A 60,948-nucleotide genomic window follows, 5' to 3' on the forward strand; every position below is an offset into this window, starting at 1 on the left:
ACTGCACTTATCCCAGCTGCAAGCACACGGTGGTGGGGATGTCTCAGATGGACTCGCACAAGCGCAAGCATGAGAAGCAGGAGCGAGGGGAGCTCCCGTCCGCTTCCCCTGGCCGCGAGGGCATCACTCAGTCTGGCACCGAGTATGAACTCCAAAGCCCACCAATGAACTTGGACAGCTCTCTGAACCTGAGCACGGACCCCCACAACTCCCTCCTGTTCCTGCAAAACGCCGCCGGGGTGGGTCTGAACGACTCGCTAGACCTTAGCAAAAAGCCCCAAGACGAGGTCAGTTCCAGCCTCAAGAAAGAGCCACAGGACACTCTTCAAGTTAACTCTGTAGATGCAGATGACGACTTATCTCAGGACGAGGATGAAGACGACGACGATGAAGAGGAGGACGACGATGAAATGAATGAAGATGAGGAGGACGAGGATCTGAATACAGATTCGGAGGATTCCATGCCTGGCGGCGAATGCTTACCAAGCAAAGGAGTCGAGCAGCGTGCGGAGGGTTCCACAAACCACTGTGACATCTCCCCGGCCCAAATCAACCTCCAGGCATCCCCCTGAATCCAGGCTCTCCCACCGAGGGCCCTGCTCTCCCCACACAAATAACAAGAACAGGAACCGAAAACTGAAATAGTTATATATCTTCTGCAGAGAAGGACCAGGTCATCAGTACCAGGGGCCACACTGTGATCACCGGCCCCCTCCAACAGAAACCTTTCATTCTGGTGCTTGAGAGCAGTGGACAATGCATTCTCGCGCATGACTCCTCACGACACGAAGCCCCTCCACTACTCGACCCCCGCGTCAGGGCTCCGAAGAGCTCCGTTCTGGGGGCGAAGGGCAGAGATGGGGGTACTTGTTGCTACTCCTCTGGCATCGCACAGATTGTGGTCGTTGCGAAGGAGGAAGCCAAACGGGCTGGGGTCTTGGGGTATTTATTGACTACAATTATCGGGTGCCCTGCGACAAGGATATCTGTCCTGTTCTTCCAGTTTTTGTCCTTGGGCTGTTCCCGGGAAGCTAATGTTTTATTTTATAAATATTTATAGAGAAAGCTTTCCTCTGCACCAATTGCTCTGGTTTATTTATTTATTTGGTGTTGTTCTGACATTAAATTGGGACTTCGCTTACGTGAGTGGCCAGGAGGAGCTCCCAGAGACGGGGGTCCCTCTGTACCCCGTAGGACACGCTGTTGCTGCTTTCTAGGACTTTGGTGAAAATGAGCGAGGGTAGATTTGTGTCATAAGGGGGGGGGGGGTTCGGCAGCCCGTGGCTCTCCATGTTTTTTTGGGATGACAACGCCTGTAATCTGGTTGCCCATAACCTGCTATCAATCACACCTCCTTACCAGAAACTATTACAACTCAGGGGTTAACCGGCCACAGCTCCCTATATAACGATCGTCCAGCCCAGCTTTACCGACCTCCGTGACGTCGTGTCTGGCGTTCATACCGCGGAGGCTCTGAATATGGCAGATAGGCCAGAAGCGGAGGCAGGAGAAAGGTTATAGCCCCCCACGCCACTGAGTATAGCACAGGATAGCCCCTCTCAGGTAGAAAACAAATTCAGTGAAGATACTGCTGCATATGAGCCTGTCGGGAGGGCTTTAATACTCTAGACCTACAAGTACCAGAGGTGAGCGAAACGCGTTGCCCCCCCAGCATTATCGGGCCTTGTTTTCCCCTAAAGCCATGGGCTAGCATTATCCCAGTGAGGCCACGTTATAAGCGCTGGGTCAGTAGGGAAGCCTCTAATTTGTATAATCAGTCCATTTTTGAGGCTGAAAAAAAAAAAACAGAACACTAAATGACAAACGCACAGCGTGCGCCGGGGTGAACTCACCTCACTTTTTTTCTCCAGATCTGCTGTATTTATTAACCTGAACAAAGCAAACAGAGATTGGGGTGGGTGGGGGGAGGGGACCCTCGAGTGTTTGCAATTATTGGTGTCAGAGACTAATGAATTCTGATTAAACAAAGTTGTACAGTATTTTTTTCTGTAAAGGTTATATATAGAACAAAAAAAAAAGGAAAAAAAAATAGAAAAAAAATCAATTTAAGCTTGCAGAAGGTGTCTGTTGGTGAATATCATCCGACACGAGGCTCAGTAACCAGATCCCACTCCGATCCTTACTTTTAGCTTCTGATTTCCTGGAGTCCAGATGTTTGACTTCACTTTAGCACTGAAAACGCGTGATTCCGACTTTTAACTTGAATTTTCTAGAAAAAAAATAAATAAAAATGACCGTAAAGTTGACATAATACAGAGGATTGTAATCTTCAGATTGTTAATATAAGTTTGTAGTTATATATATTTAATTTTTGTGGGTTTTTATCCCTTCAATCGGTTACGTGTGCTTTTATTTTTAGAGGGTTAGAGATTTTTTTTCTCCCTTTAATTTATTTTTTCGTTATTATTCTCATATGTAAGATGAGTTTGGGCAGCCGCCTCCTTAGAGCTACGGGCCGCGCGAGAGACCCCGTTCCTCCTACGAGCGTCTCTTACGCAGCCTTAAACCTCACGGGGGCCGAGTCAGGAGCCGGGACGTTAAAGCCCCGTCTCCTCCGGGACCCCCTTCCCTCTCTCTCTATCTCCTGCAGTTCTACATCTTTTATACAAAAGAAAAATAAGACACAAACGTACAATCCCCCCCAAAAAAAAATGTAAACCGCCAGGTGAAGAGCAGGAAGGATGAGGTTCCTTCCCGGTACCAGCTATTGAGGACCCCCTATAATCCCCCAAACCTCACCAAATGCCCCTACAGAAAAGAAAAGCATTTAAAAGATTCCATAGCTGATGGAAATAAAATAAATGAAATAATAAATTTAAAAAGAAAACTATAAATAAACTAACAAAAAAATGTCAGTTTTTTTTAATCTCGATATTGCACAGTAGGACGTAAGCCATTTCCAGCTAAACGAAACGTGTCATTTCTCTTTTCATTTTCCGTGGAGGTATTTGTTCATCCTGGCGAAATCCTGTTTACTATCGGTATCAGGATCCGTTTATCTGCGAGCCGATACAGGCAGAAGCGAGAGCTCATCCGTATATAACCGCGTATGTTTCTGTATATGTACGCAGATGTGTGAGTGAGTGCGAGCGTGTGTGAGTGAGTGCGAGCGTGTATATGTATATATATTATATATATGATACGATGGGTGAAATAAAATAAGTAATAAAGCCCCTGCGCCGTACAATGTACAACATAGTATGTGTGTAAACCTGGGTATAAAAAAAACACAGAAAACCAATTTCTAACCCAAAATCTAAAATATTTCTGATGCATAGGAGACGGGGATATATAAATAAAGGAAACAGATTATGACTTATTGATTTGTAACATCGCAGGGTTTGGCTGTATCAGTATATATATAACATGTGATATACTGTATATATAATATTTAATATACTGTATATAAAAGTATATATATATATACACACCTGTGAGTGCGTGACTGCGAGGTCAGAAACTGGAAAACATCAACACTACCTGAGCATTGTGATAAAGGGGAGAGGGCTGCGCATGAGTTAATAATGGGGGGGGTTAGATCCGTGGGGCATTTGCTTTGATACATTATAACGGGATTGTGATAATAAGGAGCGGGCGTCACATGCGATCATTCAGGGCTCACAGATATTATTGATATTAACCAGTTTACGGCCTCATCCATATTGCGTGTTTGGTGTTGCGTGTATGTCCGTGTACATACATGTTTATAGAGATGCACACGCTGTGTACATGCAGGTTCACGCTGTTAAGACTATTCTATGGCCAGGTCGGAATAAGTTCCTCGATACTTGAATTGGACTTTTCCCACATCACTAAAACTGAATATTTTTCCACTTGAATTTAGTGCTGTTAGAAATTTAATATATGTGTTTATTTATTTGATTTTTTTTTTTTTTTGCATGACTGATGCAAGGTTTGACATTTTCACTCAATAAAAACTGGAAAAAAATTAGCAATTCCTTGTGTGTCGGTCCTTATTAACGGGGGGGAGGGGGGTTATTAAAAAATACCCGGCAGCAACTTAACAGAAGGGTCTCGTCCAACACGATCGCCGCGCTTTATGTTTGGATTTACGTCTCTGGAATCGTTACAAAGTAACCCAGCGATCTGAAGACCGGTCGTTGTTCTACTCTGCAGGCCGGCGAGCTCGTTTCTAATTGGCTGCAGCTAACCAATAGGAACCAACACGTTACCAATGTGACTCCCTGCGCCGAGGTTTGTTACTCTTTCGCACGCGGTTATGAAGAGCGTCTTCTCCTGCCTGGGGAGGAATTAGGTGCCTCGCGAAGGAGCCGCATTAACTGACTGCACTGTAATCGTCTAATCTAGTTTTCCTGAGTAAAAGACACTGTGACAGCAACGCTGCGATCAATAAAAGTTGAGCAATTTGGACCTAACGAAACATAAAAATCAAAGCATTTCCTCTAAAACGTCCAATCGATAAAGAATGACTCCTAATAGACGATAATAAGCCAGAGTTTCATAGAATAATGAACATAATATCTTATTATAGAGGCGAAGCCCCTCGCAGCGATTACCCCCTCCCCCCCCGTACAGTTAAAACGCTAAAGCTGTAAGAATCCAGGTCCTTGGGAAATACCGATCCATTTTTACCCAAACTTTACAACTTTCAGCAGAGCATAAAACCTGCTAAAATCGACACCCCTGTCCTGTTCTTCTTTCGGTGCGGACTCTTCACCCCCAATGACCCCGTTCCCCAAAGCCTGAGCTCCTGAGTACTTTGTAGCCGCTGGGAAAACGACAATTGGGGCAATTTGGGCGATCGCGCTGCCCCCTCGCTGATGTGTAAATATACTTCTATCACCGAGGCAGGTGCAAAGAATAAAGAATAACATCGCTTTCCGGCGTATTCCAGAAACACGGGGACGAGGCAGCAGCCGGCAGATAAATGGCCGACGAGACAAGTGCTCCGTAAGCCATTCGGGTACCGAAAAAAAAAAAACCTCTTAAGCAAAATATTATGAGAACAGCCAAGCAATATGCGGCCGTTTAGAGGAAAAAAGATCCTTAATGTTTATTGTAGATTAAAAAAGGTCTGTGCAGCGTCAGGCAGGGCAGCAGGCGAGATTACTTAAACATTCCGCTTTACAGCAAAGCAGGAATTTCTGCTCCCGGCGTTACCGGCTTTTAAAGCAGACCTGTCATCGAATAACTTTATATTAATAACTCGATCACAGAAACCCCCCGTTTTCATCAGTTTTATCATCACTCGGATAGAGGAAACAGAGCGCGAGGTGAGGTCCTGGCCGAGCGTTTAAGGAGTCGGAGTAAAACCAGCTGCTGTTCCAAAATCACACAAAGTGTCGGATCGGAGTTAAATCGGGGAGGTCAGACGCTTTATTTGTCACCAAGTCAGGATTAAGAAAGAATTGTGAACACCAAGAGTTGTCCCTGTGTGAATAGTACTAATTCACCTGTGTTCAAGCAGGGAACTCTGGTAGGGCAGGAAAGAAATACTGTCTCTGGTGGCATTTTGTGGTTGCGTTTGCTGTGTAGTCGCAGGGCTGAGCTGACCAGACCCCGCACAGCCGTGGGAAGATATTTTAATTGAAATCCTCTTATCTATATGGGGCCAAGCAGCTGATAAACGTGTCAGGGTGTTACTGCGAGTTCCCTGGACACAGATCATATCTGCTACTGATCAGCCTGCCTGGGATCCAAGCGGAGTAAGGACAGAGACGGATTAACCTTTTAAATGCCAGCACGGATGGATTAGGCAATGTCATATTATATATAGCTGGGACAGAAAACACTTTATTACCTTATTTCTACCGTTTTCTGATGTCTGGCGTTTGCTATTGAAATCTATATTTCTGCAGATCATGATGTTACACGGCAGCCATAAAGCTGTCGGCGCGCAGAGGGGGCCCCCCCAAAAAATCCCAACAGCCTCCATTAACACCCAATGATGTAACTGTAATGTAACGATAAGTAACAGAATCTACGATGATTGCTGCTTCTTTAATACATCTGGCCTTTTCTGCATCTCACCAGCTTCACAAATACAATAACTTGCTGAAAATGTCAGTCCTCACCGAGTCCGAGTCCTTCAGATGCAATGTTGTATGGATTTAATACTTGGATATATATATAAACACACACGCACACACACACACACACAATTGCATCACACACTGATATACACTAATAAAAGGCTGAGCATCCAATCAGAGTCACTGATATAATGCGATATAATAAGTCTGGGTTACCGTTACTCATCTACAAGCCCTATCACCCTTAACCAACAAATAGCTGCTGCCATATGACGAAAGATGTAGTTTAACAAAAAAGACCAAATGTATCACTTACCACTTAAAATGAAACGATTAATCAGCATGTTAATAAAGTAAAGAGTCCTGCGTTACCTGCACCCCCGCGGCTGGCAGCGCCGCCTCCACTCCAAGTTGCGCATGTAGATGTGAAGTCATCAGTCCGCTCCTGGCTCTTACTACCGACTTGGCACATAAAAAGAAGAGACCTGTAAGTTTCCAATAAAGCAAATGCACGAGTGACCCCCGTCTGCTTATATGGCAATCTGAGCGGGATAAAATAAAAGCAGGACTGGAAATAAAGTCTCATTCCAACCCAGGAGCCGATCAAGCGACGTCCCGTCATACAGAGTTCGTAAACCCGCGACAAGGTGATCGTTTGCTTTGTTTGAACTTGAAGAGTAACTCAGAGCTTATATTCAAGTCCTGTTTGTATTTTTCACAACCTGATCCTTTAGCAAAATCCGGGATATATTATAAGAATATTTCTTATAAAAGTCTTCTTTTCCACTGAAATATAGGCCTATAATCTGGTTTATAATTAAGATACGACCTTAACACCCCGGTAAGGGCTCTCCCATGGCGGAGAACATCGCTGGAACGGTTACCCTTCCTCACTGAGTGTCCACTTACCTTCACAAGGGAGAAGAGACCTGAAGCAGCCGGTGAAGCCAAAACCCGAAGCAACGGGAAGGCGGAAAGAACGAATCCCCAAACCGCAAAGAGCCCGAGGGCCACGATTCAGATAATAAATCAAAACCAGGCATCGAAGTAAAGAGCGACGGGGAACTCACAGGACAGATTCCCGCCAGTCGGCTCGGATAATGATAGATTTCAGCGACTTTCACGTCAAACTCTACGGAACTTTGGAATGTTTTCTAACAAATAAATGAAAGATTTCGGCAGAGTCACATAAACCAGAAATCACTGCATCGGCCCTCAAGTCCCCCAAAATTAGCACCAATCTGAAACACCGACTGGTCCACCGGTGCTCATCCAAGTAGACAAGAAACAAAAACAGTTTTTGTTTTTTGTATACATTGTACAGCCAATACACTGTTTCTTGCAGCATGCTTACACCTGTTTGGTAGGCCTCGTATTACACATTTGTATTATTTGAGCCTGTGAGTAGCTTAGCGCACCGACATTTTTTCTTTTCCCTGTTTGCTCATCCAAGTAGACCCTGAAGGCCTTCCAGGGAGGTAAACACAGACTCATTTAACCCCTTAAGGACAATAGGGGTTATTACTCGTAGTATATTGTGGGACAATGGCTATTTTAACATTTTTCGGTGTTACTGTTTAGCTGTGATTTTCTTCTTTTTCATTTCATGCTCCCACACATATTATATATTGTTTTTTTCAGGACAAACAGGGCTTTCTTTAGATACCATTAATTTTATCATATCATCTAATTTACTATAAAAAAAATGATAAAATATGGGGATTTTTTGTTAAAAAATTACTTTTTCTCACTTTTTAAACAAAAAACTTTTACTCATCTGCAAAAACGAATGAAAAAACCTGCTAAATAGATTCTACTATTTGTCCTGAGTTTAGAAATACCCAATGTTTTTATGTTTTTTTGCTTTTTTCTGCACGTTATGGGGCAATAAGTACAGGTAGCGTTTTGCTATTTCAAAACCTTTTTTTCCAAATCTGGTAATTCTTCCCCCCATGTGCCATTTCGGGTATCTTTGAAGCCGGCCAATGCAATTTACCCCATCAAGTCATATATTTTTAAAAACTAGACACCCCAAGGTATTTCACATGCTGGTAATTTAACCCTTTCCATGCACTAATTTTACCACCAGCCTTTGTGAAACTTTATGGTAGTAAATTTTTTTGTATTTTTTTCACACACGTTGTACTTCAGGTATAAATTTATCGCTCCTGGTATATGTCCCTGTCAAACAACACCCCAATATGTGTTCAGTAACATCTCCTGAGCGCAGTGATACCCCACATGCATGGGTTTGTTGGGTTATTTGGGAGGTAAAAGGCCGCCTTTGTGAGGTGTGTATTTTTTGGCCATTCAGACATCTGATCCTACTGCCCCCATGTCCCATATTTGGGACACCTTTGAACCCGGCCAATTCAATTTACCCCATCCACTCATGCATTTTTTAATACGAGACACCCTATGGGCATTTGTAATGCCAATATTTTAACTCTTTCCATGCTGGAATTTTTGTAAAGATAAAGAATTTTAGGACTTGCTTATTAATTTTTTTTTTTTTTTTTTGGTGACAGTGGGGATTTTTATATGTTACCATATTATTTTTATTTTTTTAAACATTTTTTAAATTTTATTTTTTAAAAAATTTTAAAATTTTTTTTTTATTTTTTTTTACTAATCACTCATTAGTGAGCTGGGCTCCATTGACCTTGCATGGTTGGATGCAGTACCTGCATTCAACCTGCAGGAGGAGCTCGAGAGTTCACAAGAGGGTCTGGATAGACCCTCTGAACTCAGATCTATTGTTAATGCCATCCTGTGAATGACGGCAACGTCATTTACAGGATGGCACTTGTGGTTGCTCTTCGGAGCAATCACAAGGCGATCGGGGGTCGGGGGCTAGTGTTGCTGATATGCCTCGATATCGAGGCATGTCAGTAACACCATTTATGCTTAGGAAGCGATTCCGATCGCTTCCTAAGCTGTTTTAGCCGGGCGCCGCCGCGATCTTTCATGATCGGTGCGGCGGCGGCCATTTTTCTTCCGGGGAGGGCTGCCGAGGGCTGCCCTCCCCGGATCCACGGTCAGCCTCACTTGGGAGGCTTCCGTGGATGCTGCAAAGCCGCCGATCGCGGCGAAAACGCCGCGATCGCGGCGATGCAGCTAGTTAACGGCAGCCCGTACATGTACGGGCATTGTCGTTAACCCCTTGCACGGCAACCCCGTACATGTACGTGGATTGTCGTTAAGGGGTTAAAACGTTGCCCCCGAGAGCAGAAGAACAGAAATAATTGTGACAATAATCAAACCGGATGAATAAAAAACAATTAACCATTTCATTGCTAGAGAGTTGCGCGACACATTAGAACCAAAAATGGGCCGCCAAATTAGAGTCGCGTATCATTCCAAATGATTGACGCCATGGCGGAACCGCATGTGCTTTACTACCTGCCATTTCAGATATTAATTGCTCTTTTAGTGTTAAAGCCCATATTACGTGTTCTGGGGGGTAAAAAAAAATATCCAGACGCATTTATTTAAAATAAAGTAGCTGCACAATATTTAACGTAAGATTAACGTGCCACCGAGCGGCCGCATGCAGTGCGTGTCGGGTTAAAGCAGCGCATGTTGTAAGAAAGATGAAGGAACCAATATGTTTTGATAGAAGGAGAATCAGAATCCTCTCACAGATAAACAAGCCTTAGAAACCTTTCCCTTCCTGGCCGGGCTCGTCCTCGCTGCAAATATTTTACCTTATTAGGAGGAAATATATTATATTTTTACGGAAAGGCATTTCTTTTTTAACATGAAGGTTTTTTTTTTTTCCTCCCCTCTGTTCTGTTTCTTTACCAGGTTAAAATCAATATAAAGTAGTTGATGTCAAGGAGCATTTAGCGGAAGCTCCGGGGAGATTCTTAAGCTAATAATATTCCTCGTGATTCACGTGGAGCGGTTCATCCAACGCAAGCCCCGGAAAATCACCACCGTTTTTCTACGGAGACAGCGAGATGCGCAAATCCGCTCCAAATTAATCCATTAGGGTACTTTGCTTATTGGGTATAAATCCGGATTTCTGCGAACTAAAAAAGATTGGGATTTTGAGCAATGCAATTTAGGCCGGCTGCAGCCTGTCGCGGAACGGCCAGTGGCTGCAAAAGATCCAATTTATTATAATTAGGTATAATTAGGTATGAAGGGACAGATTTGCGGTTCGTCAAACCGTGGTGATAAGCCCTATTTTTTCACATTGTTAAGGAGAATCAACACGATTTGTCTCGGCAGCAGCCTGTATTACGGGAATCTGACGGGGTACGGCCGACAGGGGCAACTAGAGCCGAAATCCGGGCAGATCAGGGTTTCTGCTTCCAATATAAAGTGTATCCACAGACTAGGAATACGACTGATATTATGCCATACATCTTTTCTATTATTATTATTATGGAGTAGCCGGTAATAGAAACGGTTTAGACAAACCGGATCAAAAACACAGGAGGAGGGAGAGTGTAAACCGCACCATCTACGAGAAGACGCAGGCGCGGTATTAATGTACAGCACGAAGTTTGCAGACTCCCAAGCAAATACAAGAGAGAAAGCAGGGGGTTTTGGGCTCTGCCCCCCCCCCCAAGAGTTCAAAAGGGGCAAATGAATCAATCTATCCAATCACAGAGAGCGGGGAGCCAGCGCATTGAGTTTTACTCTTTTCCTCATCTATACATTTGCTGTTACTGCTATATATAAATGACATTAAAAATTCTCAATTTTCACTCTGAGCACTGCTTAGGCGTCATGGCCCTCTTTAAAGAGAGAAATGGGAGTTTGTATGGATTCTCCAGGCACTACAGGAGCGAACAATGAATTAAGTTGGACATTCCCCAGTCCCGAAAGGGTTAAAGATGTTCCGTAAGTGCCCTGCGCTCCAGCACAGAGCATTCCTATGGTGTATCTGCCTTATAAGTCCATTACCCAGAGAACTGACAGGTTTTTACAACAACGGTTTTTATCTATTCGTTTTTATTTTTAATTTGGAGCATTTTTTGGCATTCTGGCAGGATCCTGTCCTTGAAGCGGAGCCCCAGCCTCCTCCCTCCCTCTCGAGGGGATGAGCTTAGTGACCGTTTGGGCCAGAAACCGCCAAATTCAGACAATCAAGACTTTTATATATACCTTGCATGTTAACCACTTCCACCCAATCACAACAAAGAGTTAAAACGTATCTCACTTCACGTACGTATCTCTGTAATGTCTGTTTTCGCCGCTCCAATCGCTGGATACGTGGTGCGTAGCGCTCAGATCTGCGTATGTCTAATAAAAGGTATATTGCAGGTCAGTCGCTGCGCAGAGAGCGTCGAATATTCCTACATCTCACGAGACATCAAGAGGGAAAAAGAGGATTTTTTTTACATCAACATAAGCCCTTGTATGCAAAACAGTTACATAACCGGAATAAATAATTTGCATATATGGCTGCACGGCTTTACTTCCAAGCTCTCCAGCGAATGTTCCTTAAAATGTCACTTTTCCCAAATCAGTGCACTGAGTAAACCTACAATATGCGGATTATATGTTAAATATTCCTATTTATACAAAGGGAGCCGTCATCTTAACCTGTTCCCGGGAATCACATGATTATTCCTCCCCTTTAAGCTATCGTTGCTGGTTATTGTTGATTGGTTCAGGCAGCCTTTGCGAGGATAGGGGAGAAGAAGACAGAGAACCTCAGGACAGGGATCTGTATTACATATAACCAGTTCTGCCACAGGCTGCTGCCACGAATCTTGGCTTTTTAACCCTTTAATATTAAACCAAATATCTCCAAATCACGGATTGGCCGGACACCGGAACATTATATACGTGAATTTAGTGACGTAAAAGAGAAGGCGACAGCCCCCCTTTACTCACCATGGAGAGGACTCTATCACCGATCCGCCAACAGCAGCAGCCAAGAACATTTTGAGTTGAGTATTTTACTTCCAAATATTAAAAAAAAAAAAAGTTAATAAAAATAAATAAATAAAACAAATGACCTGAAAAATAAAATATGAAAGGTGTGGATAGTTGTGAACAATACAAATAAATGAAACAATGTTGCAAATAAAACACGCAGCGAATAAATTATTATTACATTTATTGATGCTGTAATTTAATAATTAAATAAATGATTATTAAATTAAAGCATGAAAAACAAACGCGTTGGGGATATTTACAGCGGAAGCGTTATTTTATTCTCCTACATGCCTGGAACTCAGCAAAGGAATCCAACCAGGTTTGGGATGGAATTAAAGCAGACGAGATGGTCGAATCGTATCCAATTGTCATCAAAAACCAGTAAATATTCCGGATGAAATCCTGGAAGGAATTTCTTTTTTAAGCGTAGAATTTTTTTTGTTTCCTGATCTCATTTGCTTTTTTTTATAGACCTTTCAGAATGATGTCACACCCCCCCCCCAAACAAAAAGAAGATAGTAAAGATATGCAGGCGCCGGTTAAATAGCAACTGTTCTTTATTACAATTATGTACAATTAAAGAGTTTTTACTGGAAATCTATACATTAGCCACACTAATGAGCACGGTGGGTTGATGAGATTAAGCGTGCGCGGTGCTGCAGTGGAGGTACGCGAGGGTTTAATCTCCTGTTCCCGGCAACGTTTTAAGTCGGCCGCTAGGAAAACGCTTCAGGGTTCTGGACCTCTACGCTGCGCATGTCGGTCTGGTGACGGATTTCATTCTCTTTGAAATATTCTTTACATTAATTGTCGTGTCTGATTGCCACTATTCTATCAGCCGTGTAAGGCTGGCAGGGCTGCCTCGCTTCCTTGGCACTCAGCGTGATTTTCATGGCTTTGGGATTTACTTAGAGTTTTTTAACGTTTCTTTGTTTTTAGTCATTGGGATTCTGACCAGGGTTTAAAGGGTGTGGATCATGTGACTACTTCCACTGACCAGTCAGGCTATTCTCTGGCCCTCTTACCGGCTGGAGGCCGACGGCTCTTTGTGTTCTGTTCACGCAGACACGTAGGACCCTTGACTTCAGTCGGGCAAATAACACCGAAGTCACAGAGCAGAGGAGAGCATTTGGGTCGACAAAAAAAGTGTGTGTTGGGGACTTGAGTATAAAGTGAGTGACGTAGCGGCCGATAATCTATTTGGCGATAGCGGAACAGAAGACGGCAGAATCTCAATAAAACCCCCTATTCTTCCTATTGTTAAACTGCGTCTGTAATCTTCTATATTCCAAAACCCGTGGGTCCTGCTAAGGTCCCTTCAGCCAAAGAATGGAACATCGTCTGTCTGAAATATGTGCCCCCCAACACCTGACGGGTACGGGGTGGTAATTACGGGTCATTCGCAAACAGCAGCACCAAGCAGCACTCAATAAAACATTAAGTTTGATTTTCATGGATTAATCATTGGAGGATTTTTCTTCTTTTTTTATATTTAGCTTAGAAAGGAGATGTTGGTCTTGTGACTGAAGATATAGCGGCGTCCCCCATTCCACTGGCATGTTCTGTCACACGGGGTAAAACCTGTTTCAAGGTGTTTGAAGGAAATCAATTTACGCCCCCGTTATTTACAAACACAAAGAGATTGTCCTGCGGGTAAAAGCGAGAAGACGTCTTGATGTAAATGTAGCGTTTCTGGACAACAGAAGACCATCAAATCCACATCTCTGCAAACTGAGGTTTTATCTCCCCCACCAGAGACCAGAGCTTTGCGTTGTTACAACTCTGATCCCAAAATCCCAACAGAATCTCAAGGAACTGGAGAGAGATGACTGGCGTCTCAGAGGAAGACGTGGCATCTTAGTCCATTTCATTGCTGGCACCTTCGGGCCGACGTAGCTTCTCTACCTGCTCGTTGATTTGCCCGTCTCCCCCTCTGCGGTCTTCTGTCTGGACCGCGATGTGGTCTTCCTCGTCTGCTTGCCCAATATCTTCTTCCTCTTCCTCTTCCTCTTCCTCTCCTTGTACTTCCATGCGCACCTGACTCTGAACATCAATGTCAGGTTCTTCTTCCCCAGTGGGGGTCAAATGGTGGGGGTTCATCTTGGAACCTTCCGGGCTGTGGCTCTCCTTCACCGGAGAGGACGAGCCGGACTCGTTGCTCACGGGGGAAATGTCGCTGCTGCTGTTGTGGTTCAGCACGGCCGAGCCGGATAACGTTGGAGGTTTGACTTGGATTTGCCAGGCGGGGATCTTGGGCGCGGAAGGGGATGGTGGAAATTGTCTCCTAGCAATGCAATCAGATCGTTAGAATCAGGGATCTGTCCTGTTATAATTAGCATTTGCCGTACTAAACCTCTGCCGGCTACAGGGTCTAACAGTAACTACTTGTATCTCGGGATATGGATGAATGCCTGAAACGTTAGGATGTCTAATAACTCATTTTATGGAGAAACGGGACCATCGGTAGCAACTACACTGAAAGTTTAGTGAATGCAACAAACATGGCGCACTTCGGGGTTTCTTTTTCATCGGAAAGGCAGATATTGCAATAATAGAGTGATTAAGGATTTAGCGATGTTTGTAATGTGATGGTTAATTAAATCTTATTTAATGGGCGCTGCTCGTCGCCTGACCATTTAGGAGAAGACCAAGGTCGGCAACGCTCAGGATATTTAAAGGTTAGACGGTGCTTAAGGTCTTTAATGAGACCGTTGTGTCCTGGGTCTCAGTGACCGGCCCAAGGAAAGAGGGCAGCTTTAAACCCAAAATAATTTGGTGTTGGAAAACCAGCATGCATTGGATTCGGTTTATGAAACGCTAAAGAAAATTGCGGTCTCTCTCTCTCTCTCTCTCTCTCCCTCGGTTAGACACGGGTCGCGCATGCTCTCCGTTACCTGTTCAGTAGCAGCCCTTTCAAGGAGTAAATTTCCGACTTCAGTTCTTGGATGTTTTGGGATTCCAGGATGGTGTTGGTGGAACTGGAATGCTGTTTTTTGCAAATAAAAAGAAACAGGTCTATGGTTTTTAGGTCATTCATACAAAATCTTAATACTGCCATTAAGTCTGAGTACACATCATTCAGCGTGGCGCAGAGTATCGCGCATTCATATCTGCCCCAAACCCGAGTTCTAGTTTATTTAGGAAATCTCTCGATCAGAATACCGGGTGTAGGCAGCAAGACGGGGTGTTAAATGCATCTGTTTTCTCACCTTTGATGCGGCGAGTTCCTGCGACAACTCCTGAATCTTCTGCTGCTGCTGGACCAGCAATTCCTGCACCGCCGCAAGTGTAGCCTGGAGCTGAGTCACTGCAAGAGAGACGCGCATGCTGAGTGAGTGCTACCAACCCGCGCCTCGTCTAAGGCTGCGACCCAGTGCTAGGAGCGGGCACTCTGAGCACCAGGAAGCCAGAACAGGCACTAAATGGCATGAGAAGCCACTTAGTGTGTAAAGCTAGTGGAGGGAACTCAGTGCGAGTGCTCAGTGCGAGTGCTCAGTGCAGCATGAAATAGGGGCAGGGCGTGAAGGTGGGGTAGAGCATGGAGCGAAGCTAGGCGAGGATACCATCTACAGCATGAAACTAAGGGAGGGTCCCCCATACAGTGTAATACTAGGAGAGGGTAACCCGTAAAGTGCAAAGGCAGGGGAGGGTCCCCCATATGTTGTGAAAGTAGTGGAGGGTCCCCCATACGGTGTGAAAGTAGTGGAGGGTCCCCCATATGTTGTGAAAGTAGTGGAGGGTCCCCCATATGTTGTGAAAGTAGTGGAGGGTCCCCCATACGGTGTGAAAGTAGAGGAAGGGACTCTGCATGGTGCAAACTTTCCTGGGGTGATTTGGGAAGAGAAAGAACAGACCAGGGACTATAAGCGTCTGAACGTAAATCTGAACAAAGAATAACATTATAAAGAAGGGCGCGTGAAGCGACAAGGAAAGAATCTCTCTGGATGATGAAAGTGGCGGTGTTTACGTGCTGACCCGGTCTCAGGGCACCGCTCGGCTGGCAGCTTTTGGACTCCTGCCCAGACACCAAGTCATCAGTTTCCCCGACACTTGCACCGCGCGCACAGACACGGCTACTAAACAAACGGCCCCCCTGTGCCGGGCCGGACAGCCTGTGAACTGAAATAACTCCGCCAAACCCGCATGGCAGAGAATAAATGCTCATACAAGGGAATTTCATTTCTGGATCCTGTTCTAAATACTTTAGTTCCGACATTCTGGGTTTTAAATAAGGGTTTTGCAGATTTCCGGACGGTCAATAAATTTGCCGGGGGTCTGACGGCCGGCGCTGTAAAGCGGCATTAAACACTCGTACGCAGTCTGAACGCCGATCCCGAGCGGAAAGTCACGGCCTCGCTCAGCACATCAATATTCACGCGTTTAGGCCCCGCTTTCAGCTCTGTCTATATCCAGACAAACATAACACGCCGTCCAGCGCCGGTAATTTATGTCCGTTCCGTATAATCTCTCCCCTCCCAGCTCATCTGCGGGATTCGCAATGTATCACTCCGGCGGCCGCCGGCGGATTGAGAAGTGTAGCTGTGAGTGTCCCTTATCACAGCAAAGCATTTATCACGGCGTTTATCTCTCTGTATCGGAGCCTCTGTCTCGCTTTTATCCATCTATTTTCAGCTGTCACCCTTTGACAAAGCCCAGGGGGGCCGCCGGGAGCCGATACCAGCGAACGGCAGGCAGGGAAAACACCGTTTATCTAGATATCAGTCACTTCTTGGATGACCCCGATCCCCCCCTAAAGCCCCGAGCTCAATATTTATTAGGGCGAAAAACCTAACTTGGGGCATCTGCCGTGACTAGTAAATGCGTATAAACGCGGCCCCACGGTATACAAAAAAAAAAAAAATAACAAATATATATTTATTTAATTGCTACAATTTATGTTCCACCGACCCCATAACATCTATTATTCTATAACAGCCCACCATTTATCTACACCTACCATATCCCCAAGACTCTGGAAAGTGCAAGCCATCGGCACTGAAAAGGTTAATTATGTGAATTCTTTATTTTCTTTTTTTTTACCTTATTTCCTCAAACATCACCTCGTGTCCCCGTATATCGGTTTGGTTAATAATCTCTCCTGAGGAAGTGTTTTGCGAGAGGAAGACTTATTACATGACGCGGCTGGATCCCGTGCGATCCGCTCAGCTAAAAGATCCCCCCCCCCAATTATTACTAAACAAACAGATCCCTCCAGACACATCTGCACCTTGCGGCAAAAAAAAGCAGGCGATCCGAACCTTCCGTCGCTCTGAAAGGGCTGTCACTCCAATCCCCTTATTAATATTCTGAGGTTGGGAGCCTTTCCGTAAAAACATAATTAATTGAGGCCGCGGCGACAGTAAACAACCAATTTCAAATTAAACCGAAATGACGGCGCCTTCATTTGCAAATGTGAACAGATTTTGCGAGCAGATAAATGAAGTCACCGTATAAAAAGGGAGACGGGCGTTGAAGGGGCTGAGAGGGTTTGGGGTGGGGGGGGGGGATCAGCGTTCGAGGTGGGCCGGGAAGGACTCGTTAATCTTTACCTGTCTGTGTCACGCTACCACTCATCTCAGACACCGCGGACTCGATGCGTTGCAGCTGCTTGCGGCTCTCCTTGCCGCCGACGATCAGAGGGAGCAGGTATCTCTGCGCGAGGTAAGGAGACGTCAAGGCAAAAATACGAGTCCTCAAAAGGCCACGCAACTAAATGCAACTATGTAACAAGAGCTGAGCTAACTTTCTGGCCAAAGATTCCTAACCTCGTCTCTACTACTCCTCCGCCGTACATTAGAGGGGTTTACACGCGACCGAATACTCTTTAAACAGGCGGTATCCACCATAAAAGCCACCCATGGAAGGCCTTTGGGTAACAAAGTAATCGTAAGGATTTCCAAGGATTCTATTTAACATTGTAACTTACCGACAGCCTCACGCGTAGAATAACGTAAGCAGAGACCCTTCTATGGGGCAGCTACTCATAGAAAAGGGGGCTTATTCACTAAAGAGCGAGCTGTGGATGCTTTGCGGCTAGATGAAGAATTTCACTGCGCTAACTACACATTACGCAGGGCTAACCTGTGCCAAGTTAGGCCTAATAATCCATCCTAAATAAATATTTAAGGACGGGGAGTTAATATTTTCACCAGATTGCCTGTCTGTACCGATGCAGACGAGCGGCGCGGCTACCCGCCTTTGTGCCTACCTTGTAAAGCTGGTGGAAGCCAAAGGCTATGCCAGCCAGGATAATGGCGAGCGCTCCGTATCCTCTCCAGCGAGAGCCGGGGGGACCTGCGGGTCAAAGCAAGAAAGGGTAATTACAGGGGGTAACCGACACGGAACACGAGGGGGCAGCTGGAGGAACCGGCGGAGCGTTCCACAGAATCCACACCAGACCCGCCAGCACCGAACGGGTTAAGGGGGTAGAATTAATGACCTAGCAATTCAGACTAACCCTTCATCTCGGAGGCTGTGTTAGTTCCTGGCTGCGAGCCGTTTTATGGCCCCCTCCTTTTCATTATTAATGAAACGGGACTGGGATGATCTTTCACAAAAGTTCAGAGAGTCTATAAAGCCTCGGAGCTGAAATGCCATCTGACTCGTTTTACATTAAGTGACACAAGTCTGTCTCGTAGCAAAATTAAAAAAGAAAAACGAACGGAAGAAAGGGAGGGGGAGAGAGCAGCGGAGATGGGGGGGGGATAAAGTCCTTTATTTTTTTTCTTATCCGAAAAAAGTAATTAATATGATGCTGTTCTATGCCCCCCTCTCCGAGCTGTCCACAAACCGTCCGGAGGGCCATAGGCTTCAGATACAGTAACCATGGTGTGCGGCCCATGCTGAGGGCCCAGAACAATCTTATTTAAATTTGGGAAGAGAAAGGGAAGAGGATCTAAAGAGAATGAAAACTTTTACACATACACGGTCCCCGTTATTCTCTGACTGTGGCGCTAGATTAACAGATCACGCGGCTCCGAGCGCCGCCGCCGGGAACTAATCACACGTCAAACACGAGAAATTTTATATAATGAATTACGGGCAAAAGGTAATTTTGGTGTCATCTATCAGGTTCATTATCGCTCATGCAAAGTGGTGGTTTTTTTTAAAATTCGGGATTAATCAAAATCACCGGCTTGCGTTACTCCTTAATTTGTTCTGCGCTGGCATATTATATCTGCACCTTTCTATGGACTTAATACTTGGTTGATATTTATTCTGACAAAAAAAACGAGTTACAGAAAAAAAAAATGCAGAATTGCACTAATCCCGTCTGTAACATTGTATCTCTTCGTTAACATTTCCCCCGACATAGGGATTAAACACACAGGGGAGTTTGGGGCAGTTGGCTTGGATTGGGTTGTTTAGGATGCCCCTCTTATCCACACGCTAAGAGAAACACATCTATTGTTTTTGCCCCCCTACCAAGGGCGGCACCGATTTATTGTGTATTGGATCTCTACCCCGGCTCCGAGGCATCGGGGTATCTCACGTTATGCACGGGGCAGCTGGGGGCACCAGTTACCTAAACCTATACATTGGGGGCATTGATGTAAAGACACCGGGGCTAATGTGATGTACGATAATGCTTAGCACTCACTGTATGGCTGCACCACCAGCTGATGAGACGGGACGGCGAGCGGGACCCCCATACCGGCCGCCAAAGTTTGTGCATCGCCGTGGGCTGTGCCAGACTGCTGCAGCGCCAAGTCGATCTCCTCATCGGTTAACCCTGCGGGGGAGAGAACACAGAACATGACGTCATGGGGTATAAAAGTCATCCTCTCGTATTGCAGCGCTGTGGACCGAAAGACGCCGACTTAAAAGATTAAAGTGCAGCTAATATAGAAATCTGCGGATTCCCCCTCTACAGGCAGGTAAAGATGGCTGCTCCCGTGGTGTACGCGTTAGGTGGGCTTTAAATACATATATACCGCTTGTTTAATCTGTAGTCATGGTTACCTGGGTTTATTTAGTGTATTAAAAACCGACAGATCTGCTTTAAGGATCAAAGTCTCCGGGGTATACACACCGCGCGCCTCAATAACACATATAGATAGCAGTAAATCTGGGGTACAGATTTGTATTTAACCCCGTGGTTGCCAGAGGGACGAGGCATGTTTTAGACAGGAATACGCCGCGTGGCCCCTGAGGCTCTCCAAAAGGTTAACGCGCATTCTGTGACATCTAAAGATAAATTAAAATAAAATACGGCTCCCGATCCTCCAGCCTTCCGCCGCGCGCTGGGATATTGTCTGCGATTTGATGTTTCTCATTCAATTTGGTTAATTTCTCGGCACTTTATTACTGCAGTCGAGTGTTTGATATTCGATAAACTCTATCCAGAAAATGCATCGCATCAAAGGAAACGCGACCGTCTTTAATCTGCAATGAACGTTTTTCCTGCCAGATGGGACTGGGGCTGCTATGTAAGGGTTAAAGAGTGCCGGTTTTACATAGCAAAATTCAGAGCAGGGGAAGAACTGGCTCTAAATGTTGGTATGAAGTCATCATTAGCAAACGTCACTCCCTTAGGTGAATACCCTCTCTTGGGGCACATAGAAAACGCCACCCCAGTGGATACCCTCCTTCGGTGCACATAGAACATACCTTCCCTGAACCTATGCCAACTCTTTAGGCATCACAACCCTATAAGTTCCATAAAGGGTCAGTAATAACCAAACAGGGAGTGGCTTCATTGAGGCGTGGCCAGTCAGCAGCAGAGACAGTGCTAGCAATGAATGAGGAGGAGCTTGGTGTGCTTGGGGCTGGGCTACTTCCAGACAGAATTGGGCAGGGAGTAGGAGAGGAAGTGGGCGGTGAGTAGGAGGGGAATGGGGCAGGGAGTGGGCGTGGCCAAATACCACTCTTCTGCTTGGAGAAAAAGGAGACCCAGGGAAGCAGCGCTTCACCTGTAGACTCCGGGTCAAACCTGGAGAGCTCCCAGGTATAGATATGAACCATCCAAAGTCTGGAGAAAAAACTGATTGCTGCACGCCCAGCGGCACATTTATCTTTTGTGTAACGCACCCTAATTCCCTCTAGATTGTAAGCTCCTTTAAGCAAGGGCCCTCCTTACCTCTTGTTCTTGTAAGTCAAATTGTTATGTTTTATATTACTTGTTATGTCCGGTTTACCCATTGTACAGCGCTACGGTATATGGTGGTGCTTTATAAATCAATAATAATAATAATCTAGGCTGGCTCCAGGGAGCACGCGGCTACTAAAACTGTTCTTATATTGATTGTTCAGTTCAAGACAAAGACCCATTTGCTCTGTTACTTTTGTTGCAACATTGAATTCTGTAATTTATAAAGTGAAGTTCCCGGAACACCAAAAAATCTAAATCAAAGGTATTTGACAATCATACAAAAAAACCATACGACATTTATATTTTAGAACCCAGCTGAATTTGTTAAGTGCCAGCGGTAAAACTTTAGGAAGCATGGCTACCTTGGGATTACTTCAGCCCCGCAGTTCTGTTCATCCGTGTCTAATCAGGGCTACAAACTGAATCTTTGTCCTCCATACCAGGACAAGAAGAGGTTAATGGAAGTCAGAAGCAGAACGTCCGAGAGGGAAGGACGCCGCAGCACCGACTATTATTACAGACGCGGCCGGCTTGTCGTTGTTTGTCACAAGCCTGACTAATGCAACCTATTTTTTTTTTTATTTCAAATAATCTCATGCAAATTAGACACGCGCTTCCCCCAGTTGATTGCTATCTGCGCTGAATAATCTCACAGACAACGAGGGGACGCGAGGCAAGGACTCCGAGCCGGAGGACAGAGACTCCATCGCTGCGCAGTCACCACCCAAAGCCGCCGACGGCTTCTGCCCTGAACCAGGGGGATTAATAAGACCGATGAAACTGTAAAAATCCACCGAGCGTGGACCCCTAGCCCCTACATTTACAATCTATCCGCCACTGAGGTCTATGATATTTTAATTAACCCAATAACACCCAGGTGGGCTGCTTTGAACGCCGTCCGTCCGTCCTGCCAAGCCCTGCTCTAGAACCATGAAGAGCGGGACACAGGCGCGTCTGTAATAGTTAACTAACCAGTTCTCTGACGACATGGTCTGCATGGGTGGAAACACCAGGTAACTTTACACCAGTCCTAGCCCTTACTAGTCTTACTGAGCAGACATTAATCACCTAATCATCAAAGTAAGTTCTCATCTCTTAGATACCACGACGCAAATTATTCCCATCTCCCGACCAGCTTCTTCTAATTGACTCCAACCCAGAAGATGGCCCAGCGGCCCAGCGCATGCTGCACTTCACAAGGTTCACATCTAAATATTTTTATATTTTGGCTTTACGCAGAGATACAGAAGAGGATAAACTCTATAAAAAAAAATAAACTCTATAAAAAAAAATAAACTCTATAAAAAAAAAAAATTTAAACCCTATAAAAAAAAAAAAAATGTTTGAAAGTAATTATTTGCTCGATCGGATTGCACACATCCCAGCTCCTCGGGCACCAACTGGTTAACCCGGACTTGTTTTCACACAATGACAGATTTTGAATATATTTTGTAAGCGGGTAAACACAGGAAGCTGGCAAACGCCGCGGATCTGGCTTTGTTTGGGTACCAACCTTTAATGTTACAAACGAGTTTTCTAAGGTAAATATTACGCCTTCTAGAAAATCAGAAGCCCCGGACTGAGCAATAAGTGAACGGAAACCTTATTTAGGTTACAAATATTGTCTCTTAGCCCAGAGAGCGTCAAATGACCGACCGCTCTCCATCGCAACAAAAATCTTTACATTTAAACAAACCAAAAAATGACCCCGTGAATTACATCACATGTAACATTCTATCTACCCCAACCCAGGACAGGAAAATCTGGTCTTCAAATCTTTTAACGCATTAAACGCCAGGAAACAATTCGGTTGCGATGTTTGTCGGGTTGGTGAGATCTTGATTTTTGCTCGGGGGGAGGGGGTTAATGATGACAATAAAAAAGCAACAGGGAACTCTTGAAGACCCCAAAACAATACTTTAAGAAACCGGGTCATGAAGCGTCAAATCACAGGAGCTTCTGTCCCGCTTTCCCCCAATTAGATCGGTGTTTGTATTAAAAGATCATTCTGGTCTCAGAACCTTTAACTTTGGCCTGGGGTTCAGCATCTCCAGCGGTGCCTGATTCGATTGCATGTACCGGCCCAAGGGTAACAACGCTCTGCCGGCCCAAGGGTAACAAAACTGAGCGCATGATGGATATGGGATGCGCAGTTATGCTTTAACTCTCTGGCACTCTGGAGGTTAATGTTGCCTGCGCATCTCTATAGCGCGCATTAAACTGCTCAAAAACACCCCAATAAATAGCAACTAAAAAAATAACGAAACAACGCGTGGCTAGAGAGCCGAATTAGGCACCGGACCCCGGCTCGGATTATTAAGACCCGCGGCAGCCTGGTCACCTCCAGTCCATTAAGTTATTAACCTCTACTCTTCCATAGGGCCACGGTACTTCGCACGCAGCGCAGGCACCTCTGGTTGCGAAAGGGTTAAGGTGAGCCGGGAGTGCAGGCAGGCGGAGAAAGGGTTGTTAAAAGTCCTCTGCTGACCCCTAAGACCCCTATTTCCCAGAGCCCTGTATAAAATTGAATTTTTTAAACATAAATTACACGTAATGACGACACAGTAAAAACTAACAGTAATGGAAAGCAGTGCTGTATTTCATTAGGCGAGCTTATTCGCTGCTACCTGATACAGACGGGCCTTGTTTATGAGTTAGTGTGTTAGCAGATGTGGATAGAGGCATTCTCCTCGACCTTGCTCTTCTCATTGGGGCATGAAATTACGATGCCAGCACCTTCATATTACAGCCATAAATACTGTAAACTGCAAATTTAAGCCAACGGCTCCTATTGTCTCTGAACATAAAGCTGATCGGTATTTATTTAAAAGGGGTGAGGGAAAAATATTATATATCACATTGTTTATGGGTCTCCCCCTCCCCCAGCAAGGCAGAAAAAAAGATGTGTGCATAGAATTGTTATATATATATATATATATATATATATATATATATATATAAAACAATATATATATAATTTTTGGTATTTTTTATATAATTTTAAAAATTCCACATACCAATTAAAGTAAAAATAGATATTAAACACATTTTAGAATTTAGAGTTTTAAATGTATGGTTATTTAGCAGATTAATTTGCTATGATGCAGTCTCTCTCATTTCTAGGTTCTCTGAATATACATTTTTTGTGGCCTAAAAAATCCCCCTTTTCAGTCAGTCTCAAAATGGCAAAAAAAAAGAATAAGCATGTTACTTACAATCACCCAAAAGGGAAACATTAAAAAAAAAACTATTATTTCAAGAATTTCAAACACGAAAGTAGAATAAGAGGACTTTTTACAGGAGAATGAAACTCTTTATATCATTTCGGGTTTCCATAAAAATAAAAATAATAAAAATACTATTCCTTGGGAGTTTGTCGTAAAATTAAGGAATGTTTTAATGGGGTGCTGTGGATTTGATTACATAATTACATAATATTTGGATAATGGTATTTTGGGGGTTTAATGTCACAGTTTAACCCTGAATTGATACATTGTTATCTCGTTACTTTTCAAACTGCAAAACAAAAAACAATAAAGTCCAACAACACAGGTAGATCGCTGACGGGTTCTTATTTGCTACGAAGCAGCTTTCAGATCTCCCAGGAGACACCCGAGGGAGAAACAGACACAAAACGAGCAAATGACAGCCATGTGCTAAGCCAGAAGTGTAACATCTATCCACGGTGTCATCATCACCCCAAAGGCTTTCCATCCGCTCCAAAATAACCCTCCAGCCCCTACAGAAAAAAACTCACACGATTGTGAGCTCCAGAGGCCACCAGCTGAACCAGCCTAGCAGAGAGCTCCGCGGTCACGGCAAAGAGCCAACGCGCCCCACTCCGAAAGGGCCAAGAAGTTCTTTTAACTCATTTAACCCCAACCTCCATCCTAACCAAGATCCTAGCGGTCAACGTGCGACTCGGGCTGGCGGAGCGCGGTGGAAGCTGCAGTTCCACAATAGCTAAAGGAGGGCTACTGCCACTGGACCTCAAAGTCTATCTGGAATTTACCATCAGCACCTCCCCAATCATGGAGTCAAGCACAAAAAATAGATATGTGCCTTCCCACCCCGCCATCGACCCCGGCTGTAGTTTAACATATAACAATATGAGCTTTAAGACCCTATAACAATAAGATCTGTCATAGAGGTTTGCCAACCCCCCCCCCCCGGTAGCCTGAATTGACAGGATAGGTTGGCCTTGTAACTATTTGGCTGCATGTGCCAAAGAGCTTGCACTCTATGCTAGAATCCCACCATTTCTCAAAATCAACAATGAACCATCTCTCCCCATCTTAATGGCTCGTGAATGACTTAATGAATTGTCACTCGAGGAGTTAAAACCAAGGATCGTCGAATTGCCCTTGTATTAAACGACTGTTTCTAGCTCGGAGAGCTCCCCCGGAGCAGAGGATGAAGCAATGCCGTCCCATGGAGTCCCCGCACTCCTGATGCAATAGCTGCGCCCAGATGAGCTCCGGCATCCTGATGCAATAGCGATGCCCAGATGATTCTCCGCATCTATTCTCATCCTAGCAGAGCGGTGACAGCCGGCTCGTGTGTGTACCTAGCGTAAATACACATCCCTGAGGGATGCCGCCTGCCCCCCGCACCGACAAACTAATATCTCCATCTTTTTAAAAAAAACAAATGATTTATCATTCCGCCCCCCACTGGGACCCATCATCTTTTCAGACGTATGATAAAAACTATGAGTACGGATAGAGATATTCTTCCCCGGCCATCAAAAATGACACGGAGCAAAAGTGGATGTGCATGACTTTAGGGCATTACTGACTGCATGGCGAGGGTGCTTGCTCCTAGCAGCAAAGGGGTTAATGTATTCATTCTTTTAATTTTAAAAGAACGGGCCACGTACTGTTAGCCCTCCTCTGCTTAGGCCAGGAACCAAAGATCAGACACATGCCCTATAAAATAAGAATGAATGAATGAATGAATGAAAGCCATTCCAAATGACTTGTGATCATTAATCAGAAATGTAAAAATCAAGGGAGATGCGCATAGTGATTACAACAGACAACGCACTTCGACTGATATATTCCTGAAGTCACGGACACCGAAATCAGATACAAAGCAACGCACAGTTTATGAGATATGCAATTAGAGCGCTATTCACAAACCCGCAGTCTGATTGGCCCTAAAGTGGACCCTGAAACTTTCCCGAAAGCTTCACTTTAATGTTCTCTATGGGAAATTAATTTCGGAGCAGAGTCTGTAGAGTAAAATAATTAATATGTGTGTAAATATGGTAAAAATAAAGTACGCTGGGCTCACCTTCAACTAAACCCCCTAATTTCTTCCAGCTAAATGAGAACATGTGGCCTCCAACCCCGAAACCCCAGTGTGTGAGAGAGCGACAGAACGTCTCAGATCTTAAAGAGATCCTAAGAAATATAAAACAGAACTATTAGTTTCCTAGGAAGACTGGAAATATACGATGTTTCTAATGGGGCTCTGCATTTCCTTTCCCACCAGGACTACTGTAACATTTAACCAACGGACACCACCGAGAACCTAAATCTGATCCAGTTGTGTTTTTGTCATAATTCACGCATGTTCAGTGCCACGATACATCGCTGCCGTGCATTCATATCCTTCACGCCGACAGGTGAACGGAGACAGAGCAAAGAAAGAATTCTGCGTCAGCAAGAGGGCTGAATTATTAACGGAAGCAGAACATTAGGCGCGGGATGTCTTAATGGCTGTAATTTTCTCCTTTTTTTTTTCTTAATACGGGGGGCGTGGGGAGGCAGCGGAGATAGCGTTTGCATCCCGGGGCAGGCAGGCTGGAAGCCGTCCAGTCGATAACCTGACCATCAGAGCAAGGTTTGTAATTAAAAGGTCGGTGACCTGGAAAGCTAGGCCCGACTCCCAGGACTTCTCGGTAATGACGGATCTATTAAATTAAGACTTATGAAATCAATGCTAAAAAGGCTTTCATGATAACGAGACTCCGGTGAAGGACGAGGCCAGCAGCTTAACCCCCTCTAGCTGCCCTGTGTGCGTAAATGCATTCTGGGGCGGAAATAGTTAATTCTAGGTATACATAATTTAATATATCCATATAACGTACAGATGTATCCATATAACGTACAGATGTATCCATATAACATACACGTGTATCCATATAGCATATACATGTCTCTATATAATGTACACATGTATCTGTATAAGGTATACGTGTATCTGTATAACATACACGTGTATCTGTACAGCGTATACGTGTATCTGTATAAGGTACACGTGTATCCCGTGTTCTGCGTGTATTTAAATCAGCGTCCCTCGTGTGCTCGCCTTGGCATTCAAAAACAGGATATTTGTCACATGGGAAGCGAGGAAGCTTTTTCCAAAAAGTACATATTGCAATAGATCTGGATTTGTACAAAACAAACAAAACTAAGCAATGAAATGATTTCCCGACGGGTACATCTTACATTTTACTGCCTGCGTTCGGAGGATAAAAGAGAAACAGCTTGAATGTATATGTTGGTTTTATATGGTTTAGGAGCAAAGTTTTCTTTAGTAGGCAGTGGTGATTATTGGCTGGTTGGGGATCTCAGAGGATCCCCTCTGCCCACCGAGCTGTAAAATCTCTCCCAAGCTCCCATGAAGTCACCTGGTTACGTATTGAGTCAGAGGACAGAGTAATGACATCATATCCCAGCATTCTGGGTAAGGTTGGTGAATGGTCCCCGCCCCCAGCTCTGCCTCTAACCACACCCACAATGAAGGTATCGGACACCTGAAATGTTGAAGCAGATTCTATCGGAATCCTTATGTCAGCCCAAGCAGGGAGTTCCCTGGAAAAAAAAAAATCTACTTTTCCAAATGAGCAGACATTACAAAATTCCGGCTGGAAAATCAATGCGCTGTTGTGTATTATATCATAATATCATACCTCCCAACAGCCCTGATTTTCAGTCACGGTCCCACTTATCATAATTGATCACGTGGGCAGCCTGAACGCCCTCACAGCCCGCCCTCTGTCATCTTTCTTCACTTGTAAAGTACAAATACCTCCAAAGGATAAATCCGGGTGAGGAGCGGATCGTGCAACGAGGGAAGCAAGAAACACGAGCCTGATCTTTAAGTAATTATATTCTCAATAATCGGACTCTCCTGCGTTTAATAACCACCACCCCACCGGCGAACGTTCAAATCAATTTCCTGAGATGTGTTTATTAGCTCTGCCCGTTTCAAACATCGAAAAAAAAACCATAACAGCGATCCGAGTGCCGTACGTTCTTCCTATACACGATTTTACTGAAGCCGCAGACTACGTAATTCCTAAAAGATTTGGGTAAAAAGAGTTGAATTGTTAATTGGCCAACTGTGGTTCCTTGCAGTGTCCAAAAACCCTCACACTCATATCATGGCCACTCTGCTCACCAAAAATGGCCACTTTTGTCTTTAGAAGTAGCTGTTTCTATACCCATTATTGGGGCTTTGAGGGCTGTAGAACCCAGCGATCCCCTCATACCCAGCAAACATTCTGAGCACCCAGAAAAGAGGGGCATCAGGGCAGGAAAGAAGGGCGTCGGGGGAGGAAAGAAGGGCGTCGGGGGAGGAAAGAAGGGCATCAGGGGAAGAAAGAAAGGCGTCGGGGGAGGAAAGAAGGGCATCAGGGGAAGAAAGAAGGGCATCAGGGTAAGAAAGAAGGGCATCAGGGGAAGAAAGAAGGGCATCGGGGGAAGAAAGAAAGGCGTCGGGGGAAGAAAGAAAGGCGTCGGGGGAGGAAAGAAGGGCATCAGGGGGTACACTGGAGACCAAGCGTTTATTCTGTTACCAGTTACTAATGGGCAAAAGGATACAAGGGACATGAGTAGACTGGGTTATAGCTTTCTCTTCTTCTTCCGCAACGACTCTAGAATTAGGATGCAAAGATAAGATATATGGAAGGAAATCATTCCAAAAAAGAAGCAAACACTTGAAAAAGTAATTTCTTTCCGGTTTTGGCACCAGCGGACGGCGGAAGGTCTAATTTGCAGAATTTAGAGTTTTGAAATATGAGAATGTTACAGGTTTACAAATCTCTTCTCCGGCAGATGAACGTTCTACACAAGAGGACACTCAATTCTGCCGACACCGGGTTGGATTAGTTTATGGCTCGTATGGGTTTGGCGATCTTCCGGCTCTCCGAGATAGGAAGGGAGGTTAGGTGGGCAAAAGGCAGAGACCCTAAATTCACAGCATATACTGGAGTAAAAGGTCATTCATAAGAAATTGGGTTTAAAACAAGAGATATAATCCATTGAAAGTCACCTTCTACCAAAATACATACATTCCGTAGTTACAGAAACATGAAATATTTACCGCCAACTATACACCACGAGAGACCCAAGTTGACAAGTTTCTACTGCTAGGTCAGGGTTGGCCCTCCATAAAAACATGGAACCACCACCACTCAGACTGTGAGAAGAAGCGCACAGCTTAGTGAGTAAATCCCAACAGCCTTCCCATAAAATGATGAAGGAAACTCTTAGTTTTAGCAAGATTGGGAAAGCAACAAGATACTTTTGCGTTTTGGATCTTCAAGAGTCAGTTGAATCATTGAGAGATTTTAATGCATTTAAAAGGTAATCTCGCCGCGAGGCATCCATTCACCCAACGCGTTTCACAGCAGCCTCCATGTATAAAAGCAAAGGTCGGCCATAAATCCGGCGGCCGCGGAAACTCCTTAAATCCCAAACCTGTGATTAGCAATTCATTCAAATGCAGAAATAATTCCATCCCGCGATTATAAACCCAACGCTTCGGTTTTTTTTGTTGGTCATCCTGGCTTTTCGCGGTCTCCAGGAATCTTCCAGGTTTGCAACAAAAGGGTTACGTTTGCAATAAGTGGAGCGAAATTGCTTTTGTATTTCTCTATGATAACTACGTTTGAGCATTGTCAGCACAGAGCATTTCATTTCCCTCTTTGACTAATTGCTCCATAATGACTTTTGAAATGAGAAACGGGAAAACAGAGAGACTTTTCTCTACAAATATTTAAAAAAAAATCAAAAAAATCAACAACACCCACAATAGGGGGCGAGGATGATTTTGTACAAAACTTTTTTGCATTGCTACAGATTAGCTTTGTGTTGTTACATTCTTATCTTTCCAGCCGCATTGTGTTGCAAAGTATAGCAGACTGAGGCTATTGGTGTGTTTTAAATAATAATAATAATATTTATTATTGTATAATAATAATAAATAACTCCTCCAAAATTAAAAAAAATCACAACAAATAAAACTTTTCTATGCATGCTTCTCATTTCAGTTAAGGGCTGCTGCTTTCTACTGCAAGCCATTAAAATAGAATATAAAAGAGCACCGGACGCACCAGTAAAAATCCGTCAAAATGAAAAGACTGCACTATATCTTATTTTTCCTATAAAACACAATTTCTAAGTGCACTTTTTACAAAGCCTTGAGGGACGCAGCACATCCAAAATTGACGTCCCTCCAGAGACCAGCTAAGTCTATCAGGTTACCACAGTAATAGAAGCCATTGTAGATTCTAAAAACAATGCTTTACTAATGTGTATATATATATATATATATATATATATATATATATATATATATATATATATACACACACACACACACACACACACACACACACACACACACACACACACACACACAGGTATATACATATATACATATATACATATATACACAAAAGGGTGGCCAATGACTATAGTATGTTTCAAAAAAAAAATTCAAGAATAGAAATTTCTGGAAATTGTATACAGAAATGGAATAAAATAATTGAATTCAATTAAAATCTAAATATAGATATATGCCCTCAAAGAAAATAACAGAAACTATAATGTTCATAAAAAAACCAAAATAATTTAAAAAAGAATGTATCACAATACATTAATTTACTTGACCCTATTAACGTGACATTGTTGTAATGTATTTGAGGTGGAAGGGTGTCCGCCGACGGACAATTAGTTCATCAACAAAAAGAACCGTACAAGAATAACGTTGAGAAGTCAATAGATAGTTTGTTCAGGCTTTGAGATAAATGAATCTTTATTGCGGCCACTGAAGTAATATCAATTGCTTAGTAATTAGGCCAATTCAAGAAGGCTTTCCTGACCTTAAAGTTGGCCTTTGACCCGTTAGCCATTATTATGTAGCTTGCTCCAGGTCATCAGATCTTAAGAGCAAACTATACAATAATAGACAATGCTTCTGCTTTATATATATACATACATACGTACATTTATACATACATACATACATATATATATATATATATACACATACACACATACATACATACATACATACACACACATATATATATATATATATATATATATATATATATATATACACATACACACACAAACACACACATATATACATATATTTAAAGTGGAACTCTTCAAGTTGTGCTAATGTTAATTTTAACAGTTTAGACATTATTTGTGATAATATATTTGAAATAATATATTTGAAATTAAATTACACCTTGCGTTCAGGAAATAATACCCCCCCCCCCGACCGGCTCTTCCTGATTGGCTTCTTAAAGTTTTAAATGATGTAGAAAACAAAGATGAAAGTGGGAGTGAGGAGTATGAACAAAGTTATGCTTAAATCTCTTATTAAATAAGAGCCAGTCATCACACGCACTTTAATGCATATGATAGTTGTGTAGTCCCTTTAAATTTCATGGGGCCCTCTTTGCAAATTCTGCAGAATCCCCCCACATGCATTTGCCCCTTTTGTCACCCACCAGGTGACCGAACACAAGCACATGATTTATTTATGTGTTTAGACCCCGTGTGCATGGTCTGAAAGTGCTCCTATTGAGGTCTATGGGCGCATGTTCCTACCAGACTCATCAGACTGCAGAGGAGGAGGGCGGCTGCTGGCTCAGGTCTATGTATTTTAATGTATTTTTTAGTATGCATTCTCCTTTAGAGGGGCTGTCAGAGACAATGGGCTGTTCCATTAAGGATCTCACCCTAAATAACCTCCCTGTGGTTTAAGGCAGGGGATAGATATTTGGGGGAAATGTTACATCAGGAGAGGGGATATAATAACTTAACCCCAGGAAACACGGTTTCTCACAGTAACAACGTGTCTGGGTTTGCTGTAAAGCTGGTAAGGGCCGAGATCTGCCCTCAAGCTACGGTTTAACCCTGTGTGCGCCAGAGAAGTGAGCTACAAATTGCTATTCTATGTGCTGCTTAAACAAACTTTAATTATAAAGCAGGCTTCTATGATAGTGTCTGGCGCATCCAAAGTCTTTCTGAGAGCAATATTTAGTTTTGTTATATTCATTCCTGGCTCGCCTGTTCAAGGATGACATGTCAGTGTGTTCTGCGTATTCTGGCCAGACTCTTCTCCTAGCTGAAGCAGGCAACATAAAAGCAATGGACCAGCATAACGGAGAAGTCCCGCCAGTTATTACGATTAGTATTAGTATTAGATTATAAATACATATTAAAAGTATATTACTGTATACAGCGCTGGGGGTTATATTATTGTATACAGCGCTGGGGGTTATATTATTGTATACAGCGCTGGGGGTTATATTACTGTATACAGTGCTGGGGATTATATTACTGTATACAGCGCTGGGGGTTATATTACTGTATACAGCGCTGGGGGGTTATATTACTGTATAGAGCGCTGGGGGTTATATTACTGTATACAGTGCTGGGGATTATATTACTGTATACAGCGCTGGGGGGTTATATTACTGTATACAGCGCCGGGGGGGCATTACTGTATACAGCGCTGGGGGGGTATTACTGTATACAGCGCCGGGGGGGGGCATTACTGTATACAGCGCCAGGGGGGGTTTAACTGTATACAGGAGACTTCTTATAGTTCAAGTAACAACGTTTCTGTAATATTGGTATCAAAGTGTAAAATGCCTGACGGAGTGTAGCAAATTCTTCTGTTTAGAAACACATGTATCCATTAAATACAAAGTTTATTTAGTTATTGTATATTTGGGTTATTCTTATATAAATCTCTCCTCTTATCAAAGTCTGCAAGACCCTCCTATTCCCTGCAGTTTACTAAATTCAACAAAAAATAAACTTCTGCAGTAACGGCTAAGGAGCGGCTACTGAATGTAAAGCATCCCACCGGCCCGAGGGTGAAGCCGTGTTTACGACAGCGCTTGACAACTCCCATCAGCCAGGGAGCCAAATACATACATACCTAGCCGTGGCTACTGTACCAGTTACTGTGGCTGGTAACTTTTTGTGCCATTCACTACTGATCTCTACGGGTGTACTTCTTTCTCGCTCTGTCCTCAGGATTCTGGCTCCTAACCTATACACAAATTTGTTGATGGTACACCAGAGTATACCTTCTTCTGTAGCAAAGACAGTACGTAAAAGCGACATGGACCGGTCGGATACCTTTTCTTTTCAGAAAGTCCTTCCTGGTGGACACCGGACTCTGGCGGACCCGGGGGTTCTGCAGAAACTTCACGGCGGTGGCGATCTGCAGAGAGAGAGAGAGACAGACGGAGAGTATTTAAAAGCTGATCGTGCAAGTGTGTACACATTTATTGGAGACCTTTGCTGCCCTTGTTTTGAACCCACGAAGTTATATGTGGATAACAGACTCATTTACATCAAAAGCAGCTTTGGAAACCAATATTGAGGAGCAAAGCGTCTCGTGCGGTGTATTTCATTAACCTTTTCATTGTCGGAGGGGGCTCGCAGTTTCCTGGAAGTGGGAGGTCGAAGTAAACGTCTGCGCTGCTGACTAGCGTTATTTTCGCTCATATACATTCGGTGCGGAGGAGATTACAGCCGGCGCGGTGCATGCTCTCAAAAAGTGCTGCAGTACATTTTATAATTTAATGTGCTCCACGAAACAGATAAATCTCTGAAGCAATCATTTCACATAACAATTTAACGGCGGGAGAGGTGAGCAACGTGTATACTTTTGCTGACCCCTCTGGCGCTCATAGGAACATCACAAAGTCATAGCAAACTTTTTATTTTTTTTTTCTTTGTGGCCAAAAGAATGAAAATAATGGTTCCCGTTCCTATAACGTAAAGGACACGATGTGTCGCTTCTAAGAGAAACGCTATATAACCCTTGGCCCCCGCTCTTAGATGGCAGCGTCTGACACCTAGCCAGGGCAACGCATGTAGAATGTGGCTTCATTTAAAGGGCCGCATTTAAAGGGACCATGACATAGTTAACACTTATTCCAAGATTTATTTTCTTAAATCTTAGACACCGCATCTCCAATTTCTGAGAAAGCTCTAAGAATCTTGCCTCTCAGCTTAAATTGTAGAAATACAATGTCTCAATGACCTCAATGACCTGAGGGTCCTACAATTTCACTTCTAACGCGGCTAAAGAAGAAAATATATATGTGGATGTCCCGGCGTGAAGCGGTGTAAAGTTATTTTGTAAATCTCTCCATCCGCAGAGCGCCCCGGGCCAGTTGGTAGTACTGACGCTTTGGCTGACACCCCAAAATGCAAGCCCCCCTACCTCTTCTTGTCTCTTATTTCTTTAAATGCACTAATCACGTCAGATGTAGGCAAAACGGATCCATCGGACAATGCAATAAACAGGAATTATCTGCCATCCAACACAGATCGGGACGCTAAGTACATCGGAGCAGGTGTAACTCAAATGATTAGTTATTACACCTGCGGTGGCACTGATTCGATTGAGAAATACACTCGCTAATAGGTTAAAAGGTTTGGATGGGGCACATTACTTTTAAAGTGCCTGCAGTGAGGGCATGATTGAACAAGATGTCATTAGTAATTCATTTAAAGGAAAACAGGAGAAGGAACAGTGACTGAAAGCAATTTAGACGTCAGGTAAAGAGAAGAGGCGTCTTTTAAAAAAGCATGATAAGTGAATTTAAGCATGTGAAAGGGGGGGAGAGGAACGCGGGGGGGTGCGGAGGGAGAAAATAGAGAGAGATGAGCGGTGCGGGTGACAAATGCGCTGTCTCGAGCCACAGTCCAAGGGTGGCGCATGAAGACTTCTTAAATCCTGTACATTATGTTTTTTTTTTTTTATTTACACCATCAATTAAAAATATTGTTTTATTAGAATAAATTAGAATGTACGCCCCCTTTAAAAGTCTATAAGAATTCGAAAATAGTCCCATAGTATTAAAATTAACATATTTTAACCATTTTATTTTTTATCGCGGGAAAAAATGGAAATATGTATGTTGCATTAAACCAAAAGTCTCTATACACTGAATATAAAAATATATATATATATTAGGTTAAATAAATTCCAAATAGTTCAAAAGAGGTAATATTCATCTTTAATACAAATCATTAAAATGGATAGCAGTACAGAGCAGAAACGCCCCAAATATCGGACTCGGGCTTCCCAAGACACTTTTGCCCACCCTGGTATAGATACCCCTTGGGGACAAGTCCGATGGAATGTGTAAAAACCTCATTCATTTAGAAAGTAAGCGGCATTTGATAATTCCCTTTCTGGGCCCTTGGATGGAGAAATCAGGTACTTTTTGAAAGAAAAAAAAAGAAGCATCGCCTCATAGCACCAAACAAAAATGCGACATCGATTTCACAGTTAATTTGGATACGAGGGTAATACTGATTGACGGGAGTTCATTTGCATACGAGGGTAATTCTCCTATGTAGCAGCTCATCTGCACATGAAGAAGAACATGAGGGCAAACACAACACAAATATTTGGACAACAGAAAGTGGTGTCTGAAACGAGAGAGAAAACATTAACTGGGGGCAGGGTCACCCGCTCCGTACACAAAGAAAGGTCAGAAGTTATCTCAATTGATTCAGGAAACAATCAGCTCAACAAGACGCTCTGCAAAGTTCCAACAGGAGCTCTCCATAAAGGGTGGCGTATATATTATTATATATATATATGTATATGTACGGTATAGGCATTAAGATGGAATAGACAGGTACGAAGGTATCGAGCAGTTATTAACGTACACGAAGCAGGGGATGAGACAGTCGGTGGCCGACCGCCAATGCTAGTGAAGGGAGAGGAGCGTTTTATTCATTAATACTTGTTAGCGATGCAGCCCCCGCCGTCGGAGCGATGCGGGAACATTAAAAGGAGAAGCCGGCGGCAGCAATGTAAAGTTTTAGCAAGAAATCAGGTCTGTGTCAAAACTGAAGTGACAAATTTGGTCATCTGTGGCACAAGGAAATGGTTGCAGAGCGGCTGTTAATCAGACGCAGCCATCACACACTGCTGATGCCAGCACTCGCAGAAGAGATGCACGAGGCTAATTACCAGGCTGTATATCTCGCTAAAGACGCTCGAGCTGGGCCAGATCATGCCAGCTCCTGCATTCAGCTTTAAGGGGTCCACGCAGGGCAGGAACGAGGGGGTAACGTGCCAAAAAGCGGAGGCTCCGGGGTATTGCCCGGAGCCGGCTCTAGCCAAGCGGGGGGGCCACACTGAACTCGCTTTCTTATCCCAGACTGTCTTCGAAGCGAACCCGACCATAAATTCGCAATCAGAACAAAAACGAACGAATCAAGAAAAGGGGGATAAAAAGAGTTTTCAATTTGTTGGATCGGCCCCTTTTTGACATTAGAAACCGAACGCAATACTGATCAATAGCAGTTAATTTGCATATGGAGGAAATACTGCTCTGCATCAATTAATTTGCATATAAGGACACACGGCATGGTCAGCGATGAATACATTTACTTGATCCTTAAAGTGACAATTAAACAGCACGGTGTATAGATCGTTTCTCTTTTTACATTCACGCAGGTAAGTACCGTAATTAAAGTGTCTTTAAAGCCCTTTATCTCATAGTTCCCCACATGCAACAATTTTAGACTGTAAGCTCTGCGACGTGCGAATTCACGCCAGTGGATATGTTCTGAGAATGTGTTAAACATATTAGCTTAATAGCAGAATAAACGAAATATTACAATTATATAACTAGAGAAGAGTAGTAAGAATAAAATAATAAAAAGACACGCATCGAAAGGCGCGTCACTAAGGGCAGCCATCGCCTGGACTCGAATGTTTGCTTTTTCGAAATCTCATTCATTTCTTTGCCGGGCGACGCGTTTCACACCCCTCTAAAACGTATTAACAGAACCCTACAGCTGCGGATAACGCAGGCAGCAAGTTGTACGAACTCACATCATTTTTGGGGTGATATCTTGGAATTAACATTGTTTCTCCAGCCCCCAAAAGGGAATCTTTCTAAGTTTTCTATATGTAACAAACAATAGACTTCTCACACAAACTTAAATTAGTACGCTACCGGCAAGAAGGACCTTCTGTATGAATCTGTAGGTCTCAAAAAATGTGCTATAAACCCAATAAGGAGAAAAAATAAACAGAGTGAAAACAGAGTCCGCTCCAAACTGGTCTCTCGAAGAAGTTTTTTTTTTTTTTACCATTGAAGACAGTTTTTATGAATGTCAGCTTATGGCAATGTATTCAAAAAAATATATATCACAGTTCACAATTCGTATCTCCCACGCTGTCTTCTAGGACTGAAAATTAGACAATAGAAGCAGCTGAGCCAAAGACCCCTCCGTGCAATAAGTACGTTCTGAGACAGGGCATGTTAAGGATGACAACGCTTGAAAAGGGTGCTGATAAAAAATAAGCTTTTGCCCTGCAATAAACTTCATAAAAATGCATTTATATACCGTATATTTTCTTTATTTTTTTACTTTAAAAAAATAATGCCACCCTTTAAATAGCAAATATTGAGAGAGATTCATCTTAGAGGGTAAAGAAGTGAGAAATAGTAACAGAAGGAAGCAGCGTGGCTTTATGGCTCCCCCTAGCTGTGATCGGAGACATTACAACGGATCCAATACCGCTTCCTGCGGAACGGTCAGGGCTATTAAGTTGAGGGGCGAGTTTTTTTTTTATGCAAAAAAAATGTGGGGGGGTTATAAATTCTCTCTTCAGAAATTCTCTTAAATTCGCTTAAAATTTCTGCAATGGCAAGGAAGTTTTTGCCCCAATTGCTTGATATGGTTTCCATGGATTTATCCCTTCCAAGCTTCTAAAAAGAAAAATTAAAGAAAATTTAAGATTATATTATTAAATATTATAATATTTTGCTCAGCCAGGCTTTCTACCCAGCAGTGTTCTCTCCTTGTGTCACGTGACCGCGGGCTAGAATTAATCCTGCCCGACAAATATCTGAATGATCAGAATTTCTGAACAGAGATGCAAAAAAGTAATGAATTGGTGTCTTTGGCTCATCGCATTTAGTACAGTTAGCCATGTCCTCTGGGCGATATTAGGGGAATGTTCTCGGATAGTTCAGGCTCCTGCCCAACATCTTCACCTGTAACTTCAAACCCCCCAGCAATGTCTGCCGCTTCCACGGCTTTGAAATCCGAGCCCTCCAGGAAGTTAATTGATGTGAGTTTACGTAGGAACCGCAGGCAGCTCAGACAGCAGGTGGGGGGTACGCCGAAAAGGCCGTCTCTTATCCGGGTCCAGAAAATACTAAAAGGTCAAACAATGCCATCATCTATGATCGAGAAGACACGTTGGGCACGTAACAACCATAGATAGATAGATAAATAGATAGATAGATAGATAGATAGATAGATAGATAGATAGATAGATAGATAGATAGATAGATAGATAGATAGATAGATAGAGGTATAGATAGATAGATAGATAGATAGATAGATAGATAGATAGATAGATAGATGGATAGATAGATAGATAGATAGATAGATGATAGATAGATAGAGAGATAGATAGATAGATAGATAGATAGATAGATATAGATAGATAGGTAGGTAGGTAGATACTCATATATATTTTATGCTATGCCAAATTTTACCAGTTAATCTGCCAGAAAAAAAAAAAAAAAAACAAATGTATTCATATTAATACAGAGCGTTAATTCCTGCCCCGACGGACGTTGCCCCAAACCAAGAAAACGAAGCAGCATCGTATGTATACAAAGTAACTCCCGTACAAAGTGCTACATCTGGAACAATTGGCAATTCCATTGTTGCCATTTTTTTGCCCGACTAACCGCACTTTGTAACAATTGCTTAAAAGTCTTCCATTGAAACATCTTGGAAGGATTTTACTTTGTGCCGAGGCGCCCCCTCCCTCGCCGTCCAGCGGCATTAGCGCTCTCCGTATTGACTTCATTCCGGTTATTCCGGAGGAACCCAGGTGTGGGAGATCAGTAAGAGGCTTCCCATTTCCTTAAATATAATGGATTACAACAAGCTTCCTCCTGTCCGTGATGGAAACCTCTGCACCCCCTCCTAGGATCAATCATAACCCAATTGTCATCTGTTTATTGGTTAGAAATAAGGTTTAATCCTAATAACTGGGGCCTTACTCTGCCAGAAGCTCCGGTAAACCCACAGCCGAAGAAGAATCCGGGGATTATACACTAAAGCTGCAGGAGGTTCTGGGGTTTCAACTCCCCGACTTCACTCGGCATCATTCAGCGCCGACCCCAACGATCTTACCCTCCAGGGCACGCAGAGCCGACCCTGTACACTGAATACAAGAAATCTCCCTGGGGCAAAACACAGGGTCAGCTATTCTTGCAGGGGTGTCTGCCCTTTAAACCTAAATTACCCCGCAAGCACCTACATTAGTGAATAACAACCCCCCATACTTTAAAGAACCTGTATCTTTTCGGCTGACTTCTGATCAAGGATGATGGGATTTGTAGTCTGACAACAGAGCTGTCCATTCTGTTCTACATCAAAGGCAACTATGTCTATCTTGGGATACAAGAAGGGCCGGTGACTGCCTGAGGATGATGAGATTTGTAGTCTGCGATCAGCCCCATCCTGCACTACAAGCTCTGGTCAGCCTGAAGAATGAAGTAATAGGAGATCAACTGTCCACTCGATCTTTGAAAACGAGATTAGGGGATCCGAGACCTTAATGCTCTGTGAAGTGCTTCGAATTAAATAAAAAAGGATGCAAAAACATTAAGAACATGGTTTATATTTAGCATTTCCCAGTTATCACAGCGCCGCAAAGAATTCTTTAACTCTTCGTGAACTAAAAAAGACGAAACGTGTCTCTGGCACTCAAAAGCCAACTCTGTATAATACAAGATACACCACGCTATAAACATATTGATATAAAATATTGAAATAAAATAATAATGTAGCGCAAACGTGTGAAATACTCGCGGAAATATGTTGGTCGGACCAACGCAGCTCACTCAGGCCACAGACAAACCTACTGTGAGTGAGGCCGTGGAGAAGCAGGCGAAGAAAGAAGACAGAAGGAGAAGCAAGAGAAGTAGCGGAGCTGGGGTAAAGGAGACAGGGACACAGAAGTGGTCGGCAAGGAAGGAAGGGAGACATTGAGAGATAGTGTGAATAATTTAGTCTGTGAGAGGTCGTGAGTAAGAGCGAAAGTGTGTGAATGTAAGAGTGTATGTAAGAATGAGAGTGAGAGCGTGTTCATATGAATGAATATTACGTACATGTATTTCTTATATATATATATATATATATATATATATATATATATATATATATATAAACAAAATGTGCATGTCAAACATCTTGTATATCTTGTACTATTGTACGTGGCTATTGCGTTAAGCAAGCTTGACCACCACTGTGTTAGAGCAGAGCTGTGTTAACAGAGCATCATGGGAGTTGTAGTTGGTGCAGGAAAGCCAAAGATCGCCTTCCAACTAGGGTTGCCATTTCTTTCCGGGACACATTGGGGTCTATTCATTAAACGCAGAGGTTGCAGGAAAGTTGAAGTTTCAAGTCTCTCGCTTCACTATTTATAACAAAGGGCCAACATTGGCAGGTTCCTCAAGCTAGAAGGGCTGAGCTGGCCCTGTATGATGTATAATTAAATGCTAAAGGAAACTTTGTAGACATCTCACTGATTTAACTATACATTATACAGGGACAGCCAAGCTCTTCATGCAGCAGAAGCTTACTGGGGATGGAGCTTCATAATGTATAGGGAAGTCAAGGAGCTGAAAACGCTCCTGTAAACTCTCTTTAGTGAACAGACCCCCCTGTGAGGGTGCCAGGACCCCAGTCTCCTACCAGTAACCTCACTGGCATAACTGGTAAGAACAGAAAAAACTTTATCTTTCACAATCCGATGGTCAATCCTTTAGATCCATTTGTAATGTTTTCTTAAACTCTATGGCAGAATGATGTTGAAGTATCGGAGGCTGGGGGATATTAATAAATGACACGCAAACAATCTGGAGGAATAAAAAAAAAAAAAAAAGAAATAAAACAATAGGAACGAGAGGAAGAAAATCAGACGGGAGGATTGCAGGTGGAGCAGGGCAAGTGGTTTCAAAGCTTTCAAGGATATCAGGAAGAAGAAATCATTAGGAGGTCTACAGTGGCAATCAATTCTATCCCAGCTACCCCGTGCATTTACAGAAATGCACCTCTGATATAATAAAAACCCATAAACACACAGAAATTGGGTTAGAAAATGTTTCCAACTCCTGCCAAACAACGGCTTGGAGAAATGAAGCTCCGTTTTAATTAACAAGGTTTGCAAACGGCTTTGTAACAGAAGCTTCTGCCTGGAAGAGCTGCGTTCTCTCACACGCCAGCACGCTTACCCTTAAGAACAAACGTCCGATAACGAAACCGCGCCTTACGCCCTACGAGACCAACGACTGATTAAGGTTTGAGTCTTTACAGCAGGAGACACGGGCGGACTAGACGAGGGGCCGAATGGGGCCGATCTGCCAGCAGGGATTTGGTGCCACTCAACATTCAGAAATGGTCCTTGATTTACTCAACAGTTCAAAGAGCAGAAACCTCAATAAAGTATCAAAAAAAATCCAAGAAGCCATGACTACTAGATTATGACATCTGGCTCCTAAATTCTTGCGCTATTCTAAATTTCACAGCCCTTCTTACAGCTCTTTGCACTTTCCGGCTCCTAAACTTTGGATTTTGAATCCTTCTTCCACAAATTTAGTTTCGGAAAAGCATTACGAGTATCGCTCCGAAACAAAATACATTCCCCCAAAAAACCCCAAAACAAGACAAAGCGGTTTGCCCAAAACAGTTTTGGTCCCCCTGCTCGTGTCTAATATGCACAGATGTCAGATATTTTATTGTACTGTCGTCCAGAACTAAGCTTTTTTTCATTAGCATTTTGACCGGAATCTGGTTCTGTTAAAATGCGTTCGGAAGCCGGGCTTCGCCCTGTCCTGGTTTCATTTGGGTCGTCATAGGGTGTAACCCGGAAAAAAAAATGTCTTTAATTTCCTGTTTTAAAAAAAAAAAAAAGAAAATAAATTCTTAAAAAGGAATTCAGCCAATGTCTCAATTAATAGAATCTGGTTCTCCCGCATTCTTTGCCCGCTGTCGGCACCAGTCCATGCCACCTATCATTTTATAGCCGCCGTCGTCCTGTTAAACGTGGGGTTTTAGCACCTATAATTACCGAGCTCCTTGTGCCAGACTAATTTAATTAACAAGTCCAGCCTCTCTCCCTTTGGAAGGATTTCATCAGAGGTGCCTTTGGGTGATACGAGAGAGAACGGAGAGCCCGAAAAATCCTTAACTCTTTGTCTGTTTTTAAACACCGAGGACCGTGGGGAGATCCTCAGTAGGGTGGGTGCTAAAATCACTCAGATTCCACTTAAATAGTGGAAATATATCTGTATTCACCTCGCGTGGGCATATGTTGATTCAGCCGTCTATTCACAAACCGCAGAGCTTGTATTTTTTTTATCCTACCCCTGCACCTATATGAGGTAAAGCGCTCAGTGACCTCATCATCGAGCAACGATGTCACCAAGTACTCCGAATCCTTGCTGATTTCAAGAGGCGCTTTTCTCTAGCGCTCAACGCGGTTTTGTTTATTCCCTGTCCGGTTTCGGGGTTTTTATTGAATAACGATCGTGGAATTTAAGTAAGGCTTAGAGACTCATCAATGATAGGAACACCGCCACCTCTCGACCCTCTTCCATAGCCATGAGGTCCATTCGCAACATTCCCACCCAACGCCAGCCATGCCCTCATTACAAGCGACAAATGATCTATAGTTCTTAAACTAACAGAAAGTATCTGTATCGATACATTAGTACCCAAAATCTTTCCAAGACTTTCCGGTTAAACCGCGCGTCAAACCCAGCGCCCGTTTTTAACCCTACATAGTATTTGGGATCCGGGTCCCAGTTTTTATTCCCCTAATAGAGCAGAAATCAGGTAAAATCGGGCAGATACTAGAACGCGAGGGACGCCGTCGTTTCCAGAGTCGTGTGGGTTTGACTGGCGGCTCTGACAAACCTGCTCGTGCCACGAGTTCCAGGCTGCATCTTAATGTATAAATTATTAAATGGGTTAATGTATTTACATTATTCAAGGCTTATGTGCATTTTTCTCTGATAATTTATGTCTCAGAGTTTGGATGTCCGCGGCTGTTAATGTCTGCAACTCTTCCTGTTCATTATTGATTCTGGAACAAAAAAAAAAAAAGCTGGAGTTTTAATGCCTTATTTTTAATGTATTAGAGTCTGAATAAGTGCATTCTCTCTCTTTTTTTTTTCTTTTGTAATTTCATAATTTAAGTAGTGCATTTATTAAACTGACACAGAATGAATTGTGGTGAAACCTGGCTTCGATCCAGATTACCCAACGAGCTGGCCAGAAAAAAAAAAAAAAAGCAGACTACTGAATGAAACTGCGGAACGCGCCGGAGTTCCGATTGGAATCTGCCCCATATTTACAATGCGGAGCAAAAACAAGCGGCACGGACTGTTCTGCCCCCAGGGCCATGCCCGCCAAGCACTAGAATCCTCACGGCAGACTCAAGTGATTTTTGGGGCAAAAGTTTCAAGAATTCTTAATTCCGAACTACTATTTTTTTTTTATTTTTTTTAGCAGCCCTCAGGATTCGGGAGAATTTCCCAGCGGTTTCAAATGATTAAATTGTAGCCCCAGGATCTTGGGCCACAGCGACGAGGAGGGAAGGTTAAGGAATTCTCGGATTCTGGAAAGCCTGACTCGGCCGTTTTTGAGGCTAATCTTCAGCTTTTTCGATTCTCATTAACGTACCTTAATGGCCCCCCATTCATACGAGCCCGTAACGTTAAATAATTAGCCGGCGCGAGTAGCTCTGTGCCGAGAATATAACAACGCAGTGGGATTCTCCCAATTTAAACAAATAACACGCACGGCAGGGGTCCCCGGCAATGAATTAGTATTAATATCCAGCCGGGGAGATCCTATTGCCGTTAATGCTGAGTTACACAACCCACTTCCCGGGGTTATTTACTTCAAGCAGTCCGGCCCTTAAGTCCCCGGGAAGGGGGAACTAATGAGGCCCGTTCCTCAAATTATTCAAACGGGGAATAAATATGGTTTTTCTCCTGCCGTGGGAAGGATTTTTACGTTTTAGGGGTCTGTTTGGTCACAGATAGTAAAACATAATTGCTCCAAACCCATAATCAGCAACACAAAGTCGGCGTCTAAGAATAACTTTAATCGTCTTTATTAAAACCGGACTAATCCCAGGAACCCCTAATGTCCGATATACTTAATTATGCGCAGATACGCAAAAACCTTATATACGAGAATTTTAGTACTAATTTACGCATACGTAAAAATGATAGATAATCGGAAGGGTCTGTATTTACATGTCAGGGTTCCAAATACAGATATGCGGGGGTATTTAAATCATCTACACCGTTTATTAATGGTCTGCCATGTACACACTTGGATGTATTACTGAGAAAGCGGCAGATAAACGGCACAGCCTCCCAGCAGAAGTGGTAGAGGGTAATACAGTGAGGGGATTTAAACATGCATGGGATAGACATACGGCTCCTGAATCTAAGACGAGACCAACGACTGATTAAGGTTTGAGTCTTTACAGCAGGAGAAATGGGAGACTAGACGGGGGCCGATCTGCTAGCAAAAACACAGCTCGCATATTCCCCAAAACCCACTTTTTTCAAGGTCTCACATGATAAAAAAAAATGTGATAATTCTATTTTTCTATTCCAAACTCACGCGTGATCTTAGGAACTCAATAACCTTCCCTTGAACAGAGGTCGTAACGCTCCACCATTCACAGTATATTTATAGTTTATAGCCTTATACACTCTACGCCAGCGGTATTGATCATGTAAGGATCATGGGAATTATAGTTCAGCAGCAGCTGGACAGCCATAGCTTACCAACAGTTAAAAACCTGGAGAATGTATAAAGTTTTCGCTATGGGTTATTCATGATGACAGCCCCTTAAATAAAACCCTCTTTATTTCGCGTGCAGCCTAATTACGATGGTTTTCAGCCATCTTTTCCTAATTTTCTTCATTTACACAATATTTGCTCGCGCCTCCAGAGGGGGAATAGAATCGTCTCTTATTAATTATCCCAACAGAAGGTGGAAACTCAGAGCTCAGCTGTCTATGTGGCTTTTACCAAATTTTTTGTGAATGAGAAAATAGTCATCTGCTTCCCAGGCATTCGAGTTGAATTAGGAGCTGGCACCGAATGGGTTCCGGCTCGCTTACCCTCCACTATGAGCCCCCAAAAAACAAAGTGCCTGACCAGCCCTTTAGACACCAAGAGGATGCGCAACCTTTTGCCCCTGTTGCCATATTTAAAGGGACAGTTTCATGTTCCTGACAGCCCTGGTAAAGAATAATGCATATTACTTTGTGCACTTTAGTTCACATTGTTTAATAATATAAAAAAAGCCCTTTTCTGAGGTAGAAGCTGCAGCTGCCCTCCTCCTGAGTAGTGTGATAAATCTTGGCAGGAAAATACTCTCACTGTACTCAATGGGAGCACTTTCCACAGATGCCCATGGGGGTCTGAGCAGACCACCGCCCGCAGAATTTGTCGAGCCAGAAGCAGAGCTGTCTGGCAATAAATATATCATACGCATGGAATATAGCTAGGGGGTGGGTGACGGGGGGCTAATGCATGTATAGGAATTCTGCAGAATGCCTCCACGCATTTGCAAGGGGGGGAAACCACAAAAACGTGAAGGGACCACAGAGCCATCATATGCATGGAAGTGGCGGCTGGAGTGCCCTTTAAAATTATAAAATAAAACACATATAGGAAGGAATTACGATTACTGATCAGTCCCTAACTTTAAGTAACGCACTTGGAACCATAACGTCCCCCATGCCTTTGCACCTAGGATACGATTCATCAGTAAATCCGTCACTGGGGGCATCCATTGGGCTACCTTATTTCCTCTGCTAAGGATCCGTTAGACAGCAGAGTGTCTCGGCCACGCGGAACACGGTGTTCTGCCAGGACAGAGGTAAATTCGGAGTCCACGTCCAAGTCCTTCAGGATTAAGCTATAGCCGAAAACCCGTGCTGTAGGTGGGAGTTTACTACCAGATGTATCATTAGTGTCATGTTCTGTGTTTGCGCACAATTTATTGACAAGCCCTTCCTGGCTCTTTAAACATTTCCAGGCTCCAACGCTAAGAACCTCATCCAAAGCTTGTTTAAAACAAGAGGCCCAACTGCTACAAATCAACTTACAAAACAGGGCTCTCCATCCTGTAAACACCTCTCAATTCTCTCCAGCCCTCCTCCATAAATAGGAGCAAAGTGAAAACAGCTCCACAGTCACTTCAACCCATGAAATATGGCTCCATTAAAGCCCTGTCATTTTCCCCTGGCAGTTTTCCCAGTTTAACCAATTCGTCGACGCCACGGAGGAACTTTTCGAACGACGAGTACATTTTCAGTCCAGTAACATATCTCGGACAGCGAGAAGCTCGTAGGTGGAAGTATGTGGCAGATTTCTGTAGAAAAGTTGATTAATTACTCTACATGATACTTTATGTCAATCTTAGTGATCATCTGCTGCCCTCTAGTGTTCAAAAAAAGGCACTTATTGCCTTTAAAGCCCAGAGACATGTGCAGGGGGGATTTCAGTACCGCTAACACTTTTAGAATAATTTTGTATGAGTTCTCGGTCTGTTATCTGCTAGACGAACACCCTGACTCATTATTGCGCTGCCAGTGGTAATCAACAGAATGGCTCAGGCTTAACCACCCAGTTTGACACTCTGACTGATGAAAGTCTATGGAGGAAGGGACTTCATTAGCATTGCCATAAAGCATCAGCTCAGTGTGGTGTTTGAGCCGGGAAAGTCACCCAAAAATATCACATGACTGACAAAAAAATGGCACCTCCAGGTCTGCAGATAAAGGGAGTTTTATTTGAACAAAACAAGGTAAAAACCAGGTTTTCTTTAATGGTTAGGCTCTATACATGACTATTTATTGCCCAATGAAAATCATTTGTTTTTCCATGGGACTTCCCTTTTAAAAAAAAGTAATAAGCAACCCAATATATAAAAACACTGGTGGTGAAATTCACCCCCCCATCTGTTAGGCTACAAATCTGTATGACATTCAGAAAGCTCGTCCTGAGTGTGATACAGAACTATAGGCTGAACATATGAGGGACAAAGCGATTGTTACAGAAATTCGTCACTTTCATAAATCCTGCATTATAAAGTCTATAATGGTCCGTCTTAACGTCCTGTCCTCTGCATGGTTATTCGCGCCTATTAGGTTACTACTCCCCTTTCAAGTGACCTTCGTAAGGTGAGGAAAAGCGAAGGGACTGAAAGATGCTAGTTTTCCCCAAAATGTTTAAAAAAAGTAGTCCGTTACTTTAAATGACCCCAGAAGTTCCTCTTTCGGCAGAAGAAGTGGGTACTAATTAGATACTTATACTGATACTGGTTTAACCTGGAGTCTCTGGGTGAAGAGTTAATTCCTCGGGACTATCTTTAATATCGGTGTAGTGGAGTGGTGATTGGCCACACCCACTCTCCACTCAGGTCTCGCCCACTGCTGCCTATCCTTTGTCCCTTTAAAGACTAAATAGGACTGGTCCAACCCACGCATGTGGCTAGCACCACCCTCTTACCACAACCACACCCCCAGGAGTAGAGGTGCTCCGACCTGATGACAGTAGAGCGGTGTGATGGCATTAAAGGGAAACCCTGGATACCCCCCCCCAGACGGGATATCGTGGCAAGGGTTCATTACGTACAAATACCAAAGATAGACTTTTTTGGGGGGAGGAAAAAGTGTTAACGCATTTGTAATCTCTCACCACTAAAAAGCCTTATCCCCGGAGGCACCTCAACAGAGTCCACTTTCTGGACATTTCATATTGCGAGTCCCAATGTGATTGATGGAAGGTAAACATCTGCCATCCTCCTCACTTAGCTCACTGCATTAGGAGAGTCTGATGACAAGAAAACCTTCCCTCTAAAAGCATTTTAAACATAATTCCATTTTTCCCCTCTTTTTATCTCACCCAAAGTGTATCTAATAGTTCCTAAGCTAAAAGCCTCACTGATTAAGCTAGTATATTGCCATGGGTCTGTTTATCTCCGGGGCGAGATAAGATTATGTTATCCACTGAAGAAACAATTATTGTATCATTGTAGGTGAGTTAATTAAAATGTATTCTCTTTACATTACAGGCATGTGCTATACACAGAGCTGTCCCTGCAACTAAAGAAGACCATGTCCATGCACGTCCAAACAGCACGCTAAGGGTTGCGTGTAAAGGTAAAAACTCCTGGGTGGAAATATACATATGAATAATTAACAGGGGAGGAAAAAAAAGTAAATTTAAAGAGATTATGTCAACAAAATGTTCCGGTTTATTTTTTTTTTAGCCTTAAAGGGACGATACACCAGCGTGCAGCCAAGTCGCTACGCAAATGGCACGGAGCAGCGGATATTCTTTGGATCACCTGCCCTCATTTATAATGAAATCCCCTAGGGTGGAATGGAATCTTTTACCTAGTTACCTAGTTTTATCTTACTTGCCAATCAGGCCTCAGATAGAAACATGGAACCTGCCGGCAGATCGGCCCCCGTCTAGTCGCCAGGTTTTTCCCCGCTGCAAAGACTCAAACCTTAATCAATCAGTCGTTGGTCTCGTCTTAGATTCAGGAGCCGTATGTCTATCCCATGCATGTTTAATACCCTCACTGTATTACCCTCTACCACTTATCTAGGTTTTTACTAAGTGCCAAAGCAATATGAACCCAGATGGTGTTGCTCAAAGATTTTAAGCCCCACATGAAGGACGGCGGGGGGCGCCCTCTTCACCCTCCTGCTACCGGGAAGTGTATGGGGCAATCAAGTGTAGGAAATGTTCCTAATGTCTCCAGGACCCCCTCCCTGGATACACTGTATATTCTATGCCTGTTTGCTCAGGTGGAAGGCTCTGCCAGCACATTACCGGGGTGCCGGCTCCCTCCCTGCCCGCTGTATTTAGAACAGGGAGGGGTGAGAGATCTCCTAAGGTAATGTAAACAGTGACTGCTGCTGGCATAGAATTAAAAGAGAGAGATATATACGGAGGGTGCGGAAACGCCTTGCCCAAATACAAGTGACTTGGGTGTATCCAGAGTCAAATGGGCATTAACCCTTAAACTGCAGCCTCACTAACATGGCCCGAGTACATTGGTAGCTACCATTACTGGGGGCAGATTGCATGATGGGAAGCACTTTAATTTACAGTAAGAATACGTTTTATAGTTTTCAGGGTATTAAAGGAGAAGTTGAATTAACTTGTGTGTCCATTGGCTGTTTATAACATTCATAATGGCTTTTACAGTGTTCTATCTACAAGCATCAATGGGGGCTATCCAAAAGTCTAGCTACCCTTATATATTAACTATACAAGCATTACAATTTACTATTAAAATGTTATTGATTTATATGGGGCCATCATATTACGCAGTGCTTTAAAAAAACATGGCTGTTACATTTTAAGGCTATATTATGCCTGTGAGTGCCAGGCCTGGCCCTTTGGAACCCAAATGGTTAAATTAACAAACAAGGCTTTGAAATGGATCAATAAGAGATTCCATTTAAAGCAAATTACTAACACACCTGCATTCTAAAAAGAGTTTGGCCGTTTGTTAACCTCTGCAGTGCCAGATGGGTGTGGAAGCCAATGCAATGTGTTTGTTACACACCCAGCGGGTACAGAAAGGGGCTGTGAGGTCATCATAAAAGAGCAACTATTAATAGTGTTGCTATTTTACTTTATTAGAATGGAATACAGGAATGGAGCTTCCACAACAGGGTTATCCTTCATTAGCTATTAGAACTCCATTAAAACCCAGGTCTAAAAGAAAGGGTGCAGGTCTAATACCGCAGTACCTTGTCGGTGCCCCCTAGTGGCAGCTTTCTGCATCTTGGGAAGGATTGTACCCCAAATAGGAGCACTTTCTACATTTTCACCCTGAATGTCTTTAGGAATTTCAAGCTGTCTTAGCAGCAGGTAATAAGTTTGCTTTAGAAAGCAGCTTTACAGTTCCTTTAAGTTAAAAAGTTTTTTTTTTTTAATTGACCTTTTTAGGTGAATTCACCTGAACATCAAAATTACTGGGGCACCCTGGTGGCAGCTTTCTGCACTGTACCCCGAATTGGAGCATTTTCTACTTCCTTCTTCCAATATTTTCAACTATTAGGTTTTTCCCCTTTGAATAATATTCTACTTGAAAGCAGGTTATTTAACACAACCAGCCAGCTTTATAGCTTGTTTACTTACATTTCGCTTTCCATTTCATTGATTTGGTATCCTATAGCTGCTGACATTTAGAAATATTCCCAGAGACCCCTTACAGTGCAGCGTCGAGATGCTGCTGTGCATTTCCCGGTCTATGACGAATCTTCCAGGACTGATTAGGTTAGAAGAAAACGCAGCATACAAAATCGGGTCACAGACGAGGAAATCATGGGATGCAGCTGATAAACTTAACAGAAGGTTGAACTTTAAGGCTGTATGGCAAAATAGCTCTGTGTTCGAAAAGCATTAAATAACGCAATTTCTCACTTTGGAAAATGGAAAGTTGTCTAAAAGTTTGTGCTTCAGGAGCCTCTTATTTCCTTTTATATAAACGTCCTATTCCTAAAGAATATGTAATAATTTGTCCCAAAAATTCTCATAAATAACAGCTTTATAATTTATTTCTGCCTATCCTCTGCTATTCGATAGGTTAGTTCCTGTGACCTCAAAGCCTCTTGGAGATCGAAACGCAGCACTAACCGTGCCGCACATGATGCAGGGTGCAACACAACTGTATACATTTCTATGCCAAATATTGTTGCAAAAGTAGCAAAATGCATGTTTATTTGCAACAACATTCTGGCTACATGTATGATGCGTTTGCTATCAACTCAGGCAGGTACGCTACTTAGTGTCCAAAGCCTGGTTAGGAAATACGACACACGCAGAACTGCTCTTCCCTTTCCAACATACTTAAACCTACTTAGCACACTTTGCTACACACCCCACTGATAATCAAAATATGCCTTATACAAAACCACAAAAATAAATAGTTCCCCCAACAGTAATGATTTACGATGGGATTATTTTGTACCCATATCACTCCTACAAACCGTTAAGACACCTTCCTTTTTTTTTTTTTTTTTTTTTAACTCCAGAAAGAAAGGAATTCCCTAAAATTTGCATCTCCAAAAAACATTGTTTGTTAGTCAGATGACTGTACAATATTATATATATATATATATATATATATATATATATACACACACACGCTATATAGCACCATCATATTCTGTAGCACTGTACAATATTATATATATATATACATACAAACCAAACAAAAACAGATGTTTCTCTCGTCAGTGAACAGACTCGTTCAGATATTTTGATTATACCTCGTCTTTCTAACAGAAATGTCAAATGGGGCACCATCGCTTCTACTAGCGGCTGATCTTCTCTTAAACTTACCAGCTGCTCTCTTGGGACACCCTTCTCATTAATCACGGGAGAAACACTCTAAAAATGAAGAAAGAGTAGATATTAGTGGTCAGTGGTCCCCGCCGAGATCATGAGCATCATTACAGCTTCATAAGCGAACGCAGTGCAGAGTCACTGCTCTGGGAAGTATTGGGACATTCAGACACAACATGCTTAGAGAATCGGCCATTTCCTAAAAAGCAAAGTAGACGCTTTTACTCCATTCATCCCTTTAGATAAATATAAATCAGTGCTTAGCATTCAGTGCCAGCAGTTAATCATTGGGAGCCATAGCTATCTGGGTCCTGAGATCTACACGGTACCATCAGCTGATGTGAGAGTTTATTCACTAAAGCGTATGTTGTTAGGTAACTTCGTAGGAGACGTGTCACATGTCACCATACATTATGAAGGGACAAATATGATTTTTTTGTCATAGAAAAAGGCTGAGCTGGTCCTATATATCTCAATGACTGATTTATGCATCATTCAGGACTAGGCAAGCTTTTCTTGCTGTGCTCCAGGTGTCCTGAAATCTCCCACTTTAGGGGTTTCCATTAGCCCTGAAATCTGGCATTTTAGCAGCCTCTGAAGGCCATCAACTGCAATAAGAGATGCCTGACATCACACGTAGTCTGCCGCACACAGAAAATAATTAAAAAGGTCGTCTGGCTATCAGAATGTTGCCGGTAACAGCTTGATCTACACAACCGTCCAAATCATTTATGGGATTTTATTAATGATTAAAGTACATTTATTGAGACGTACAGACACGCTGCGGGTTAAGATATTCTTTCATAAAGCTTGAGAAGTTGTATTGTCAGCAACCAATAAATGATCCAATCTCCAGGAACCTTTCACAGGTTGCCATGGTGACAGGATCACCTTTAACCGGTTACTTTTCATAGATAGCCCCTGCTAGTGGTTTTCTCATGCAAAGTTTGAAAAGTGGTCTGATCACCATAGCGACCAATTAAGCCAGAACATTCCACAAGTTATTAATGTGACCACTTATAAGACTCTGTACCAGAATCTCATTTAATACAGTCATTGTTGCGCACCCCGACTGACGGGACTTTTGGGTTTGTTTAGTGTGTTTTATCACCATGTGGGTGTTTGGTTAGATCTGACAGTTGAACGTTAATCCAGAGAATGACGGCGAGCTCACGTGCGTTAAAATAGTTTATTAATAAACAGTATGGTGCGGATATTCGTACGGTGCTGTTTTTAAATTATGGATAAGTTATGGTGACGAAGCATGAGGTGATAAAACCAGTACCTCAGAGGAACCCGGGTCCCAAAACGTGGGCATTTGGCTTTCCTGACAGATAATGGCAGCCTTGACTGGTATTTCGATTTATGGGCTCAGAAAGAAACCCCCTTCATGTATAGTTTATTAACTAAAATGATACAAATGAGCCAATATCAGAAAAGAAATTTCAACGCATTAAAAAGGAGGGTAGAGGCAACATGGCAGGAGGTGAGGGAGCAAAGGTCAGGGGTAAAAGAGCAAGATGGCTGCAGGCCAAGGGTCAGGATGGACTATGTGAGGTAAAGTGACCAGGCCAGAGCACGCGTGAACCCAGAGCTACAGTAAGGGGTCAAAGGTTAGAGGTGAGGCAGGCAGTGTATGGGGTAAAGCTCCTCCACTGAGGGATAACAGGTGCATGGAGCCCGCCATACGTGCCGAGCCTTCCGTGAGAGCTTCTGCCAGGTAACCCGGCCGCCAAGTAACTCGGCTACCAATGCCAAACCCACGACGGGTCACCCTTCCCGCCCTGGCACCGAGACCCGCGCCTTACCTGAGCAGGAGGCTCAACCTGATCCGAGGAGGCCATCTTCTCAGACCTCACTAGTCAAACTTCGAGAGCACAGCCTCTGCACGCCAAGGGGCAGCAAGACCAGAGCAGCGGAGTGCAGAGTGTTACTTCACTGGGATGAATGTACTTTACATTTACCAGAGGTTTCTGTCCCGGTACTCACGGTGTGTAATATCTGCCCTGGAAACACCTTTTCCATACTGTTTAAGAATCATTCATCTGCTGCAGAACCTCTTAGTATCCACACTTGTCCATCCACCCCTATAATAAACAGTGTTATCACTCAAAATCCCATAAAAAATAACTTTTGGGGGCTTCAGGGTATTTATCCTAAAATACCGGTATTTGTGAGGGCGAACGCCAAAGTCAAATGGTATCACTTCGCAAATCTAAATATTTCAAAGAGTCTGTTTAAAATTATGGCAATAATACATTATTGCAGCTTTTGCATTTTAGTTTCGAGGTATAAATGCGCAGGATCGTTATCCAGATTTCTGCTGCCAAAGCACCGCAGCTAGAAAGATCAGCAACGGAGGAGTTAAGTGCAGCGAGGACTACATGTCCCAGCATGCAGTGCGGCTCAGGATTGCGGAAGTGAGTGGATGGGAGCGTCAAGCACGTGATCACATCTTTGGCTGCTGTCAGGGCTTAGTGTTCCAGGATCATGGCAACTTATACCAAGGCGTGTGTGGTCGGTGTGAAGGGGAGCAAGGAGAGGCATGGGGTGGCAGCTGCATCTCTACAGGAGCTCCTGGAGAAAGGTGAGTGTAGGGAGTAACAGAGAGGGGCAGTATGTGTACCAAGGAGAAAAGTTGGATTGTGTTACCTGATGACGTGTAGCTGACCTAATACGCCACTGGGCAGTGAAAGAATTAGCGGTTTAATATGTTATGTTATTCATTTTGATATGACATTTAGTCAATTTATTAGTAAATAAGAGACTTAGATGTAATTTAAGGATGTTCTACAGTACTGAGAGGGAGGTTGATAATTGAAACAGTCTCCCAGCAGAAGTGGTAGAGGGTAATACAGTGAGGGTATTGAACATGCATGGGATAGACATACGGCTCCTGAATCTAAGATGAGGCCAACGACTGATAATTGGTAAAGAGCCTTTGCAGCAGATTCCGTTAATAAATACTCTTCTAACCTTTCCAGAAAATAAAATCTTTCTTGCCAGTTTCCTCATACCGGGTAATGCGGTGCTGTAGGGTTCATGGTCAATGTGGGTGTTGGTGACGTGGGACACCCTAAACTCATCCGTCACTGACCCAACTATTTCTTTTACCATTGTTGCCTTTCTTTAGCTTGTAAGATTCTTGGCTTGGATTCCACAAAGACACCCATCACCCTTGTCCTGGAGGAAGATGGCACCATTGTTGAGGATGAGGATTACTTTCTCTGTTTACCCCCCAACACTAAGTTTGTCCTCTTGACTGATAACAAAAAGTGGGCATCGACTGTAGTAGGTATGTGATCGTCGGTGGTTCTAGCTCCAAATGTCAGGGACATTAAACTGTCCCTTAAGAATGTTTGAACCCTCTAATCAGTAGCTCATCAGTGTCGGCTTTAATTTTAGCACATCTTCTATTTTCTTCATGGCTGATCCTTTAAGATACTTTAGTTTTATGCCTCCGGTCCCAAAGGTTGCATCTTTTACTAACGTTTTGGTAAATCTTGCCCTGTTTTTGTTTGTATTCCTTTTCTCTTTAGATGGGGGCACCGCCTGGTTGGCGCAGGAGTCAATTGATGGAGAAGACGTCACGGACCTGCATGCTTCAGACGTTCCCAAATGGAAAACGCTGTCTTTTCAGTTAAAAGAAAACTTGTCCAACATCATTCTGATGTCAGAGTCCGACCTTCAGGTAATTTTTTATGAGGACGTAAAATATTTGATACTTGAGCTGCTTCTCCTTCTGTTGTTCTAAACAGCCAACAAAAACATTTTTTTTTATGCCTTTTAGCACAAAACAAAGTGTAAAATGACATGCTTTCAACGGACCCTCCTTCACATTCTATTCTCTTATTAAACTTTACTCAGACTTCTAACTATCCAGATACTGAATGCCTAAATGATAATGTCTTAAGATCGCTTCTAGAATGTTTAGGTATTTTTAGGTATTCTGTTTTGCACAAATCCCTAACCCATCCTCTGAGAAAATAAACAGGATGGAAAATCATAAACTAAAGAAAAGCGACGTTCCGCCTGCCTGTCTTACAGACGCTGATCGAAGTTCCTGCCGAGGAGCTCGCCGGGGAGGTGGCGGTCACTTTGGAGAAGGTTCAAGCTCTCCAGGAGACCCTACAGAGCGTGTTGGACAGAAGAGAGGAGGAACGTCAGTCTGCGCAACTTCTAAAGCTGTTTCTGGAGGCCACGAAGAAAGAAGAAATTCAAGGCATTAATTCAACAGGTAAGTAAGAGAAATAAACAGTGAAGGGGAAGACTGTATATCCTGGGCTTACTGTTGTGACCCCTAAATACAGAAATTATCAATAAACTCCAACCATTTGCCAACCTTAGGAGTTAATGCGAAGGGGTAGTCATCTTCTAGTCCAGTACCCTGCTGCATGTATACCTTAAGCCTGACTCACTGTTCTCCCAGTAACATCCTAATTTCTTATACATAATGTTTCTGTGTTATTATCATTTTTTTAAAGATCCTCCGAACCTTGACCAAGTAGACTCTGGAAATAATCAAGAAGTCTTCAGCTGTAATTCTCTGCTCTCCGGCCGGATAATAAGGACGTTAAAGGAAAAGCAGATGCCGCAACTTAGTTTATCAAACAGTGAGCTAGAGGTGGGTCTGATGTGCTTTCTAATAATCGCAGTTACATTAACAAGAAAAAAAAATACAAACTCAATGTATTAAGGACACCGGACAGCCAGGGGTTAACAGATAAGGAAATAAATACATGGTTAAATCAGGAGGTGATTTTTTTTTTCCCTAAATCCTGCAGGCTGTTGCGAGCGAGGATGCGAGCGCCTTGTCCGTGACATTAAACTGGAACGCGCAGAAGGCTGCAGAGCTGCAGAATGACTGCCTGCTGGAACTGCGGCGACGCAACGAACAAGTGCAGTGTCTGAACGCGCTAACAAGCGTGTCGCAGAAAAAGAAAAACCTGCCCTAAAGGCTTCGGGGAAAAAGAGATTGTCAAAGGAGTGTCGGTGTATTCAGATACTGAGCTCTACGCACACAGGTGCAGCCCGGAGCGGCCCCGCACACGCGTGACGCATGTGAGACTTTACTGGTTAAACCGCATGTCTGAGCCAAAAGCAGGCAGTGATACAGACAAAGGCTTTTTACTGTCTGCGACAGCATTCAGGGCCGGTGGGTGCGATTCTCAGGGTCTTCTGTGCTGTTTCATTTTCTTGTCTGTGTTGTAAGTGTTAGGGTTGTTGCTTTTATATATATATATATTTAATTTTTTTGTAAGGAGTACTTTAAAGCGCAGGTAACCCGCAAACTCTTAACGTTAAGTAATTCCTGCTATATATATGTGTCATACATACACACATACATACACACATACATACACACATACATACACACATACATACATACATACATACAGCAAACTGAACTCTCCAGCCCCTCACAGGCATGCGGAATACACAGCCCTGATTTCTTTTCTGTGCATTACAGGTTTGAGTTACAGGTTACAGTAGCAATGCTTAGTAGGGGGGGGGGGCCTTTAACCTAAAAAATGTGACAAGGATTTGCTGCCTCTTTAATTTTTTTTGTTTTGATTTTACTAGTTTTACAGAAATTATAAAAATTTTTGTAGCATTATTTTTTTTTGTCTAAATCCTCTGACATTTCACCTTTTCTTGCCACGTTTGGTTTTCGTCCTCATGGTGCTGGAAACATGTTTTCTCTGATTTTTCTTAAAGAATTGGGTAATACAGGCTCTGTTTCCGCGAAGATCGTATAAGTTGTTTACGGGTTCGGAAGGCTTGTTTTTATTACAGCATCAGCTCAGTTATAAAATTTTATCCGCAGAACTCTGACCTTCAAACCACATATTTTACAAACTCGGCTCTGCGATGGTAGAGCTCAGCAGGAAGCCGCCTGACGTGGAATAAAATGCGTCGGGCAAAATAATAATACATCCCAGATCAGCCTTCCTGATCCATCTGTGAAATTAAAGCACTTTAAAAACTGTGTTTTTGTCAAATTGGACGTTTAAGAAACTTTAACTTTTGTTTTAATAGACAGTTCAAGGTCTTTCTTTTGAATTACTTTTCATAGTTGTTTCCGGTTCTGGAACGCGTTTTACTTTTGGTGATTATAGGCTGTGTGGCCTGTGAATGTTTCTTTGTAATAAATAGATACAGTTTCTAAACAGAAGCGTTGGATGTATGGAGTCGGCACTCACTCTGCGAATAAAACAGCCTCCACTCTTCGCTATTCTGTTCTGGCGATCCAGAGCCCAGCGGCGTTGGCTTTACCCCACTCCAGCCGAAGCTTGGCATTGTGCACAGTGATCTCCAGCTGCCCACCCATTTCACGAAGATCCCGACACATATTAAGTACGTGGCATTACTTCATTAGCTGCTGTACATTTAGGATAGCTCTATGTTAAAATTCCCTCGCTAATATAGATGCTTCTGCTTCCTGGAGCTCAGAGGTCTCTTCTTCGGTTAAAAAAAATAATGGAAAGGGGCAAAATTGACCAATGATTATCCGTACGAAAGGTCTGGGTTTTAACAAGTTAAGGAGTTTTATGTTTAGTAGAACCGATGGTTCTAAGCCGGCTGTAATAATCTAGAACAAGGCTTTTAACCCCGCGAGCTCAGGTGATAACGCGCTGGCCCCCGCTGTGGTTTTCACAGGCTGTAGCGGGGTATTTGTAAAGCAGCTCGGATGACGGTGCCAGCATTGACCGAGAGACTTACGTTCATCGATCATAAAACTGATTTATAACTTTAATGAAAAGTCTTGCAAATTGCTTCGGCCAGCAAACGATTAAGGGCCGATGCCACTCCTTTAAAGTGTTTAGGTTACCGGCAGCCAATAGAAATAGGAACTTCCTGCCAGGGGCTCAGGAAGTGCTCGACTGAGACAAGTGTGCAAGTAAATGACTTCCCCTGTACGGCTCCAACACCAATAACATATATATATATATTCTGTTATCATACCAGTGACGTGCAAGCTTTACAAGTGTTTGTACACATAGAACATAGAACCTGCCGGCAGATCGGCCCCATTCGGCCCCCGCCTAGTCGCCTGTTTCTCCTGCTGTAAACCTTAATCAGTCGTTGGTCTCGTCTTAGATTCAGGAGCCGTATGTCTATCCCATGCATGTTTAATCCCCTCGCTGTATTACCCTCTACCACTTCTACTGGGAGGCTGTTCCACTTATCTATCAACCTCTCCATAATGTAGTCATCACGGTCCACGATGAGATTGGTACCCTCTTCAGGAAAGTTCTCTCAGCATTTTGGTGGCACAAACATATCTTTTGATAAATTCTACCTGATAAAGAACACGCGGCTCCCAGGCAGTGCTTTAAACGCATAATCACTTTATTAGAGTTTTTGAAATGAATAAAAAATACTAAGTGAATCGGGGCGATCTTTATAGATCATCAGTGAGACGCGATAACAAGAACGATTCCCGAGACGGAGCCCGAGGAGCGGTAACACGCTCCAAATAACACGGGAAATAAAAGCCCTCGCGTAAGCACAATGTATTGAAATGTATCATATTATTAACCCTTTAAATACAGGCATGGATTGGAGACATGCTATGTAACCCAGACACTGCGTATATTATAAAGGGTGTGTCCGTGGAAACCCAGAAGGGGCATTTCTATTCCTCCCCAGACTCCCAAGACTTTTGTTTTTGGCTCGAGTGGAAGATTTGGGGGAGAAATTACAATAAATCATTTGATTTTATCTAAAGGCTAATAAATTATTGGGATCAGGGAACCCCTCGCAGGAGTTCGGTGGAAACGTCCTCTCACCCGACTCCTAATCGCAGAAAAATGGGGGGCAAGAACTCAAACATGGAGCAAAAGCTACAGCAGCACACAATGGGTTAACCGGGTTTAGCCTGGGACTGTAACTTAACCCTTTGAATAACATCAAAAATGCATCTACTATAAGTGTAAAGGGGGTATATGGGTTAACACCTTTGGTGCCAGAGGGGGTGCACAAAGCATGGGGGTTTCCCGCGCCGTGTGCCATTACCCCTGTAATAGTTTGAGTGACGGTGCGTTCGAAGGGTTAAAGATAACGCTCTGGGGATCACGCGGGGTCATTCAGCAAGTGGAAAAGGTCTTCCAGAAGAAGTTTCTGCAGGCGGCGGACCGCTCTCTGACGGGCGGTTGGTGGAACGTGGACCTCGGAGGCCTGGACTGTAATTCTGGCTCGTCGTGGTGGGAGTTGGGCACAGTATCCTCAGCCGACGTCCAGTCGAACGCGGCGGAAAGAGCCGCCAGAAACGCGTTGTTCCTGAACTCCGACAAATCCTGCGAACACATAATTTCAAAAATACTTACGTGGTATGATGACATGCATTGTGTCAGAGTGTTGCCGTCCTGCCCCTCTGGATGAATCCGCTTACCTCAGAATCCAAGTAAAACGTGGGCAAGCAGGGAAAGTATTGAGCCACCTCAGGGGCCACATCCATTACTCTTTTACCCCGCCGCGGACCCCCTGAGAATATTCGCGTTCAGTCATAAGTTTCTGCATTTCTCGTTAAAACTCTACATTCGCTTTAATAAGCGGAAAAATCTCTTCGATTCATTACAACGGCTTTTGGTAAAATAACATAATTCACCGGTAACAGGGGAGGAATAACTAATCAAACATCTAATTATCACGATCTCCCCGTGACACCGGCGGCCGCTTCACTCGGGACTCTAACCTTTTACTCATCACTCTGAGAGGAACTGGAAGAAAAACGGCGGATTCTGACAGATAATGAACTGCCGGCCTCCGCCGCGCCGCTTCCACTCACCATTTTAATGCAATAAACCCGATTTAATGGCTCCTTTTATGGACTGTTTCCTGGAACTTTCTCAAAAAAAAAAATACTGGGAAAAAAAAAGAAACTGTAAATGAATCTTTGGAAACAGAAGCCTTTAAAACGGCGGAGATTCGATGACCTCGGCCCGGCGGGAAACTCCATCTTTCTCCGATAACTTTATTTAGCCATTGATTTTCTTTCAGTTCACCTCAGAGTCTGCAGCATTAAGTCACTGATCCGCCGGCAGCCATGTTGTACGCAGGCCCTGCGCAGGCACGGGACGGCGGGGCAGATCTGTGCCCGTTGACCTCACAGGCTGGTTAAGTGACCTCATGATACATACGGTATTTATCATGTGATCTCCCGGACCAGATC

At 43.4% G+C, this 60,948-nt stretch overlaps 3 protein-coding genes across 9 annotated transcripts in view; 2 read left to right on the forward strand and 1 right to left on the reverse strand.

Moving 5' to 3' along the window:
* CASZ1 (castor zinc finger 1) overlaps window positions 1–577 on the forward strand; it is a 128,391-nt gene extending 127,814 nt beyond the window's left edge. For all 7 annotated transcript variants that reach the window (XM_053451990.1, XM_053451989.1, XM_053451991.1 and 4 more), the window contains one exon: window positions 1–577. This exon is cut by the window's left edge and continues 552 nt beyond it. In XM_053451990.1, the coding sequence (XP_053307965.1) occupies window positions 1–572 (572 nt within the window). In that variant the 3' untranslated portion in view covers window positions 573–577.
* An 11,895-nt stretch (window positions 578–12,472) lies between these two features.
* Window positions 12,473–53,642, reverse strand: PEX14 (peroxisomal biogenesis factor 14). Its single transcript, XM_053452006.1, has 9 exons — window positions 53,582–53,642; window positions 51,771–51,818; window positions 33,429–33,513; window positions 19,534–19,665; window positions 18,142–18,227; window positions 17,483–17,585; window positions 15,143–15,240; window positions 14,828–14,919; window positions 12,473–14,217 (listed from the first exon to the last, which is right to left on the reverse strand). Exons 1-9 carry the CDS (start codon window positions 53,615–53,617, stop codon window positions 13,791–13,793), a joined length of 1,107 nt encoding a protein of 368 aa, XP_053307981.1. The 5' UTR covers window positions 53,618–53,642; the 3' UTR covers window positions 12,473–13,790.
* Window positions 53,643–54,215: 573 nt separating this feature from the next.
* DFFA (DNA fragmentation factor subunit alpha) lies at window positions 54,216–56,873 on the forward strand. The gene is made up of 6 exons (XM_053452008.1): window positions 54,216–54,360; window positions 54,907–55,068; window positions 55,313–55,464; window positions 55,821–55,995; window positions 56,258–56,397; window positions 56,558–56,873. Exons 1-6 carry the CDS (start codon window positions 54,264–54,266, stop codon window positions 56,726–56,728), a joined length of 897 nt encoding a protein of 298 aa, XP_053307983.1. The 5' UTR covers window positions 54,216–54,263; the 3' UTR covers window positions 56,729–56,873.
* The last annotated feature ends 4,075 nt before the right edge of the window (window positions 56,874–60,948 follow it).

The sequence above is a fragment of the Spea bombifrons genome, chromosome 12 (assembly GCF_027358695.1).
Source record: "Spea bombifrons isolate aSpeBom1 chromosome 12, aSpeBom1.2.pri, whole genome shotgun sequence".
Taxonomy (NCBI): domain Eukaryota; kingdom Metazoa; phylum Chordata; class Amphibia; order Anura; family Pelobatidae; genus Spea; species Spea bombifrons.

Coding starts and splice junctions, on each gene's coding strand:
- PEX14 (XM_053452006.1), bottom strand. CDS start 53,617: ATGGCCTCCTCGGATCAGGTTGAGCCTCCTGCTCAG. Junction 19,666..33,428: donor GGACTTTCTGAAAAGAAAAG/GTATCCGACCGG, acceptor TCTCCCCCGCAG/GGTTAACCGATGAGGAGATC. Junction 14,218..14,827: donor AAAGGGCTGCTACTGAACAG/GTAACGGAGAGC, acceptor TTGCATTGCTAG/GAGACAATTTCCACCATCCC.
- DFFA (XM_053452008.1), top strand. CDS start 54,264: ATGGCAACTTATACCAAGGCGTGTGTGGTCGGTGTGAAGGGGAGCAAG. Junction 55,069..55,312: donor GTGGGCATCGACTGTAGTAG/GTATGTGATCGT, acceptor TTTTCTCTTTAG/ATGGGGGCACCGCCTGGTTG. Junction 55,465..55,820: donor TGTCAGAGTCCGACCTTCAG/GTAATTTTTTAT, acceptor CCTGTCTTACAG/ACGCTGATCGAAGTTCCTGC.